The 72,089-nt window shown below is 40.5% G+C and overlaps 2 protein-coding genes across 7 annotated transcripts in view; both read right to left on the bottom strand.

The window, feature by feature from the left end:
- CBLN4 (cerebellin 4 precursor) overlaps positions 1 to 7,147 on the bottom strand; it is a 13,559-nt gene extending 6,412 nt beyond the window's left edge. Inside the window, exons 1-5 of one of the 4 annotated variants that reach the window (XM_063350303.1) lie at positions 6,873 to 6,950; positions 5,834 to 6,466; positions 4,058 to 4,174; positions 1,107 to 1,242; positions 1 to 1,015 (exon numbers count right to left, since the gene is read on the bottom strand). The exon at positions 1 to 1,015 is cut by the window's left edge and continues 4,188 nt beyond it. In XM_063350303.1, the coding sequence (XP_063206373.1) occupies positions 807 to 1,015; positions 1,107 to 1,242; positions 4,058 to 4,174; positions 5,834 to 6,109 (738 nt within the window). In that variant the 5' untranslated portion in view covers positions 6,110 to 6,466; positions 6,873 to 6,950 and the 3' untranslated portion in view covers positions 1 to 806. Of the gene's footprint in view, positions 1,243 to 4,057; positions 4,175 to 5,833 lie in introns of all 4 variants that reach the window. The other 3 variants (XM_063350302.1, XM_063350305.1, XM_063350304.1) reach the window with 3 other exon arrangements.
- Positions 7,148 to 20,112: 12,965 nt separating this feature from the next.
- On the bottom strand, positions 20,113 to 64,133 carry LOC134522601 (formin-F-like). Of its 3 annotated transcripts, XM_063350375.1 has the most exons (18): positions 63,969 to 64,133; positions 51,535 to 51,639; positions 49,585 to 49,671; positions 47,454 to 47,627; positions 45,779 to 45,927; positions 43,414 to 43,590; positions 42,378 to 42,798; positions 42,032 to 42,194; positions 38,795 to 38,906; positions 35,063 to 35,153; positions 34,411 to 34,497; positions 32,063 to 32,215; positions 30,334 to 30,463; positions 30,178 to 30,210; positions 28,314 to 28,417; positions 26,907 to 26,990; positions 23,210 to 23,338; positions 20,113 to 22,054 (listed from the first exon to the last, which is right to left on the bottom strand). In XM_063350375.1, exons 1-17 carry the CDS (start codon positions 64,002 to 64,004, stop codon positions 23,234 to 23,236), a joined length of 2,211 nt encoding a protein of 736 aa, XP_063206445.1. In that variant the 5' UTR covers positions 64,005 to 64,133; the 3' UTR covers positions 20,113 to 22,054; positions 23,210 to 23,233. The 3 variants fall into 3 exon arrangements, with proteins under 3 accessions (XP_063206445.1, XP_063206444.1, XP_063206446.1); XM_063350374.1 differs by lacking the exon at positions 20,113 to 22,054 and having other exon boundaries at positions 22,061 to 23,338; XM_063350376.1 differs by lacking the exons at positions 20,113 to 22,054; positions 63,969 to 64,133 and adding an exon at positions 52,293 to 52,344 and having other exon boundaries at positions 22,061 to 23,338.
- Between the last annotated feature and the right edge of the window lie 7,956 nt (positions 64,134 to 72,089).

Here is a 72,089-nt window from a genome sequence, read left to right as displayed (position 1 = left end):
AAAAAGCCAAAAAGATATTGCACCAAGTTAGGTACCGGCTATTTGGATTTAATATCTGTTAAACATATGATCTAAAATCTTATACAGTTGTGGAGTTAAGGCAAAACCAGATGATACCTTTAACACAACAGAAGGTTTGAAAAATAGACATAATTACAAACAAGGGGATCTCATCTCCAGCTAATAAAGTGGTTGCGTCTAAGGAAGGAATCCCTTAGGTTTTTAATAAAGCAGTTATTATCAATCATGTTAATTAAAATTGAAGAACAAGTGTGAGATTTCCTGCAGGGCAAAGCTGTTCTGCAAAGTTGTGCCTGAATGATCACCTTTAACCCTGGTAAGAATATTTTTCTTAATGGTTATAAACTGCTCTTCTTTTTAGAAAACAGCACGTGGAAAAGAATATCCAACTGAAATACAACCGTAACCTCTTAGCTTTATGGAAGCTGGACTTGATTGTGACCGGTGACAGAGCATAAATATATGGGTGAACTGTCCAACACACTACACGCAGAGGAGAATTAAAGTCAACCACTTATCAATAATAATTACCTTTCTCAAGACAATGGAATAGATCATGTCAGTTAAGTCCCAGTGACAAAAACATGTATGACCGATATATCAATATACAGTTCTTTGGCAGCAACACACTAACTCTTGATTGAAGTCTGAACTCAAACTCTCCTAAATTATAGACCTGGTTGCCAGTCTTTTCATAATCAAAGAAAATCCACTTCTCCCATGAATCCAATAAGTCCAGTAAATGAAATCTGAATAAATCTTGCAGGCAGCTTTAGACTGTAACATTAAGCATAGATATTTATTGTCTGCTTTAGTCTCAATCCAAATATATCGTATTTAAACACACAAAATTCTGTGAAACTTCTGAGTAGTTCGGATGGGGCCAAAATCCATAAAGAGAATCCATATTCACCCATGAAAAACCAATAAAGAAACATCAATCCCGTGATGATAAAATGATCTTCATGTAACAGAGGCAATGATGAGTCCACACCTGGATGAATGTCACAGGAAAATTGACTTTTACAGGGGAAAGACCAGAAAGCCAGAAAACGTAGAATACTGCCATCCACCGACCAGATTACCTTTCTCCAATTTCAGATAAACCTTATCCTCCTTGTCTAGATAGAGCAGGACTCCATTAGTGGCAGCTTCACGTGTGACGTCCTTGTCCCCGGCAAAAGCAGAAATGACTGGCTTTCCATTTAGCATCAAATTAACCTACAAGAGAAAAACCGCTGAAAAGCTCTAATTAACAGAAAAGCATCAAGAACTATCACTGAATATTAACTACAGTGTAAGAGGTCTGCTAAGGTCCCAGTCTTCACTGCTTTGTGGCTGTTGTTGTTGTTGTTTTAAACTAAGAATTACTTTTTTTTGGAGCATGCAAGCGCATTCGTGTTTCATGGCTGCAGCTGAGCGAAGTCGGTGGAACGCTCTCCACTGCGTGCCATGGTCCGGGCCCAGCCGCTGTGAAAGGTAACGCGACATCGCTTTCATCTGTTGCCTGGGCACATTGGTGGTTGTAACTCTCCGGCGATGTGGAACTGTGAGGTATTACCATTTGTTTCACTTTGCCTAGCTCACGGGTTAGTCAGACATGCACTAGCAAAGAAGACGTTTTCAAGAGCCTTAGGCACCCAGAGCGGTGACAGAGGCACCTAATGAGCTGTCGGAGCTGCTGCAGTGGGCTGGGAGCTTCCACTTCACTGAGAGCGAACTGTGTGTCCCTCCCATTACCGACGGCAGCTTCGTTTTAAAGTCTAGAACAGACCTCTAGCTTTATGAACCACTGCGCCGTGTTTTGGTACCGAATCCATTTTCCTATAAAACACTTCTGAAAGTCAGTCTGCTCTGCAAGCAACGTCACGCAGGCACTCTGTAAATAAAGATGGGCAGGGGCTGGGGGAACGGACAGATCCAGGCATTTTTCATTTCCCCAGTGGCAAACTATCAGCTTTCTTCTGCTTTTCTTTTTAAGCAGCTATAATGCATTCATAGAGGGGTGAATTATGAAATGCTTATTCATATCAACTATGCTGGCCGTGCATATGCTCCCATTAATTTTAATGGGAGTCGCCACAGCATAAATTAGTGCTCAGCATAAGTCAGGGCAGCAGAATCTGGCCCTGATTTGGGATTCACCTATCTGGGAAATCCACTTAATCAGATGTCCCCAGGGAACCAATTTCAGTTTAATGATATTTAATGGCACTAACAGATGTTCCAGGGGGCAGGGTAACATCACTTATGTGGGAAGCCTTCAGGTGATTCAGTGGTGTTTAAGTCTGCGTGTGGCCGAGACTCGAGCTGGTTTGCTCCACTGCAATGGCTTTCAGTCCTCCCCCCTAGTTATCACACACACAAAAAAAGGGCATCAAGAGTTTACTCATTGCTTGGTTTTGGTTTATCTCACTCCTTCTGTACCATCTCTAGGTCAGGTTTCCCTGCAGATCATCTCACGGCTATTTTGAATCACAGCAGAAGACACATCACAGGTTTGCACCAGATGGTCTCACATTAACTATGCCAAAATAGAGCCAGCAAAACTTGTCCATCACTTTAGAAACTCTTGATCTATGAAAGATTTCAGGCCATGTCACCGGTTGTAACATGCCCTGTTACGAGCCCCAGCCTCCCAGGTTTGAGTACCTCGTATGTGGAACACCGAAGTCCGCACTGGACTTCCAGAATCCAAGCCTTGAGATCTTTCTTGGCAATATGTATTTTAAATACAGTGTGGCTGGCTGACATATAGTTATTCTAGGCCATTTCAACCTTCAGCATTTAAGAGAGTGAAAGGAACGAAGTCTGAGCACAGTAAATCGCTTATGAGCTCATTACAGAGATTTTCAAGAGGTCAATATTTCATTTAAGACTTCTGTCATCGACCTGAATGAAACCATGATTTCCTATTGTAAACTGAAGGCAAATTTCACCAGGGATATGACTGTGTCTCGCGCTGCCTTTCTCTGCCGTCTCTACCATTTATGCTTTTCTCAGGAGCTTTACCGGCAACCCAAAGCCAGAGCTGCCACAAAGAAATGGCTGATCACTCCTCCTGCAGAAAACAGTTTCATCTCAGCCTTCTACACTGAAAACCATATTCAGGAGCAAGACACATCAGGGGAAAAACATCAGATACTTCTATGAACCTGGTGGTCTCATGGGGGGAAACAAGGGGAGCCACAGATGTTATTCCAGATCTAGAAAGCCAGTATGTATGTCACAGAAATTGCATGACCTGGCATGAAGATTAAGGAATGTAGCTTAACAAATTTACTGTTGTCTCAGTGAGGGGTTGTTCAGGAACTTAAAGGCTTTTCCTCTAAGCTAGTACATACTTGTATTTAATTAGGTAGTTCAGCTGCTATTAGGCTACAGAAGAAAGTGGAGAATCACTCTTTTTTTTTTTTTAATATATGACACATCTTTTATGTATTATATGGTGAAAAAAAAGTTTAAACCGCGATAAAGGTTCCCTAGAAGACATCCCTGTAGAGGTATAACATGTCGGTGTAGTATAGAACAAGTAGGCCACCTTAACTAACCTCGGTCCACAGCAGACTGGTGTCATAAACACGTACCTGGCATCACCAGCTGTCAGCCAGCTCACAAAGTGTTACAAAAATGATGAAATCTGGTATATATCCCCGGAACTCCTGTGTTCGAGGCAGTGAGTTTAACCAGTAGCAAAATATGACTCTGATATAGTATTTATGCAATTAAATGGACTTTAGAGCTCTCTTTTACTCTTGGGTGATTCATTCTACTTAATACTTTATATCACCCCAGATAGTCAGTTACGGTGTAGAAGTGAAGCTACGGCAATTTATCCGAGGTGAGGATCTTGCCTTACTACAGCTGTTCAGTTTAAATGTATTCACTGTACTGTTAGGAACTCTGTGCCACAGCTTGCTTTAAACTAAGCTATTTTTCCTTGAAAGTATTTCAAATACTCTTGTGTTCAGGTAAGATCCTATTCTAAATAAACAATTTAAGTAAGAGAGTTTGTAGTTGTATTTGATCAACATACCTGAATTGTTTGACTCTGGTAGACTTTAATTACGTGAAAACTGAAACTGTAAATTCCTTTTCTTGGTGCTACAAAGACGGACTCCAACGTGAAAAAATTGCCCACATTTACTAGGATCTACAAACAACAAAATACAGCATGGGAATTAGTACAGGTATTCAGTGCTAAATAAAAAATACAGACTAAAAACCATTCACCCATGGAAATTTTTTAATCTACATCTATGCTGTTTTATTCATTGTTCTCTCAATTAAGTTGCAATATTACTCATAAAAATGGATATTTAGTTATATTTATAGTACAACTTTATTATTAATAAAGTAGGGTGGAAAATACGTCTTACTTTGCTACCATATCATACCTGCTACTGTATCATACCTGCAGGACCTTTCTTCTATACATGTTTAGAGAAGATTAAGAAAAAACAGTTTTGCTCATCGTTCCCTAAAAATGACATCAAAACACTAATTCAGGGAGTGGCATATTGCTTTTGGCTAAAAACCAATGGTCAAGTCAACTCCATCTTCCTGAAAGTCTCAAGCTGTGAGAGGAAGATTGTATGTGAATGATATAATTCATTCACCAGTTTATAGGCAGACTGAGTTACTGGAATACCTGGCATCTGAGCAAAAACTGGCTGTGAGCCTTGGCTGCTTTATTTGTTTTGTAAGCACTAATAATAATTTGGGTTTGATTAAACAGAGACAAGTAACAGAGCGGAACATATTAAACGACTGCATCATCCATATGCTAAATATCTTCTTTAATGACTACATTTTTCTTTCTTTCCACTTAGTTATGCTTTATTTTTAATTTGTATTTTCAGGCTCCTTTATGCCAGACACAGCCCTAGAAAGCTAGTAGGAATGTCCATGAAGTTAGGGTAATTTACATTGCTAGCATTAAGCTACGTGACATATCCGCCTTCAGTTGTCACGACAATTTACTGCTCATTATGATACGGTATAGGAAGCAAAATAACCACCAATCTCAATTACCTGGGGCTTGCCCTAGGACAGGAGCTGGCGTATGAGATGTGTGCTGGCATCTGTATTTTAATATTAGTGACTGAGCTGAGCGGGGCTGTACAATGAACCTGTGACTGTTACGGAAAAGTTAAATGATTTTTCCTTAACATTTGTTCCTCTTTCCCCTCTCAAAGGCCGCACAAGCCGTGTAAAACCTGCGTAGGCTGCTTGCACCTCAGCAAACCCCGGGCCCCGTCCTCGCCCGCTGCCCAGCGAGGGCTGCCTCCGGGATGCTGGCACAGCCCGGCTGCTGCCCCCGCCTCTCCGGCCGCCCCTCACCGCGGCAAAGACCCGCGGAGGCCGCTCGGGGACCCGCTGGGCTCCGCTCCACCCCAATAACTCACTTGGACCCATCCACCGCGCAGCCGGCGGCCCCCGGGGAGCGCCCGGCCCCCGCGGCCCCGACGGCGGCCGCCCCGCGCCCCGCTCCGCCCCGGCGGGCAAGTGGCGAACTCCTGCGGGGCGTGACATGCCCTCCGCGGGGGCGGTGGCCCCGGCTATCCCCGAGCCTCCAGGTAGCACCTGCCCGGCCCCTCCGTTTCTGCAGCTTCGGGGCGCGGGGGCTCCGCAGGGGCTCCCCGCAGGCAGCCGCCCCCCGCACCCCAACTTTTCTGCCGGAATTAAGGAAACGGGCGAAGTCGGGGGGGGCCCTCGGGGGGAGCGGGCGGCGGCACCTGTTGATCGCGTCCCGGCGGGGGGCACGGGCACCCCGGCCCCGCGGGGATCCCCCCCCGGCCCCGCCGCTCACCTGGTCGAAGTAGATGATGCGCGTCTTGTTGCTCATCTCGGAGGGTTCGTGGTTGGTGCTCCTGACGGCCGAGAAGGCGACCTTGGAGTTGGCCGCCCGCACGGAGATGCCCAGCGGGGAGGAGGACGAGCCCTTGGCGTCGGTGGCCGGGTTGGAGTCGCAGACCACCAGGCACTTGCCCTCCAGGACGATGGGCTCCGTGTCGTTCTGCGCCCGCGCCGCGGGGCCGCCCAGCGCCAGGGCCAGCAGGACGGCGGGCAGCAGCCGCCAGCCCATGGTCCGCACCCGCGGCCGCTCCGCGCCCCGCTCCGGCCACCGCGCCGCGCACCAGCGGGAGGCAGCGCCGGCAGCCGCTCCCCCCGCACACACACACACACCCGCACGCACACCCGCACACACACACACACACCCCCGCACACACACACCCGCGCACACACACCCGCACCTCCCGGCAACGCCGCGCTGAAAGTCTTCTTTCCTCCGGCTTCTTCCCTCTGTCTCTTGTTTTCTCTCCTTCTTCTCTTCTCCTCCTCCCCCCCGCCACCACTTCGTGGCTTTTTTTTTTTTTTCCCTTCTTTCTTGCTTTCTTTACACGGGTCCTTTCACGAGCTCTTTAAAACACGCCGCAAAAAGCTGCCGAACAAAATAAACACTTTCCAGTGCCCCCTTTTCTCCCCTCTCTCCACATCAAAAAAGAGAGTTAGGAGGGGGGTGAGGGTGGGGAAAAAAAGCCCTCAGGTGGATTATTGATGAGAGAGAGGAGAAGAGAGAGGTCATGAAGAAATAAAACCATTTGACGTTGCCATGATTGCCGCTGCTGGCTCGCTCTCCCCTTTGAGCTGGAGATCCAGGATGCTCTGAGCGGTGGAGCGGAGAGGTGGTAGCTTACCCCAAAGCTGCCAGATCCTGTGTCTGATATCACTGCCGGGGTGCTGCAGACACCAGTTTTCTCTCTCTCTCTCTCTCTTTCTCTCTCCACCTTTCTCTGCCACAACCCCCCCCAAAGAGTTATGTCATAACAAACCTGCCCAGCTCTCACCTAGCTGGGCAAATACGACGCTTCATTACTAGAGACCCTCCTCTTGGAATTGCCCCCTAACGCAGACACACACGCTTCTCTTCCCAGGCAACTTTTTAAGCAGCTACAAAGCCAAAGGGAAATCAACAGAACATTGCCACGTCCCCCGTTTTCAAAAGGAGGAGGGGGAAAGAACTGCAGCCTGGTTGAAAGGCGGCATCTAAACCTGGAGGAACCTCCCAGGGCAGAGACCTCCTGTGTGTGTATTTGCAGCTTGCGTTTGGGCATGACACCCCGACCCCGTGCACGCTGCCACTGATTGCCGTCATGCAGCCAGGAGGGAAGCAGCCCTCCTCAAAGCCAGTCACTTACACACTTAGATCTCTGATAGGACTTTGCTGTCTGCTCTTTGAGAATTAACGTTGCCAGGTACCACCTCATGGTGCTGCCAAATGGCAGCTTCTGGTAGTATTTTGATTAGACATCTCTGTCTAGTGTTTCTTTTTTTGATGTGTGCTGAAAGGATTGGAAGAGTGAGCAGCTACCTTAGCCTAGTACTCCCACGTTTTTCAAGATTATTAAAAACGTGACTGGTATGGTGCTGCTGATGGCTTCTAGAGAACATCTCTTCTGCATCACCTGGTCCCATGTGAAATAGTCTCACGGTGAAACTTACACCCTCTTCAGGGGTTGACAGAAATGATACAGTGCTCCCAGAAGCAGCACTGGCTAAACAGATTTCCATCCAAAACAACAACACAGTGCCAATAGTTTGTAAGAAATTGAGCATATGATTTTTAGATAGATACCTTTCAGTGCAACAATTTTTTTTTGCCTATAACTGCTTTGCAACAAATATGTCCAATGTCAACCATTAACCACCAGCACCGTTCATTCCCTTCTTGTCCAGAGCCATGTCTATCTGGGTGCAGCTTTTCTACCCTTCAAACCCAGCTGGGAAAAAGCTGCTGATCTGTTTTGGAGCAGTGGATGCCAGCACATCTCAATGCCTCCCGTTCTGTAGAGGAGGAGGCTTGGGATACAGAAAGCTCGCGCAGCACCTCAGCTCCATGCACTGACAAATGCTGGCCATAAATCTGGACACTAGCAGCCAAAAGAAATTAAAAAAGCAACAGGATACTAAGAAGAGTAATAAAAAGCACTGAAACCCACTCTCTACTGAACGCCAAGGCTTTCTGCGGGCAAACGTGAGCTGGGACTGGTTTTCAGCTGACGTGGAGAACTGAGGGCGAAGCAGGAAGTCTGCAGAACTCAGCAAAGTCTTCAAGAAGCCATAAAGCAGCCAACAGTCCTCTCAGCTAGCAACAAATACAATACTCTTCAAAATGCAGAAAGTCAGACTCAAGTTTTAAGGAAGCCCATTGGCCACACAAGAGGTAAAAAGGAATTTTACTGTTTTCTAGGAATGCATCAATATCCTCTTATTCAGCGACACCAACAAAGCTGGATAGAAGAGTCAAGCTGAGAAGTACCACTTGCTGTAAACAAGGGAAGGGAACAAGAAATAAAGCAAATACTTGCAGCACAACTTTGTCCCTTTTGTAGAAATTGCATCTGCAGATTAAAAGATTTAGGCCGATGCGCAGGCACACCTGTCTGGAGGACTCTTGCAGAACAAAGCGGTATGAAAACAGGAAAAGATTTTGTGCCGCAATGTTTTGTAAATAAATACAAATGTATAAATAATTCCACACTATTTCAACATCTCCTGCTTAAAAACTCTTCTGTACCTCATGCTGCTGAGTAGCCTTTTAACACTGCACAAACAACGGCAAATAGATGTATAACACGTACATAAATTTAGATTGGAATTCGAAACTGCTGGCAATTTTAAAAGATCAATCATTTTTTGGAGATTAAAAACTTTACAATGATTTCAGACAAGTTGTTTTAATTCCATTTTGTTGTGGACAATGACATCAACTGTCTCTGTAGTGGAGGAAAAATGGAAAAAGCAGAAAACAGCCAAAACTCAGATGAAGGAAGTGGGAAAAAAAGGAAAACAATATCAAAACCCCAACCGATCAGGGAGGCAAGGTACAAGCTGAATCAGATTTTTCTCAAGTTGACTTTCCTATTTCCTTGGCCGCAGGTGCAGGCACCCGCTAAGCCTGGCCTGGCCACGCCGCGTTCCCATTCCCCTTCTCTCAGCCGAACACCCGGGGACCTGCTTTGCGCAGAGCAGGCGCCGAGGCGCAGACCAAGCCAGGCTGAGGAGCACCTCCCGCTCCGGTGCTGCTCTCCCGCAGCGGGGCACGCGTTTCTGTACATGCAGGTTACTTTAGCTGCACGACCAAATTAGTGAGGAAGGATGCAGCTAACTAATTACAGCCATTCGTGAACACAGCTACCTCATTTCAGAGCTCAGCTGCCATAAAGTTAAATGCAAGTTTAGGAGCAAATTTGCACACACGTTTTGCATGCGGTTATAAACCTTCTTTTGAGATCAGGGTCTGCAAAAGCTGAGTGCTCCTCATCTCATACAATCTATTCTGGAAAAACCTGAAAATATAACAGAAATTCTCTTAGAACTAACTGTCAGTCTGCACAGATAACATAAGACATACATTAATGATGAATACTTCTTATCACCTGGGAAAGGAGACTGAAGTGGACTCTGTCTGCGGTGTGGATTACATTTGCAGAAATATCAACAGTTTCAAAAAATGCTTTGGCAGATGGCATTTAATTTTCACATCAGTGGTACCCTAATCTGAAGGCAGCCCAATTAAATGAGGCTGCTAATAAAGATCACGTGAAGAAGGGAGCAGATTCTGAACTGAAAATAAACATTGAATTCTTCCTAAAAATAAAATTAATAGAACCTACAATAAAGTTAGCATTCTCAGACATCCAAAAGAAAAGCATAACACTCAACGATGCTGTGGATAAGGTAATTTTTGACTGCTCAGACGTGGCTCCCAATCACAATTCAGAGAGTAATGGTGACAGTTAAAGCAAATGCTTGGAGGCAATGGATCAAGCCCTTAAATGGAGACCAGAGCCTGCTATCAATAATCTCCAAGCTGATAACCGGGCAGTTATGGCTGATCCCGCGGCCAGCTGCGTGCAGAAGGCAGGGCCTGGGCTTGGCCGAGGGGAGCCCACGCATCGACGGGCGCGGAGCTGCTGGCGCGGCCGCGAACTTTGTTCACATGAACAGAGAGATTGGATCTATAAATAACATACGTAATCCAGCCCCAAATCCACGCCTAAATAAACAGACTGAAGAGCCCCCGTCACCAAAATACCTGAACCGTATCATGAAATGCCTCCTCCTTTTTTTCCCACCCACACTGCAGGAAGAGAGCTTAAAGGTTATTAGTAGCAATGTTTGTTTGGGTGGTTGGGCTGGATTTTAATTGCTGAACAAAAGGAGGGAAGTTTGCTGGGGATGCTGGAGAGACGAGTTGAAAAGTGAAGTTTGCATTTAATTCATAAGCAGCAAGGTTAATGATTGTTCTTATTTCATCCGACAAAGAATTTCTTAGTATTGATCCAGCTCCCTCTAACAGGGATTTATTTTTTTTCTTCCTTTGAAAGAAGGATGAGTAAAATAAATAGCAACAATGCTCAAGAATGGAAAGTCAGTTAGATTAGGCTCAGAGTTTCTTTCCCTTTCTGGACACATACCATAGAAGCCTAAAACCATCTCCAGTTGGAAGTATTTTGCTCTTTCACAGGACCTTTCTGCAGGTGTTTTGGGCATCTTTCTGGCAAAGGGAAGAGTCTCAGGGAGAGTAAGGAGAAAACACCATGTTTACATTTACATTTTCTTTTACCTCTTGGCTTGTAAAGCTGCATTAAATACAATTTCTGTATCAATATCGCATGATACTTTTCAAATCTCTTTGGAAAAAAAACCCTTGCTTTGTATAATTAGTCATTTGCCTTACAAAAGGGAGAAATAATCTGCCTCAGACTTCCTCTCCTGCTTTTGAGCTTCTTGCTTGTGTCTAGAGGCCTTATGAATCCTCCGAACCCCTCGGTAACAGGAGCCCTCCTTCCCCTCCTTTGCTTTTTTCTTTATCCTAATTATATTTCCCTTCTGTCAGGCTGAGCTTTCTGTTTGCTGAAATGTGTAACACGGTTTGGTAGTGAGCAGGTGGAGCACCCATCAGCCTCCCCCTGGGATGAGACCCCGGCTCCGGTCCTGCGCTCCTTGGCTCTTTGCTGAACTCATCCTCACGAGGAGGCGCGGGGGGAACCGGCGGGGGGAGAGGGGGCAGAAAGGCTGGATTCAAAGGCAGAATACTGATGGTGATTCAAACCTGTGTTTATGGAGCTCGGTCATCAGACTTTTTACCATCTTTCCACATTCTTTCAGGCTAAATATTGTATTTCCTAAGTTGGCTGTCGTCTCCATCTGGCTGCTGGCTCCCGTACAGACTAACTCGTCTCCTAGACAGCTGGCCCTGTGGCTCGCAGCTAGTTACACAGTGTGTTGGCCAAATCCAAAAACGAATTCACCTGGCTAATGAGCTTAATGGTTCTTAAGAAGATTCCGTAAATATTTTATGAAGTAAATTTCACTTCATTTATTTAGGCATAAAATGTAAAGAGATCCCATAGGAATATAACAAAATCTTCAGCCGTATGTATGCATATGGCTGGAACGACTAAAACGAAGAAAAGTTTTGCTATTTAATTCAGACAGATGCAGAATCAGACCTAGATTTTCCTTGCTTTATTTTAATCTAAAAGACAACCTTGCTTGGCTTTTTAAGTAAGCTTTTTCTGTATGTTTGCCTATTTTTAATGTACCTCTCTCCATTCCATTCCATTCCATTCCATTCCATTCCATTCCATTCCATTCCATTCCATTCCATCTTCAAGAATGTTTTTAAACTTTCTGCAGCAGCAAAGCAGAGAAACCAATGAAAAGACATTGTCTACTTATATTTGTTGGGCTTCCTTAATTTCCCTGGCACTCTGCTATAACAAATTTGTGTTTTGATGGCCATCAGAATTTTAAAATTCTGTGTGAATTTTAGAGGCGATTAAGAAAATGAAGTCAGCAGGATGTCTGCATGTGTGTAAAGGTAAAACTGTTCAGAGATGCTGACAGCATTGGCATTTCAGGTCTTTAGTCAGCATTCCCTACGCAGCCAAACCTCCTATTTGGCCAGTATTGCAAACGCCAGCACACTTCAGGCCCAAGCACAAAGTGCAAATCAGGGTTTGAAATGCTCATGGCCGGATCCTGCGACTCCTTACGGCAGCGCGTTTCTGCTGTTACTCTTTGATAGATGTGGAAATATTCCATAGTTCTGCCGTTACACTGAGTCCAATAGACTTAGTCTGGATTTACATCAGTGTAAAACTGAGAGCAAAATTTGAACTGTAGGTTCTTTTTACTCCTTCATAGATCCTAGGTAACAGTCAATGGTTTGCAACATCAATATACCAGTAAACTTCCGCATTAATTTTGGCTGGGCTATCCACAAATAGTTTATTATTTCTTGTGTTTATTTTTTATTCAAAATATTTCCAGTAAATCTCTTTTACTTAGAGATTTAGCCCTCTTGTAAAAACAGGGCTTTGGTGGACTACGACCATAATATCAACTTACGTACATTAACTGCCTTTATAAGATGTACTTGCAGCTATATAACTTATTATAAAGGAAAATTTAATTCACATTTTAATATTGCATTTCAGTTCATGTCTAGCAAAAAAAAAAAAAACAAACCTCTTTTTTTTCATGGTTTCAACTGATTTACCTGATCCATTTATGCAATTTTATGAAATAAATAATTTTGCGAAGAGCTGTGCTGACCTATGCAATGATCTTAGACTTTACAATTGCATTTTAATGAGGCAAGAAGTGTGGGGTTTTTTGCCCAAATGGAATAAAATCACATGACACAGTCGGAAAACCGGAAAAATAGCCTAGCAGGAAAATGTTTCCCTTTTAGCAGGAGGGAAGGGAAGCAATATGGTTTATTAGTTGCTCTGAGCTTCAGAACCATTTCACTGAGCAAGGTGTTTACAGTGAACTCAGGATGGAGTTTGCAAAGGCTTCAGCAATCTGCTGGCAGTCAATTTAGCTTAAACTGTTGAATACATTTTGTGGATATATTTTGCTAATTTATTGTCAAGGAAACCACAGAAAAATTAGGTCCTGAAGTGGTGTAATTTAGTGCATCTCCTTTGACATCTATCGAGGTACACAGATTACCTCCCCTCAGGAAAGTTCGTCCCAGATAAATTTCTCACTGAGTGGTTTTCATAGCAAGAACCAATGAAAAACTAAAAATAGTGTTGCTGCGGGAATAGTTTGCGTTAAAAGAAGTGTCAAAGATAGTGAGTTAAGAGACTGTCCATTGGTTGTATTGCTTGTTTGATATTTAAAGGACTGGGTGGAAGACTTGTGGTGATATTCAGGGAGAAAGCCACAGGGAGTGGCTTCGCATTTGGATTTTTAGTGCCATCTATTGAGATGTGCCAACTCTAACAGAAGAAAAAAACCTGGTTTTTTATATATTACAGGTTTCGGGTTTTAACTTACCAATTTTCATTGCATCCATTTGCTGCTCAGAGTAGTTTCCAGCCTCCTTGCAGCACGGGTCATATCGGATGGTCCTGCTACATTCACACACTATTGAGAAACATATAAAAGTCACACTAGGGTACCTTCAAGTAGCTGGTTCCTCTCCTCTCATTTTAGAATAAATATCATAAGGGTCGATCTCTAAAGCTGGGCACAGACCTCCAAATCTCTAGAAACACCTTAGCCACTGGGACAGAACCGTGCCATGGCATTTTTTTTTACTACTTCTCCCCAGTATCGGGCTTCCAACAACTATTCTCCATTCCTCCAACAGGTTTTTTTTAACCTTTCTGCTGTGGTCAAGCTGCTGGCAGGGGCTGGTGTTGAGGCAAGCTGGGATGGCACAGTTGTGCAACAAGCACAGGAAAGCTCCAGATGGAGAGGCCTAAATGAGCAAAGCTGAGTGAATAAATTATTTCTTTAAAATGAATTAACCAAAGCAAAGGTGTAAAGGAACAAAACAACTCGGTGATCAACCCCCAAAAGTGAACTTTCCACTTCGAAGAAATAAATGGTCTTAGGCCAAATTAATCCCTTCTTTGAGAAAAGTAGAGAGGTTTGTTTTGTCTACAGACTTTTTATAATTAAATGTTGGATAGTTTCTGAAGAACAAGCTTCAAAAGAAATATCTTGACATTTGTTTTGTTGTGGTATTTTCAACATTCCCACTTTCCTTCCATTTCCTCTTATTTTTCCTATTCTTTTTCATTTGTTTTGACAGGGGTCGTCAGGGCTAGAAGAAGAGGAGAAAATTTGACCCAATTCTTCTAGAAACTTTCTCTAAAAATTTGACCTTTCCAGATATTATTTGTGACCGCGAATATGCAAAAGAACCTCAAAGTGTCTAAATTTAACTTCAGTCTTTCAGAGGCAGAACACAATATCTCAAACCTTGTTTCTGCCGTTTTCCCAAAAGCACACATCTTTTCAAACCAATGTGTAACTTTCTTAACTTAATATTTTGGTTAATAGATCATTTGAATAGCAAATATTATAATCTCAATGTACATTTTCTTCTACAAATTGTGGGGCTAAATTAGGGAGTGCATGTAATTTACGTAACTTAAATCTGCAAAATATTTAACATCAAGCGTCTATTCAGTTCTAATATTTGCAGTTCACAATTGGTAGTGGGTTAGAAAATGAGTAAATGATTCTTTCAACCAAAGAAAAATAATACTATGTAACTTACCCAACTATTTGGGCAGTCTTTTACTATACCTGTGTCTCTTGGTTGCCTGCTTGAGGATTCAGGAACAAATTTCACTTTCTCTTGCATTTATACCATTACCCGAAGTGGTCTGGAAGTAAAGCTTAATAGACAATTTTAGAAGGAAGGATGCTTGGGTTTCGTTTTTTAATTTATCTCTGACTTCATTAGTTGGTGTAATAATTTTCAGCTATAAGATAGCAAAATATTTAGAGATAAACATAAAGTATGAGTAGCCTAACCTTTGTAGCAGATGGGAATTGATTAATCTGGTTAAATATTGTGATGATTTTTAATCAAAGCAAAGCAATGCAGGAGTTTCTTCCAAGGTTCGCTTGCCTCCAGCAAGCCCAACTAGTGCTTTTCCTGCATCTCTCTAAAATGAATCCAAAGAGAAGAGCATTTTTTCCCTTGGTCAGGTATCTAAAACATCGTTTAAATGATTTCAAGTTTGAGCGTTCTGTTTGTATGTCCCTATAAATGTTTAAAACTGCTCTTGTCACAGAAATTACATGGCAAGAAAAACAGAGGGGATTACAACATTTTGCTTTGTTATTTTTTTGGGTTTTTTCATCTTTTGCAAGAGACAGCCATACATAAGCAGTCATTCCCCAGATGTTGATATTAGAGTCCTCCAAATATGCCTGTTGAGGTATCAGATATGGATAAGGACAAAAAAAAATCCCCAAGTCCTGAAGTTTGAATGAAATATTAAGATCGTGTTAGATACATCTTTATTTTTTCAGCGATCTCGAACCTCTGTAAAGCTTGACACCACATTTGCAGCATTCTTCTGTGCTGTGCATACATCACTACTGCAGTACAGAAGCATTAAATTAATTTTTCAATCTTCCATCCTTCCTTCTTTCCTTCCTTTATTAATCTGAAAATTGTGCCAGCAGTATGAAGGGTAAAACACATTCCCTGTGTGTCCTGCAAGGCTTGTCATTATTCCAAAAGGTAAATTCTCATAATCGCTCACGGATAGCACTTTTCACTATTATTTGTGGGATTTTACAAACCACGCCCACAGAAAGCATCCTGGAAACCATGCATTTACCATCGAGGGCCAAACAGGACAATACCATTGAAGATGACCAGCCAGTGCACGGGAAACACACAGCACTGCAAGAGCTGGGTTGGAACTCCTCCTTCAAATCCCATCTAAACTTTCTAAGGAAAGCAAATTCATCCCAGAGGACACCAACATTGCATAATTAACTATAGGTAATCTAGAACTTCTTAGAGATGAACTGCAGCCACCTTTGGGATGGAAAAAGATTAAGTCTTTTAAAAGCATTTTTCCATTAAGATCGAATAATTTCCTGGACGTGTCACTGAGTCATTTTTAACCAGACCTTTCTGATTCTGTCCAAGCAAAGCTGTCAAGAACAATAAATATCTATTAGCTATCTTTGTGGTAGTGAATGCTTTAAAAAGATGCAGAGAAGAAAACAATACATATATTTCACAGCTAAGGAATCAAGGCCATCAAACCCACTAATTTCTCTCCCTTGGCTGGTAGGTGTCTTTCCCAAGTGACAATCAGTTATCATTTGTTTTTAACCCGCTTTCTTAAGGAAATGAGGTTCCTGAGCTCACATTCTGTCTTTCTTTTGGTCCTCAGCTAATAACTCCTAGAAATGTTAAACACACCGAGAAATTGTGAAATCTCCATCTTCTCCATCATCAGAGATATTCAAAACTACACTGGACATGGTCTTGGGCACCCTGCTCTGGACTAAATGACCTCCAGAGGTACCTTCCACCATTCTGTGATTGTGCCAAAACTCCTTTTTTTTTTTTAATATCTCCAATTAAGATACCAGAATATGTAAAAGAAATACTAGGCAAAACAGGAATAAAATTAAACAAATGTCCAAACAGTGAGTACTTCTGAAGAGCTGATAGTATTCAGCAGTCACTCTGAGGTCAAAGTACTTGACAAGGGTGTCCTTCTCTAAGACTCCCATTCCAAAAGTCATTTCTCAACATGGCTCTCAGCGTAATGCCAACCCCAATCTATGGGATTTTCAGATTAAAACATTGGCTCGCTTTCAGCAAGTAACAAAATTTCACGGACTGCATTGTGTTGAGCTTTCTCTAAGGCTGCTCACAGTTTTCCTACGGGATAAGTTCATCAAGATGAATGCTAATAAGCAGTTATCTGAGTCTCAAAGGATTGAGATGAAAAAGTTTAACACAGAAGCTATTTTTTGCATGCACTCCAGCCCTTTGAGGGGGGTGTCAGGACAGCCTTCCCGCTTGCAGAAAGGGAGAGACAAATTGATAGAAAGGATTTACACATCTAAACCACAAGCTCTGCATCACTTTTGTGCATTTCATCCCCAGAACTGGATCCAAAATCCAAGTCCAGTCACCACATTCACAGAAATTAGGCTCTAGGGGTTCTAGCTCTTCAGTCTATGGTCCACAGCCTGAAAAGAGGTAGATGTGAAGTCTGGCCTCTGTACTAATGGAATTTCTATATAAAAATATACAAACATTTCTTGAAATAGCGACTGGCACTTAGGTTTCCTCCTTCCAACTGACTATCCCAATCTCGAGACAGTCATATTCTACGTGCGGCTCAATAACACTTGACTATTTTTGCACAGCTGCAAGGGGAAGAGGTGGGAGCGACTGAAATGAATCACAACTGTTTTCTAAATTTCATTCCCTGAAATGTCTATTTTGCACAGCACACCCGCGCGGATAGGGTACAATCAGTGCCTCTAAATGAGAAGTCGCAAGAGTCAGAGGAGCGCCCGACAGCTCAGCACACTGCAGGCTGGCGCCGCGGGGCTGTTTCATCAAATGCAGCCAGAGCTGTGCTTTAGCTTGGAGAGCGGAGTCATCACAGCCGGGTTGTCCTTTCGCAGGGCAAGTTCAGTAAATCCATAATCAAAAGGATTTCGGTTGTTTTTAATTTTCCTAATCAGCTTAATTCCTGACAACAAAGCGTGACATCAGATTGTTTTAAATGGCAGGATTCCAAATAACAAACTTCAATTTAAGCATTAATGACAGCAGCTTGGGATATTATCTGAGAATTATTTACTGGCTGAGAAAAGTTCCTGTTTTGAAATTGAGTCGAGCAAATTTCTATTTATAATTACATAATTTCAGGCCAAGTCCTATAGAGCTTGTTCAGGAGAGTTTTGGTATAAATATGCTCATCAGTACTTGATCTTTATAGACAATAACCTCTGGGGTTATTTTCTTTTTTTAGTTCAATAGCAAATGACGTCACCACAGCATACATCACTAGTTATTTATCCTTGTGCAAGCAAAAGAGTGACAGTTATTTATGTTTCAAAACACATTGTAGCCTTTTTAAATTGCATCCAGAGACTTAAAATCTGCATCTAAAACCTTTTGTTTCAAATGTCTTATTTGTAAAATGAGCTTAAAGCAATGTTTACCTACTTTGTACTTTTCTGTTGTTTAATTACTGCTGACTGTCCTTGACAAAAATATTCTCAATGGGCAAAATTCATCCCTGGGTAAAGAGGCAGCAAGGGTAAGGCTTAAGCACATTTAGCAATCCCTGCAATCATTTCAATGTATACCCAAGAAAGCACAGTCTGCTTCTTGGACATATCATACCTGCATAAATCTGAGTTAGAGTTTTCATTAAAGGGCGCTCCCTTTCTTTGTTACTCTGGGAATAAAGTAGACGTTCAACTTTTGGTACATTCTACTTGGGTAGTGAGCAGCAACAGTGAAAAAAATGAATATTTGTATTCAGTTTGGTGAGAAAACTTAATAGTTGAGCATTTTCGGCGGTCTGAAAATATCTTCCGAATCAGGGATTAAAATCTTGGTTCTTGAATATCCACAGCAAAACGTCTGTGAGTGAGGCAGGGAAGGATCTCACCAAGAGCTTTTTGAGTCCCTGCTTGAGTCAGAGCACCCCAGCACTTCCTCAAAGCAGCCCTCGGTTTGAATTGTTTAATATATTCTTCTTTAAGGCAAGCAGCTTGAAATTTATTTGTGGTTCTTCTGAGTCATCATTAGCAGCAACTTCTTAAGGGTAGGAGTGAGAATTTTCTAAGAATACTTTCAGGCTTTAGTTGTCGTACAGTGGGTGCCCAACAGGTTCCCTTTTAGAGACCCCATGTTTTTATTCACTTTGTCTAACACAGGTTTTTTTCTTCTCCGACAATTGGTGTTTATATTTGAAAAGCATTAATTCAAACTAGGAGAGCAGCATACATAAGTGACTTCAAAGCTGTTATACATAGAAAACCTTCCAAGTGACCACAAGCTTTACTTTGCTTTACTGTTCATTTGTACAAATAGCAGGTGCACACTGCCTGTTGCCTGGTCGTCTGCCAGTTCTAATAGGAAAGAAAAAAAAAAAAAAAAAAAAAAGGAAAACTGGACAGCAAAGCTCAGCCACTGTCCTACAATATCATTTTCCGTTTATGGAAGATAAATTTTCTCCACTCAGTCTAGTGTTGGATAATCTCAGCTCATTACATTTTTGGTTTGAGGTAAGGCTGGGAAAATTTCTGCCTCTGGGGGAAGATACTTGTATTTCAAACTGTGAATTCTTGGGAAACCCTTGTGAGTGCTGGCACACGTGTAACACTGGCCCCTCTGGGAGCTCAAGTCAGTTCCGCCACCTGTGCCTGTATGAGCTCCATTCCTTACCGCGTTTCTCGGGACAGATTTGAATACACAGAGACACTGGGCAGGTGGATGAAGTCAGAGATTTCTGTGTGGAGCTCCAGTCCCAGAGCACGGGGCTTCTCGCCATCACACTTTTGCTGGAGAAAACTAATGTTTAATATGACATCCAGAAATCATCTGTTCTGTTCTTGCTGAAGTACTGCACATACTAGCAGAGGTGTGCATTTTAAGGAAAGAAACTTTCAAAAGAGATCTCTATTTCCTTCAGGGGCAAGCAGTCCTTACATAGCTGAGCTGCCATGAAAGAAAAGTCAGTACAGTATTTGACCCACAGCCTTACTTCACACAACTGAATATTGAGATGAATTTTACTGAGCAGAACTACTTATATAGCGTCATCATTAAGTTTTCATATTTCATAACATACCAAGTGTCAGCTTTGTGGGTTTTGTAAGGAGACAAATAACCCACATGTAAAAACACTACAGTTCTTGCAGGTTGCTTCTTGTCGGAGTGCTCCCAATTGTATTAATTTCCACAAACAGAAGGCTCACCTGATGCTTTGACTATTATGACTCCAGGTTTGCAGGATAAACTGTCAGCTGCTAAGGAAGGATTCCACAGACATTATCCACATGGAGACTTAGAGCTTGTAATTCCAAATAAATGTTGAGGCGTAGCAGCTATTATTCTTTATACCACTAAAACTTAATAATAGAGTTGCCTTTAAGAGACTTGAAAAACCCAGTCTTAACGAATAACACTTGGGAAAAAAAGAATGAGTTAGGCAACAAGGTCTATTTATTTATTTTTACATATAAATCAGGAGGTCTCTGAAACTCACAGTCACTGAAGAAATAGCTTGTTTGAGAAAATTGAAACATGTCTCCTCAGTAAGCTCCCGCTCCATAGGAAAGCTTTGTGCTCTCTGAAGGGGCTAGAATTTCTTGCCAAGAAGGTATTTGGACATTAATTTTTTAAATTAATGCTCCAGGATATTCACACAAAGACACAGATATCGACTACTGTGTAGAATATATTTTTAATTGGAAGAGGCCATGCCAGCTGAGCTATAAAACAAGTACAAGCTGTTAGATATAATAATAGAGGAAAAAGACTAGGGGAAAAAGTGAGTCATGGAAAAAAAAAAAAGAGAGAGAAAATTATTTAGTTAAAAAATACTTCCCAGGACTCCTGAGCTGAGATAATGGTAGAAAAACATGAAACTTATCATGACCATCACGAATGCTGTTCAGGGATGCAGGGATCTTGATACCATGGAAATGGCACTTGTATGCAGGATTATCTTACATGATTCACATATAAATGAAGATGGTTCAGATTCTGGAGCAGTAACAATACACATCAAAATCTGCAAGTGTTGTTTTCAGTGCATGTACATGCACTGCATAGGGTATTGTGGTATAGACATGCAAGAAATCAAAAAGGAATTTAATTTTCCTCTTTCAATCAGAAATGAGCAACATAAAGCTGTAGCTCCTGATAGACGGATGCTACTGACTTCAGTGTCAAGCAAATATCACTGCTCTGATGCTGACTTGATGTAAATATAGCCAATATGTTTTCTGCAAAATTAAATCCCTTTATTTGCTTCTGTAAATAATTTTCTGTAAAATAAGTATCAGGGGTACTAATTTTGCTGCTTTTTTTTTTATTATTATTATTATTCCTTTTTCCTCTGGGAAACATGGCTGCATGTTCCGAACTGGAAGCATAGTCCTGACAAGACTGTTGAGAAGCCAAAAAGATGCACTTTGTTAGTGCAGACATGCAAGAGCTTATGGATGGCAGCAACACGGGCGGTACAAAGCTGAGGGGACCCACTGGGTACTTTTCTGCTGCTTCAATGCAGAGCTGTAGTTCAGGCATCCTCTACCTGACGCGAGACAGTTTCTATGTATGATAGGTAGGTGCCTGGAAGATTATATTAAGCATATAAAATACATAGTCTGTTGAGCCTCTTCCTCAAAGATCTTTTTAGACATCCTCTAAGATGAGGGGTGGATTTAAGGCAGAGAAGTTAAGCTACGAAGCCCATTGGCAGTCACAGCTGGTGCCAGGTTTGCTTCACATGAAGCTGGAAGAGAAGTTGCTCCTTTGCTCTTCATCTTTGCTTAACACCTGATGCCTCCTGTTGAAGACATTTCCCTGAGCTATTGCTCGCTGGCCAGGAATGAGATGCTGCCTGCTCAGCACACCTTTTGACCAGAGCATGCCTTTAAGAGGAGGACTGTAAGGATTTGAGTCCTCAAAATAGAGGTGACAACTATCATTGTAAAAGAGCAGTTACGATCCCTGCCCACTTCTTTGAAACAGAAGATGTGCGTACCTGCCCTTGGGAGCAGATTTGGCTTCCAAGCAGGAGCACCCGTGGAGGGCAGGGGTTCAGCTGCATCCCCTTTCCTCAGTGGACTTATTGAGGTTGTTGTGAAATGAAGCCCTTGCCTTTGGTGATGGGCACATTAGCCTCAGGAACGCTTTTCTGCCTTTTCACATGGGGGTGTGCTGCCAGTCATGGCACATTAGAAGCTATAAGCTCCCAGGAACTGCAGCCTGCGATGCCCTTTGAAGTACTGAGGCCAAGAAAAGAAAAAAAATCTTTGGCTTCTTTTAACTCTGCTTTCCAGACAGAGTCCAAGTGTCTCTGTATTCCTGGTGACCAGCACTAAGAATGTAGGTATAGCAGCAGCTAGCTGGTGGGTGCCCGGGCTCTTTACTGGACCTTTCTCTACATACCTAGATGTTCAGCAGTGGTCACACCTAGAACAGCAAATGAAATGCTGGATATAAAGAAATTGTAAATGCCAGCCGAGAGAGGGTTGTGATAATGCAATTTTAAGGTGTAAGTGCATCTAAGCCTTTCAGATGGTTGGCCCTAACTCCTTCTAGCACTGAAGTCAGGAAGAGTGTTCAGTGTTTCCGTCAAAACCCAAACACTGTGTGACCTGGGCAGTGAGACCTAAAGTAAGTCAGGTAATACACTTTTTTTCAAACACTATTTGCAAAACAGCTAGAGAAAATGCCAAATTTTATCAATGACCTTTTAGAACTATTTCCTGCTTTCAGTGTTAAAGACATCCATTTTGTCTTCGCATTTAAAGGCCTCCTTTTCTTCTCATACATTTGAGCTCCAGATAATTATTCTAATTAAAAATATGTAAAAACCAACAAATGCAACAGAAGCATTTTCTCTTTTGAAAACCATGCATAATTACCTCCAGTATCTATTACTTAGATGCTTCATGACGCATTTTTATTTTGCTTCTCTGATATTTTTCTCTTCCTGCTAATGCAAATCTCACATATTGATTGAATTCTATAGTATTTTACCTGAATACATGACATTAGCCATGAAAGGCGCTACTTTATTGTGCTACTTCAGGAGAAAAAAAAACCCAACACCCAGCTAGATACTTTCTTCATTACATACTAAGGCAGCAGAAGGAAGAATAAGAATTTTTGCTAAATATTGTCCTCTGTGGGTAACAGCTCCCCATTTCATCAAAAACCTTGTGAAGTATTATTTAGAAAACTATGCCAAAAATAATTAAAAATTAGATCACCATACAGAAACTTATTTATTGAAAGTAATAGTTAAAACTCAGTCAGCAGACTGAGTATCAAAGATTAAAAAGAGAAATTATAAAATGTCAAAAGTATCTCATTTCTAAATATACGGGTATATCAAGGTACAACAGCACGTACATCGGAAAAAACGAGGGAGAGGCTCAGAACCGGTCTGTGATCGTACAGGTCAAATACCACTTACAAATTACATATTATAAGCAGAATATCTCTTGAAAATCAAGGTCTATTGCTGTACAGACTATACATGGTCTATGTGCTACTTATTAGTAGAGAAACTTTCAAACCAATTAACTTAAACATTGTTTCCTGGACTTCTCTTTCCCTCACCTCGTTATAAGATTTGTGTTGTCCTTATGGCATGACTTCAGCACAGGCCTTCCTAAACTCACTAATGAATGAAGATATCCATCCAAATAATTCCTGAGAGTCTAGGTCTTGCGGCTCCCCAAATTTTACCTGTAATTTTGAAAGAGAAAAATATTTAATGTTAGTATATCCAAGTAATCTAAACCATGTCTAGGATCTTAATGAAATTAAAAAAGCAGGAGAAATGTTAAATACCTTTAATAATAATAATAATAAACAACTTAGAGCTGGCTAAAATCTCCAGTAAGCTGAGATCCAAAATGTCCCAAGCAAAAGTGGCCCCAAGGAGTTGTCATTGAGTTACCTCAGTAACCTGGGTTTCTGTATAACCCAGTCTTTCTGGCTGGACTATAGATCTCCAGCTGAAGAGGACAGATATCAGTAAATCATGAAGCTTCCTGGCTCTGCAGTTTGTTAGATGAACCCATTCATAAAAGAAATTGCGTACACTAGGGAAACAGTTTATATTCCATGGTGTGCATGGTAGCAGCATGTTCAAGCCAAAAAGTTTTCCTTTTTTGACATTTTGCTTTGCAAACAAATATATTCATAGGGGAGCAGACATTTTTAGAAGAAAAAGTAATTTATCAGAGAGCCACCTTTCCCTGTTTTCTTCTTTCCTTCACCTGGAAAGGGTGAACAGATGGAAAGTTTTTGAAAAAGACGTGAACAGTATTGGCATCATGTCTGCTCTGCTGTAAAAGAGGAAGTGAAAGTCAGTCACACTACAAAGTCCAGTACTAGGAGAGGGATTCCTGCATTAGCTAAAATCAGTTCCACGTAGGTTCTCCAGTTCTAGGATAAGAAAGGATTTTTGATATTAAATCTGTTGCTAAGGTTTAATTCAAGAGGTTTGTCATCATTTTCAAAGATTCCTCCTCAATGGGATCAATGAGTTAAAGAACATAACTCTGCCTGCAACAGCTTTCTAATTGAGCAGAACAAATCTAGAGAATATGCTCCAAAGGCTTCATCAAAAGGTTCAAAAGGCATCTCGTCTTGCTACAAGTTCTTATCTCGGCTATAATTGAGAGCTACTCTGTAATTGGGGGATACAGCTCTCCCAAGGCTGAACAGCAACGTAGTTGTATTTCAGTATTTCAGACTGCAACTGAAATATACGGAAAGGTTTGGACAGGTATCTGTCATTATCTAAGTGTGTTCACCTTGACATCATCTAACATGTTCTTAGGAGCAAACCCCCTGCCTGGAAATCAGAAACACAGTGAAAGAAACAACTCTCATAATCCAGTCACAAAAACTTTAACGTTAGCCAATGACACCTGATTAATAGTTTTGCCTGTTGTGTTCCTAATTGCACCTCCTGGGTGCTCCAAGCTCTTGATCTTTGGCATGCCTCGCCACTCACCCATGGTGTACCATCGGTTAAACAGTAATGAGAGAGGCATTTCCTGGAGCTAATGACCATCTGTGAGAAGTTGATAGCCCACAGCTATACCACAGGCAGTTATCCCCAATTTATTGTTCATTCCATAGAAGTGTCACATGCCAAGGTCATTATTGATTTTATAAGCAGAATATAAAATCATAAAGGTAGGCCTGTGGATTTTTGTTTTATGTGCAACATGATTTCCATGACTACCTACAACACATTTCCAGATCAGATATTCCCCCAGGTAAAATGGACTATTCCTTCCTAGTGCTGTTGAGATGATAGCCTGGTCTTTGATCACCCATCCTATTTTATATTTGCTTTACATTTTTCCTCCTTTATAAATATGCAAAAAAGATCTGCCTAGCAATAACATTATTCAGAACGAAAAAAAAAAAAACCACTCTAAGTGAGAGAAATATATCAAATGCCTAACTTTAGAGAATAACCGGGAAGGGAGGGCAAAAAGCAACTGAGTTAAAACTTGAGGAAACTTCCAGCTACATGGAAAATGAAATCCTCTTCAGATGCAAATAAGAGTTTCAGATGAGGGTTTCCAATACAAGGAAGGAAGCCAAAGAGCCTCACGCATATCTCTGCAGCACGGCATCACACGTGTAACGCCTCCTGGCTGAATGGACACAGCTGGAGAGAAAGAGTGTCCGTGCAGAAGGATTACGACAGAGTATGCACGCGCAGGAGGGCGCATCCAGCACTCACAGGGCACGGCACAGCTCTCGGCCACATGACACTGACTCCTTCTGAAGGTGACTTTTAAGTCAAATTCTTACATACCCCATGCAAGAAGTGTCCCCCAAAGGTTTTACAGCAAAAGTCTCCCCACTTTTGGAATTTGGTGAATACTTTTCAACCATTTCCACTCATGTTACTCAATTGCTAATTCTCTCATTTACACTGTTTTTCCACTTTTTTTTTCTTCTTGCTTTATCCTGGTCCTTCAACCTTTTTTGTAGGCTTGGGACTGAGTTCTTTGTCTAATTCTTTTGCTACCATACAAATTCAGCTTGTTACCCTACACCAAATCATTTTTCCCATTTGTGAAAGGCTGCAAGAGACACAAAGAAACCCTTGCACATTCTTACAATGTTAATTTTAGTAAAACATTATTAATTAAGTTTCCTTGGTAAAATGTCTCACTAATCTTCAATGTCTGTTCAGATAGGTCCCCAAAGGTCTTCCTGGCTGTATCTTCTGTGTAACATTTGCCTATCATAAAACTTCTCGACTTCTAATCCCTCCCCCTTGTAAAAAAGGGCTAAAAAAAAAAAAAAAAACAAAAAACCACCACCACCACTTAAAGCTGTGTGGTAATCCCAGGGCCAGCAAGTTATTCCAGTTTCAGAGATTAGCACTGCATTTCAGCAGATCTATCCCTTTCCTTAAAACCTCCTAATGTGACTGTTCTGCCAACACCGTTACCATAGCAGAGACCTACTGAATTTCCATCACACTCCAAGAACATTGTCCTGAACAAGGAATCTACATGCTATGTTGTTAAAAATTGCAGCGTGGAGCTTCTATCATTCCTTCTGGTGTGACCTTCTGACACAAAAAACGTTTTCTAGTGTATTGGACCTAGACGGATTGCTTCTGTTCAGAAGAAAAAATGATGGAGAAAATTAGGTGCTTCTCCAGTGCAAGTGTGGGTGAGTATAATAGGAACAAACAAGAACAGACGATCTTTATCAGAAATCTTCTGCCCGTGGAGCTTCCTTTCTGCTCTGCTCATTTTTAGATCTGTGCTACTACTAACATCTTTATCCCTGTCTCTTTCACATTCGAATAACAGTAGCTAAATCAATGCCATGGACTATAAGTTTGTCACTAGAGAAAACCTTCAGCCCCAGTAACAAAAGATTTGCAGCTGCCTACCAGCCAAAAACACAATTACTGGTAGGCACCAGAAAAGCGTGCTGTTTTCCCTAGCGTGTTTTCTGTAACATGTTGAAAACATTCAACAGTTAAACTCGTTGAATTTATAACGTTGGTGAAAATCTACTTTTCTTTTTGACGCTTGGACTGTAGACCCTCTAAAATGTGGGCTGTAAGTCCTCAAGAAAAATAAAAGCCAGATTTTCATTCAAAATACTCCACTAATGTTAGGTGTGATTTTTTTTTTTTTGCTTTCTGCGTAAGTATTAAGCATGTGGAAGTACGGGAATTTCTAGCACTTCTTTCTTCCCCCCCCTTTTTTTTTTAGAGAAATGTAGATTTCTTTTCATTGCACTTTAATATGATACGTACCAGTATGTTGGTATAAAGCTTCTTCATTTCATCACATCTTTTTGACAGCTGGGATAGATCCCCTTCATATTTCTGAATTAAATCCTGTAATAAAATAAAACTTCTTAATTTGGTATAGGAGCATAATATTAAAGCAGAAATTAAACAGCAGTGAAAACAAGATGATTCAAGTCAAAATTTTCATGTCACAAAAATTTCACATTTCACAAAAGATAAGCATACATTTCCTTGCAAGTATTAAGACATCAAAGATTAAAAAAAAAAAAAAAATCAGTGTTACAGAATTTTTTACTGTATCATCCAATGGCACTACCTAAATCTATTAAAATTGACAGGACTAGGTAAGCATCGTTTGGCATAGCCTAGCTTTTTTGCGCATGAAGTAAACAATCCCAGTTGTTAGTTCTTGAGGAGTCATAAACAAGGCCTTAGAAACAAAACTTCTTAATCTCAGTTTCTTTGTAACATACACATTTATATATACCTTATACATATACAAGACAACTTAATATGTATTGAAGAAGCATAGCCTTGAGCTGTTCCAAGGGAGAAGGAAATGGCACTGAACAGCCTGCCCAGGGAGGTGGTTGAGTCACCATCCCTAGAGGTATTTAAGAAACGTCTAGATGTGGCACTTCAGGGCATGCTCTAGTGGCAGAGATTGTAGGTTGTTTGGTTGGACTCGATGATCTTAGGGGTCCTTTCCAACCATGAAGATTCTGTGATTCTGTATGGGTTTAGCCAACACTACCCAGTGAAGCACAGCACGAAAATATCCAGGACAGCAGAGATGAACACATCCACACCGCAGCAGTGGGGAACACCCTCGCTGGAAGTAGCCCCATTCATAACTGGCACAACAGTGCTCTTGAGAGTTAATGAAGTTCTTTGCCCCTGAGCTAATAAGCCTTGTGTTTGGCTCTGGTGACTCCTGGCCAGAACTGGGCTCTCTCCAGCCTGCTCAGCTGCATTGTGACTTCCAGCCCACCTCGTTCTGCCCCTAGCATGGGCAGAACCATCCAACCTATACTCACAACATAGGCATGCCCTTGGATGATGTTTCTCTATGCTATTTTCCCTTCTGTCTAAGGGCAGAGAAAGTTATCGCAAATTCATATGTGCTCTAGAATTGCTATTATTGCAAAGTACTTATCATGAGCAACAGTGGGGCTACCTGTTCCTCATCCACTCCAGCCCATTTGCCTGTGAAGCAAAAGCAGGAGATGCAGAAACTCTGAAAAGCCCTTCCCATGCTGCAGCGAACACTATGAGACACTATCAGAGGGGAATAAAAGGCCGCTTTCCCTCAAATGCGCCTGACCCCCTTGCCAGGGCAGGACTCAGCAAAAATTAAGCGCGTTACTCATCTTTTACCTCCAGCCCACAATAGGGTCATGATAATGTTACCTTTAGTTCCCTGCAGAACTGTGACTCCTGGGGCGTTGCTTTGATTGTCTTGGGTTTAATAAGCCGCCTGCACTGAATAACATTTTCCAATTCTTTTTTTAAAACTAACAAAAGAGAAAGAAAATGAGAAATTTCACTAGCATGCAGTTGTGTCCAAAGGACTGCAAATGTTTAATTTAGGACACACGGAAAATTTAGGAGAATATGGGTCTATAATATGTTCATCTAGCAATATTAACTTTCTGTTTTGAAATAGAAATCCCAGAAGAGGCATGGATCTTATGGGAAAACGTAGTATGTGATCACTTCACAAGCAACTGCAGAATAATGAAGAGGTCGATAGTATGGTTATGCAGCAGCCGTAAATTTGACCTTTCCTAGCTTTGAGCATTGGGATTAGCAATGAAAATAACATTCTTCAAACCCACATTTTTGTGTAGAAAGTTCAGGGTTCCTTTAGAGATAAAAGAGCAAAAATTCAACTCTATGTAACAGTAAAAAATCTTGTCAGTTGGCACCGAGCGCTACATCAGACTGCTACCGTGGGACCTCTCGTGGTATGAAATGGGGGGAGAAGCGAATACAGACTTGGCTCCAGGGGCTCAGTCCTGAACTGAGCCAGGCTGCAGTCCAGCATCTTCCTCCCCTTGTGCTCATGCGATACTTGCAGTAGATGAGCCCCAGGATGCGCACTGAACTACACGCTGAGAAAGGCTGGTTCAGTGGCATTTGGTGCATCTCTTTCCCTCTCTGCTCTGGAGAATGGGATTCAGAAAATAAAAGTGATCTACACTGGGCCCATCAGGAATCCATGGAGGGAAGAGGCCAGTCAATCTCCCCCAGTTCCCATAATTCATCTCCTTCAATAGCTCCCAACGGTTTCTGGTACTATGTCTATTTTACTATTTTACCCATGGCTTTCCAAAACAGTCTTTAAAATATTTAGTGATTTTGAATTGCTACCAACATATTCCCCACAAGTCACTGCAGGTAAATAGTGCTGGTTTTAGTTACGTATGTCTCCTAAGAGGTTGATTGGAATTTCTTGGAACAGAATAAAAACACACTTTGGTAGCCTCAAGCTACATGCCTGGCTGATTCCCAAAGGCCAGCAGAATAGGAGCAAGGGTTTTTCAAACCAAAAACTGAGAGCAACTAGCATTGAGGTACGTTATCAAAAGCTGAAATAGGATATATTGGTCTGTAGTTACAGTCAACATCCATGCCACATTTTCAAAAGACAGATTTATTTTTTTTTATAAACTTCCAACACAATACAAGTAATTTTCATCCACTCGTACACCTTCTCTATCAGCTCTCAAAGGGTTCCATCTAAAATCCATTGACTTCACTGGTCACCACCTTGTGATACTGTTCAATGGTAATTTGTAAACGTCTCTCAAAGCCTATCTTACATTTGAACAACCTTATTCTGTTCCCTCCTGTTGACTTCACTCCTTTCTTGAGAAGGACACCAGTTTGGTTCAAAGAAATTCTTGAACTTCAGGACTGTACTGTAGGAAGTTGTCTCCTGCTGCATTGCCTGCTCTCGGAGACTCCGCTACAGCCGCAACTTTGACAGACACTTGTATCGCTTAACATTTGTAGTTTATGATAAACTCTATTTACCATGGGCAGTATATTTTTTATTTTTCTAAACCACCTGGACACACTTTAATATTTCTTTTTTAAAAATTCTTCACAGTAACATGGCAGGTTAAGTATCACCATAGCAACACTTTACCTCAATGTTTTGAACCTTTACCTCGCTTTACAAACTACAGAAGTGCAATGAAAAACTGTTCCAAATGACTGCACAGCGTATGAAAATCTTTCTCTGAATTTAGAAACCACATTTACATACCATCAACTTCAGCACTGAGGCCCTTCATGGAAGCTGGAAAGGAAGAGAAGGAAAATAATGCTAAGAATCATATTGTGAGGATGGGAGTTTCCACAATAGTTGAAGGACTTCATTTTTTTTATTTGTTGATTATTTTTTTCTCCTCAGTTCTCTTACCATCAGGAACAGCTTCAAATTCTGTCAACTCCTGAGAAAATTTAGCCAAATCAGGCTCATGTAAGAAGATCTGTTCCACAAGGGCATGAAGCAAGGTGAACGTCCTCTCCTTTCCCCGCAACAGAGGCAACTGCAAATAGCATAGAGCAATAATTGACAGACTGAGCTATTATACTTTAAGAAAAAAAAAGGAAAAAAAAAAAGAAACAGCAGGGATGTTGATAGCTCCCAGGTAAATTTGACAAGAATAGAAAACACAATGAAATTAAACTTCCCCTTTTCAATCTGCCATTTCACAGACATTCTTGATTAAGATCAGCTTTACACTTTCATATCCATTCACCTTCCTTGTTCTTTTGTGTCTTCTTATTCACAGGGGTCTTTTTTAACTTAAGGTACCCTAATTGATTGCAACTGATTTTGGATGTCCAAACACAGTAATTATTCCTTTCCATTTAAAAGCAGTGTGCTGTGTTTACGAAGATAGTAAAGTTCCTTAATTGAATCTGGGAAGATGCTCTGTGGCAGAAAATGATTTTGTAGGCATTTTTCATTATGATAGATGTGGTATTACAGCCATTATATATATTAAAAAAAAAAGAAAAGAATGCAAGTTTTGTCTCAGAATTGTCACGAGAGTTATAAATCACTCACTCATATATTAAAGCCTCCAGATGGGAATGATACCTCACAAAAACAAAATAAAAATCCTTCTCTCTTCTATTTACAGATCAGGCATAATCATACGATAGTGTTAAAGGTAGGAGGCAGCTTAGGAAATCCGTATGTATTTCTTACTTTTGAGGATAAGAGTATGATGCTCTGCCGCTGTCAGGTGGAGAAGAAAAACCCTGTGCTCAGTGGCAGCATTTCCTGATGGCAAATTCAGGTGAAGAGGGGAAAGCAGTTTCCTTAAAACTAATGGAAAACTCAGACTAATGTCACGCAAGTGGTAGGTCAGTGAAGAGACAGTTAAAGAACTAAGAGCTAGATGATGCTTCTTGTACAGCAGATCTCTGTCAGGAAAAAGGAAAGATCACAACTGCTGTCTTCGTCCGCTATTCAATCATCCAGCAGAGCAATGATGGGGGAGTTAAAACCATCACAGGCAAATTTCATTCCCTTTGAAATTATTCATTTATTTACATTCTACTTTTGAAACTTTACCTTAAAGTGGCATCGTACCACTTGCTGCAAAAGACCTTTGTATTGAAGTAAAACGGAGCGCTAAGAAATTACTCCAGCGCCATAAAAGTGCAGCTACCACTGAAGAAATGCCATAGTTACAGCTTCTGACCACAGAGAAATGAAGAGGATCCATACAACAGTGCTCTGCACAAAACCGCAAAATACAATTTATCTAAACTTGCATCTAACCAGGGGCCTGCAGCTTGGATGCCTCTTCTAGCCAGGGGTTCTTAATATCAGGGCAGTCGGCATTTTGATGTTCTACCTCATTAGAAACACAGTGTGTCCAACACCACAATGCCCCCATCTAGCCAGTGCTGCTGTCTGAAATGGGGAAATGCATCTTGTTATAACACACATTAAAGAACACATTGTTAAACGGGATTTTGTTTCTAGTGTAACCAAGAACAGATGTTAAAATGTTAGCTTCTCATTAAAAATGATTGCCTTTCCCCACATTCAGGGCAAAACTAAGTTAATATTAATGGCTAAAATACCTTATAGTATGATGATTTTAATGATGACAAAAATATTTACTCACTTTGGTCAAAGATGACAGTCGAAATCCTTTAGCCTTGTCCTTTCCAGCCTTTTCATTTAAATGGTTCCCAATGGCTAAAATGTACTCCAAGACAGCAACAAACTTCTGGCTGGATTGCAGCTGCTTACTCGCTTGGATTTTCTGGTTTATTAGCTGAAACACACAAATCTTCCTTCAGTTCAAACTGAAAATGTGAATAAATCAATGGTGCCAATCAAACCTTCCCTTTGCCAAAAGCCTCGTTGTCCCTACCTGAAGCAAGTCACGCTTTAGCTGACGGATACCTTCTGATTCAACGTCCCTGGGGGAACAGGCCAGGGGTTTTCAGGAAGGACCAGTTAAAAGTCTCCCACCGAGATCAAGCTGGTGTTGGCACAGTTACCCTGCGCCCGATGGAGGTCACACCCTTTCTGGCTGCCAAACCAGCCCTGCCAAAACGACTTCAACCTCATCTCTTAAAAATGCTTCTGAAGAAAAAGTACTGTGCTGTTTGAATGCACCAGATTGCACCAAATGTCAGGCATCAGGGGAAGCAGATAGCCTGAAGTGCAGTATAAGGTTCTCCACCCTTCACCTCCCTCCCTTCTGTTTATACCAGCCTGAAGACTGTTATCTTATCAAAATTCTTAACACAGTTTCCCCACAAGGAAGAATAATAATTTCCTGTAATCAAACTCGGTATCAATTTTTGTTCTCCCGGGGAAGCCACCTCCCTTCTAGGGCTATAGACACAAGAGGTGGTTTTTGTTTAAATTAGGAAATATGTATTTTTTTAGCACCACACCTCTCTTCATCAGTCACCACAAATTTAAAACACACAAATTTAAAAACAGGGAAAAGATGAAATACACAGGAGAGTTGAAAGCCATTGTTAAAACTTTTATAGCACATCACAGAGCTGAAAGCCAATATTCAGATTGTCCCATAGAATTTTAGGTGTATAATCTATGTTTTACAAACATGCATTAACGTGTATAAGTAAGAAAATACTTAGACAACTAACCAGCTCTTCAATGAACATTAAATATCCTCCAAAGCAAACAGTATATACAATAGCTTCCAAATATTCAAATATTTGGTTTCGGTGGAGGACAGCAAAGGTGTAGCATTGTACCAGGCAGGGTCAGAAATCTGTGCATCTCCCAAGTGTTTTCCATCTGTTCCTCTTCTAAGTTTTGTTCCCTGTTACTATGGTTTTAATCACAGCCAGACAAAGGATAACAACTCGGAATTGCAGAACCTTCAAGTTTTGTTTTCATTCACATGACAAATAAGAGCAAAACATTTGAAACATTATGAAATTTTCATAGAGACAGATTGTGTCGAAATACTTTGTTTTGAATCAAAGCATATACAAACCCTGGCAGGTAAGGCAGCAGTTTGGAACAGGAAGATCCAGTCCATGAGACTGGGACACTGTTTATTTGCATCCCCCCCACCCCTAGGTCATCCTGAAAAAAACAGAGAGGGACTTGAACTCTGGCTTGCAACATTTCAATTAGTTGCTGTAATGCTTAGGGTGAGCAGCCTCCTTCAGTCTTCTGACAGTAGTAAATGTCTATGAGACGCTGGTCGAATAAACTTGCTCTAAGTATCTATGACTTTACATTGATTCTTTCAGCTTACGGGGCAAGAACCTCCCCACAAAAGGAACTGAATTTCAATGGCGAAATTCGCTTCTGTCTTATTACTGGACAAAGAGGAAAGTTTAACAACACCAAATAAAAATTTGAAAATCCTTTCCTGTTCTTTTCTCCCCGCTTTGTGGATGTCTATTCCACTGCCAGGCCCATTAGCAACTGCTTCTTGAACCTTAGTGGAATAAGTATATTAAATGCACGTGCATGTATATACATGCATATCATAGCCGTCATTTATCCCAATATTTTTTTACTGTGCTTTGTTTTGAACCAGTACTGTGGAGTACCATCACTAACCGAACACAATAAAATGAATTGGATTCCAAAAAGTATTCCAAATACTTCAGCCGATAGTACCACTGTATTTCAAATGCAGCCTGTCTCTAACAGTTTCATGTCACTTACAGTCTCTACATGACCTGTAGAGATTTTTTTTTTTTAAAGTTTTTTTAACCTTTTTGCTTTTTACTTTTGAACAGTGCCATGAAATGTTTTTGTTATATACTAGACGGCCTGCATTTTTACACTAGGAATTGCTCACACTATGGACTGTGAGATGTTTCACTATAGGAAAAAAACCAAACCAAACCAAACCAAAACCTCCCCAACTACACAACTTTGAAATCTGCACTGAGGCCGCTTGGCCCTCTACTATCTAACTGGCAGATGTTGATTACAAAAACACTATAAAGGAGGCGTGTTACTTACAGGCTCCAAATCTCTCATGCTCACAGGGAGCTCACGAACAGTAAGCAGGAGATCCAACCTCTGGCTTAAGTGAGGGATTTTACACATCTGTGTAGAATTGAACAGAAAAGGAATCAAAACTCATGTTTATACCAACACATGCATATATCTTTCATAATTTCTTGAGTAATTCAGCTGGACCATAGTTTTCCTAATTTCTGTGCCCATTCTTTAAATTTATTCCAGGCCTTAATCTGTAGATATACTATGGCACATATCTGAATATGCATCATTTGCATATACAAATTCAATAAGACACTGTATGTTCATAGGGACAGATACTATTAAAATCAATGAGACTCATTTCTTGTGAACAAGAATGGTTAAATGCATACATTGTTGTGCTTACAGATTTTGGAAATCTAGCTCAGAATAAACCAACTCCTACTTTGGAAGAAGGGGAGGACACGTGACTTGGAGACGCTAAGGGATCTGTGCCATTCTCTTCATAATATCTACCTGTCTCAACTCTTTATCAGATAAATCCTCTTATACTGATTCTGGCTGAGATTGTAAATTTCGGTTCCAAACAACAGCTTCTTGTAGTGGTTTTATGTCAAAGAGAGTGTGCTAGAAATAGCACGTGGTGTCTTTTAATGCGGTACCTTCTTACCTCTAACATAAACTGATCAACCACATGCAGCTCTGAAGGAGACCCCTTGAATGACTGATACCTTTCTGCATCTTTTGGTGTTGGCATGTATCTGTAAAACAGCAAATGAAAAGTAGACATCCTCTTCCTCTTCATTCAATACTGTTGTAACATAAAACAATCATTCCATTCCATGCATTGGAATGTCTTACTGTTTAGTGTGGTTTACGAATTGCATATTTATTCTTTAATCCCTGAAACATCATAGACATTTGAGCCGACTGTGTGATGGAAAGCAAAAACAATCTGCAGATACGCCTGCGTATCTGGAAATGCTTGAAAGTCAGTCGGTAGTGTTCAATTGCAGATCTACAATTTACAATGGCATGGGCTATGTTGGAAAAGGTAAAACCACACAACAGACAAGTTAAGGCCATAATTTCCAAAAAGGTTCGTTAATTCTGTGCTTGATGCATACGTGGCTTGTTGTCATTGATTGGATGAACGTACCTGACAATAACCTTTCCGATGCACCTAGAAACAATATACGCTTTCTGAGCGGTTACGGCCATGCCAGTTCCACTTCTGTCCAGCAATAACTTCTTTGGAAAATTAGCACAAAAGCAGAGCAGACTCATATTATGGTGTGATTAACCAGTGGGCCCCACGGTCTGACCAACTCCTACCTCTAAAACTTTTTTAATTGCCCATGAAACAAGAGTTCTGCATAAGGTAAGAGAATATTCTCCCACAGTACTCCAGAGCTGCAGATTTTTAGAAAACTGACATCTTTAAACATGCCTCCACTTGGAAAAATAAACACAACACCACAGTTCCCCTCCTTCGGAGATCTTCCTGCCTGTCTGACTGACACTCTGTGGGAATTCATAGCATATGTTAAGAAAAACAAATTCGATGTTATACCAAACACATGAGAAGGAGTGTTAAGACTCTGAAATAAGTATTCGGGTCTACTATCTTCTCTGCTTTCAATGCAAACAACCTACTAAAATTGTAGTAAGTATAACTTAACATTCGTGGGGATAGATATACATTTTCATTAAAAGTAAGGAAATTTATTCAAAGGTGTAAAAAATAAAGCAGAGATTTTAGCATGCTAAATACAGGACAAACAATAAGATTTATTTTTGTTACTGTTGTCAATAATTTAATATGATATTTCATTTGAATAATTACTGGAGTTTGAATTATTAAATCTACATTAAAGCAGATTACAAAATATTACATTCATCACCCTTCATCATCAAGAAAATAATAAATTCTCATTTAAAAATAACAGATATCTGTTGGCAAATGAAAGGGGTTGTATTTATCATTAAAAATAATTTGATTTTTTAAGTAAATTCGAAGGACATTTTTTTAAAAGCTGACAGCAAATATCTTGATTTAATCAGAAGTCTGATATCCCGTCAAATTGTTTTAATGTATTATGTATAAGAAATGAAACTAGCAGTGTGTCTAGAAGGTTTAAAGCTTAAAGCATTAAACAATGTAAGCCATGGAAAAGGAAGCAGAACAATATGTGAATGCATTTCATAAATATCTTTTTACATGAATGCAACTCTAATGGAATTTATACAATAAAAAATCTCCCACTGTTCTGAAAAATTAAATTTATAGAGACGAAGAGTGCTTTGCTATTGATTTTAAGACAACAGGATAAAGAATCATCCAGAGAACTATGGACACATGTTTCCATATCAAAATAAGACCTGAAGTTTCTAATAAAATTCCACCACCTGCACTACCCTTCACTGGATACATGAACAAAACATTCTGCTCCCTGGTCACAGTCTTGAAAATCTTGGTTTTGGCTTTAAATATTTTTCATTCTACAATAGTAGAATTTAGACTTCCTGCTCAGGCTTAGACAGTGTGACAGGTATTTGCACAGAGAGGAATTTTCCAGCCCCTGACTATCCTGTTTGAACTTCTGTCTTAACCACAGGTTCTCAGTTAACTGGGGGCCACAGTTTTCAATGGTAAAATTTTCCACCGCACCACCTAAATCAAGCGGAAAGGTCTTCAGAAGTGCTAAGTGTCCTGGTACTGGTGTCACGCCAAGGCCACTACAGTACAAGAGAAACTTCTGAGTGCTGGTGTTTCAAGAGAAGCGTCTGCTCCTTCGATGAGGTGTCTGAATGGGAGCCATAAGACCCTGAACTGCCATGGAAATGCCTCTCATCTATTTCAGTAACACTTTTAAAACTGTTGGGGTGGAAAAAATTAGCTTCCTTTCACTACAAGATTTGTACGTGTATTCCTAGATTTTGGCAATAAATAAGAATCCCGTGAACAGAATCCTTGATCCTAAATAGCATATAGCAATACAGCATCCAATATCTCTTACACATTTGATTGCTAGAAAAATTTCCTCAGCATTATTGCTATCAAAGGAGGACTCTGAAATCTTCAAGGAAAAAATAAAATCTTTCAAGCTTCCCTGCCATCATCATCATCATTATTATTATTGTCTGATGGCAAAGAGCCCAGATGCCATAAATCAGTGATCGCAGTACACCAACTTCAACAGCACGGAGACTCTGGACTGAATCTGCAGTGCTGTATCAGGGCTTGAACAAGAGAGCGTGTTCAGTGTTTTCCTTCAAACCGAGGTGTGAGCAGAGGCTGCCCTCAAAAACGGGGCTGGCCAGACCCCAGGCACTCTGCGGGGCTGGAGGCATTTCCTTTACTGCTGCCAGCTCCAACCGTTTGTTTCTGTGGAGTGTGTAACTGGAGAGCACTCTCGATGTCCAAGACATGTCACTGCAGTTGTCTGCTGACCAATTCCATCACTGCAATTAGAAACTGCAGTAAGATCTTTCTTTTTTGAATGACGCCTTTAAGGTCAGCTTTTGAAAGGCAACAGAGCTCTGCTACCTTGAGTGGGGCTCTACACATTTCACTAGCTCATAATCTGCTGTGCACCAGCGTGGAGTATAACTGGTAAAGCACTGGGGCAGCATGGAAACTTCCTCCAGAGCACTGGTACATATAAAACATTTAAATATTCAGATTCTTGTCCACGTCCCTTCATGCTTCAGGCAAGCTCTGTACAAGCCATCTCACAGAATGACATTAATTCCATATGTTACTTGTCTGTTCTTCCTGTTCACATCACTTTCTGAGTACAGGCATGATTCTGCAGACTTTAAAATTACTGCTGATGTACTGATTAGGATCAGGATTTTAAGGCCAAAATTAAACTCATTCCACAAGAAGAAGAAAGATCAGTTATTTACTTCCTCACTTTCTTTGCCAGTGTCATCTTTTTTCAAGATTGCTTTAGTAAAACAGTAAAATTTTTTCTCATTTTGAATCAAGAAAAAATTTCACATCAAAAGTTTCTGATCTCCCAACAGACGGTAAGGCTGTAGTAAGAGACGTTGTAAAGTTTTCTCATCAAGTTACACCTGCTGACTGCCACAGCTTATTCTTTTACTAACGCTGCTGCTTGTAACTACTTCACAAAATCATGTCAAATTTCCTGTCATTTCTTGCAATCCCATTTCCTATATAACATGGGGGAAAGTGATATTTTGGAGGCATGTTCTAAAATCTCAGTTGCAAGGACTGAGATTTCAGTGCGCAACCCTAATATTCTATTCACAGTGAGGACAGATCCAATGTCTCAGTAGCACCTTTCCTGACCTTTGCGTTACTTGCAGAAGATTATGCCTTCTCCAAAAGGTAACGTATATTATAAACAAATAATTGAACCCCAAAGATTACCTTCTTAGTGTTGTAATCTGCTCATCTGTAAGTCCACCACTCTCTTCATGTATAATGTACAGTTTTTCTTTCAGCTCGCTTGGTTTTATACGAAAACTTTTAAGAAAAATGTCTGGAGGGAAATTATTCTTAGATTACTTTGAAGAAAATGCTCAAGGGAAGGAAAATCACCAAAACATTTCATATTTACTTTCCAGATTTAAAAAAAGAAAGAAAAAAAAAAAACACAGGAAAAAAACCCAAAACTGCTAAGGGTAACTGCTAATGCAAAAACTCAGTCTTCATATTTTCTTTAAATATACATAGCCGCAGTCAATCAAAAATATATTTCTGCCAGAAAACAGTCAATGCTTACAACAGATCAATATACTGTTACTGGAAGGTACTCAAGTACTTGTTTGTATATATTTCTCTTGTACTCAGCTCAACAGTGAAAATATTCTTTTTCTAAATAACAATACAATTAATTGGCATATTATAATATTTTGAAGGATAAAGAAATTAAATTTTCAATTGATCTAGATTTTGTTTACTTGCTTTGCTTAACCTCCAGGGTTCAAAAGAGGGTAGTTAGAGTCCATGCAAGGAAAATTACTCCCAAAATGAAGGCAACCTGGGAAGTGCTCACTTCTTCCATGGTGACTGATATTCTAAAATCTGATTAAGAGTTTTTGTAATGTTTAAGACTTCTGTGCTGACATGGGGCTGGATCATAATATGCATTGTGATAGGGAGATGGAAGTAAGATGCCTCTTCCCCAAACGGATGAGGAACCATTTGTAAAGCTGTTGCTCCCAAAAAGATTTCTTTGTCTTGCCAGTTATTCTTCAATTACTGTCTGTCTCCATCATCGTTACCAAAGGATTAAGGTAAAAAATGAAGCACAAGGAAGTGAACAGAGGGCATCAGCAGGGAAAGCAAAAAGGTTTAACTGTTTGTCAGTGTTGGCTTGAAACTTGTCCTAGAGTCTCTGCTACGACAGAACAAGAAGCAGAAGGGGACTGGGTAGGAGAATTCAGGAAGGAAGTGTAAGATTTACCTTTTTTTTTTTTTCTCTCCAATTCTAAGAAGGAACAGAGTTTTTCAGGTTATAGGATCTTGCTGTGGCCCGAATCAGCTGTTAATGGTTCTCAGAAGACTGTTGGCCAATGGAGTATATACCATTTATTCTTCCTCTGACACACTTTCCACGTTTTTAGTTTTGTTATAAGATCTAGCTTTAGTGCTAAGCCTGGCAGAATCTTCCCTTTTTCCTTCTTATGCGTTTTTATGCCTTATATATTTTGCTTCCCTTTGCCTTTTAAACCAAGTATCTCCTCAGGTGTGGTGATGTCTACGGACCGTAACAGAGTGAATAGCTCATAGTAAAATGTTGATTTTAAAATATTCACAACCTGTCTACAAAGTATTTAATATTTTCTTGAACATTTTCAGTAGTTGAAGTTAGCCGCTGAATAAATTTTAGTCATCAGACTGCCGAAGTATTTTGCTAGGCAAAATAAGGTTTATACATATGGGAAACTGGGTGTCATACAGACAAACAGGCACCGATCAATTTTGACTCCTATATCAGTCTGTCACACACTAGATCCCACATTCTTGGATTAACATATACATTATAGTGTCTCCCAAAACTTTTTCATTGGAAATCTGAGGATGTTTTTCTTGTCTCTCTCTTTCTGATACCCCTTCTCTGTATGGCAGAAATTTATTTTGTCTATCAGAATCCACTAGATGATAACTTAGATTTTATTTGCATTTTCTCAAACATTGAGCTTGAATTTAGTGTGCAGATCTTCTCTCAGAACTCTCATTTTTCTCTTGTGTTCAGAGACCCACTCAAATTCTCAAGAAATTTTAACCCACTGGCATTTTGAAGCTTCATATTTTTATTCGTTAATTTAAGAACTGTGGTTTGCAGCACTTGCAGGAAGATTAATCAGAATTCTCAGGATCAAATTAGCTTTTGATCTAAGTAATGTCCATTATAATAAGTATATGCCAAAAATCTCACTGATGGGACTTTAAGGATAAGATTAAGAAACGGATGTAGAATGTCTCAATGAAAAAAGTTGTAAGAGGAACAGGATCAAAAGGAAGAAGGGTGCTATTTGCAAACCAAAAGAAAGAAATTTCCTCAAAGAAACAGCAATAATTTTGTAGATAAAAGTGCTATTACAGAATCCTTTTTATCTACAACAGCACTTTCGTATCACTCACTTCCTTTTAACCCTTCAAATTGTTAGTCAGTGGATGCAATAATTCCAACAAGTTATCTCCGTTTACAGTTGCCAATTAAAACTTCACACAATCTCCAAAATATATTCTTTCTTATCAATATTCATAAAGATGAAATCATTAAAACTTCAAAATTAACTGCCCCAAATTCTTTACACATGTAATATTTCTTAAAACATCTCTAGGTTATAGAACTTTTTTGGAAAACCAGCTCTGTAATAGAAATCAGAGTAGTCTTTGAAGAACAATTACTCTTGCCCTTTTAATATCTACCACTTGTCATCAAAATAATTGAAAGGCCTTTACATCGTTTTATTAGTAAGACCAGAACTATGTGCTGAACTGCTTCATGAGCTGTGAAAGACTGTTCTAGGTCAGGCCTTTGGCAGAATCATATCTGGGATAGGAGAGGGAAGGATCCTGTTCGTGATCATTCAAGACAGCCATTCACAGCCTAAGCTATCTGCCAGGGAAACACCAAGAGAATTCCTGTGACCTGGCTTGTAGCTGCCTCAAAGGCTTCTTACACCAACCCATCTACACCTACATGATATTCTTGAACTCAATGTGGCAGAGAGACTGAGCACAGTACTCAAAATTCTAGCTACGAAGCTGTTTCTGTTCATTTGTTTCACCTGGGCAGCCCACAGAATTCGAGAAGCCTTTGAAGTCAGAGTCTTAACATTGACTTCACAGGTGTCACACGTGATTTTACATATCTGCCCTAAGACAATAGCATCACAGCTCAATGACACATCCACATGATTTGTACCAGAAGAGGAGGAGCTTGGTGTTTCTACTCTACAACATTAAGGACCACATTTAGAGCAACTGCGACATGAGGTCTATTTTATAAATGAGCGGCACTGAATTAAAAGATGATTTAGAAACAAGCTTGTCTTATTGCCTATTGAATGGCAGAAAGTACAAACAGAAAATGCATGCAGTGCTCGCCCCAAGATTCCAGATAGAGTACACAGTTGTCAGTAATATACTTACTGAAGTTATGTGCAACTTTTTGATCTAACATGATGTGCTGATTCACTGAAGGTTCGTTGCCCGAAAATACTGCCGTGTCCTGGATCTGGAACTGATTGCAGAGTCTGGATACATCTATTTTTTTCTTGCATGGGTCACATGATCCCCAGATAGATTTCTGAATCTAAAAATATAGGAGTGACAGGGTAAACAAAAAGCCAAAAGAACAGAGGCACTTTGTTCCATCCAAACATAGGGAAAGGCATCCAGGTTGTTTTGTGGCACAACTGTACTTTTATAACTATACATGTAATACAGGCTACAGTATTATTTTTTTTTTAACAGCTACCATCAGTTTCGTCCTCACCTTATCACAAGGAACAACATCCCAGTGAAAGGCTTTGGTTCTCTTTGTCGATGGAGAGAGGCTGCAGGGCTGCGGTAACGCAGGTGGGGCTGGCGGTACCTCTGCCTTACTTCTGGGAAGTGGAAGAGATGGTGATGCTGGGGCCGCTTCCTCCTCTGCAGGCTGGGGGTCTGAAGACTTGTTCAGACTGGTTGTTGCAGCACTCACACCAAAGTGTAGGGCCTCCTCTTTCTGTTCATTCAGAGGTACGGTAACATCCTCATAATCTGCTTCGGAGGAGGTACATCCTTGAGATCCCTCCTGAGGCAGTGAGGCACCCTTGCACAGCTGACAATACCTTTCTATGAGAGACACCCATTCGTTCTGGAGCTTGCTAACATCCTCTGTCCTGTTCCTTTGGACAGTAAAGGGTATTCGAAACCTGAAATTTAAGAATGTCATATATAAACACTAGGAAGTGTAAATAACATGCTGCCTAATACAGCCAGAGATATTTCTTTTTTAAGCAGAATGATGTTCAGCAGCTTTACTTGTTGAAGGAGCCCAGTGCTGCTGACTCTGACCTTTTCAGACAGAGTTAATTTCTTATGTGTCTAAGGTTAGAGAGCTGAAGTTTTGCCATATATTGACTTTGTGGTGCAGTTACCTCGTAATTCCTCTTCTCCACCTTGGGGGAAGGTGAACAATGTGCTACGTCTTACTGTGCTTGTTGCACAAGCTACTCAGAGCCTGTTCACACATCTGTCCTATCAAGCTGAATGATGCATCTCTTCACTTGTTGCTGGCATGACAACTAGACAAGTCTTTGTGGGCAGTATTTCAATGTATCTTCTCAATTCCACAATGTGGTACTTTTGATTCCTCCTTAAAATACTCATCAAATCACTGCAGAGCAATAGGAAGGGTAATCTATATAATTCCGATGGCCTCATTTCTCCACTGTTGTATTTATTCTGGGACATTGAGAGTCTCTGTTGCTTGACCTTGTTTTCAGTAGTTCTGCTTTAACAAATTGTTAATTACCAACTATACTTACAAATAATTGTGTCCTTTGGTCTGAACTGAAAAAGTACTGCATCCATTCTCCTTGCTGACACTCACATTACCATCTGACAAATTAATTGTGTTTGTTACAGGGTCTGCAGTCTTGTTCTTTCCTCCCAGACCTATGCAATACAAAGCCAATTCTCCTTCACGTAGTTGTACCAAGTACCTGAAGGACAAGGAATGGAGATACAGTTCATTCTTCACTGACTACTTATTTACACAAGCCTTGCCTTTGTTAAAGCATTTTCTAATGTCAATAAGTCTCCACATTTTTATAGCATCCTCCATGGAACAGTCAAAAAGTATCAATAGTAAAGCATAAAACCTTGAGATGAGGGCTTCTTATTCTCATCTGACACGTAAATAAACTGTGACATAAAATATGAACTTCCAGCCTGCCGTGCCTATTGAGAGAGCTAAAACTAAGAAGATCTGACTATCAAGTAAAAATCACACAAGTCCTGTTAATATGTTAGCTACACTCTGTCCCTCCCCCTCTATTTATTCTTCTCATTTGTTTGGGATGGTGGGTCTCTTGGACTGTGAGCTTTTAAAGGAAGTCACTATGTGACCAGGGAGCTCATAGGCTTCAGAGTTTGTGCCTTCCAGGTTTTACTGTCACCAAGCTATAAACAAATCACCATAATGTAAGTTAGTGCCCAAACTTATAGTCCAATAACTCTCCCTCTCTTAGAAATGCCTCTGCACACGCTCTTACTCCATGAGGACTGATCTTGGTGCCCCCCCATTCCCATGAGTCACTTGGCAGGAAGGGGTCAAAGTATTCTACTCTCAAGGTCTTCCATCAGAAATGACTGTGCCAAAGTGTGGGTATTACCTATTTAAATGATAAATTAATCCTGGCACAAATTGCCTGCCCATAGACAGCTTCTATTAGAGCAAAATGTTCTGCTTCACTCTCTCTTCCAGGATTCTGCTCTGCTGATTATAACAAAGCCTCCACATTCAACAAGTGGGGCTTTACTGTAGGTGGGTTTTATTCTTATTTAAGCATTTGCATTCTCATTTTTCTTGAGTGTTACTGCATTTCTTTATCATTCTGACAGTTCTATCAGACCTTTCTTTTCCTCCACTCTCTCTTCAAGGTGTGGCTAGTTGATTAAGGTGTTCTATGAGGAATTTAAATAAGTTTAGCTGCTCTAGAAGAATTAAACATAAAATATAAATTGCATCTATTCCCACATAAACAGTCAAAGTGATAAGAATTGTTTAATGGAGCTGGCAGTTATATTGATCTCTCCTTTCTTTAAAGCAGGGACTTATAGTTTAATCGGATCTCCAGATGTTTCCACCATTATTTACTTTAACCGAAAAAAGAGAGGTTTAATATCAAGAAGAAAGCAACAAGGGCTTTGCTCCACAAGATAAATAAAAACCAATTTCTGTTTGTTAACAAACTTGTTAAATGTTGCAAAGTAACAAATCCTGGGACACGCTTGAGGATAGTGTTTACAAGACATACAGCGGTAGCCTTTTAAAAACAATTAAAATAATTTTCTGTGAACTGTGAAGTCTTTCGAGGTAATTGCCCTGTGCAGATAATTACAATGTTAATTTTTTTTATTAGTTTTTAGTAGAAGGGGTTTTTTTCTCCCCTTCTCTCCTTTGATAATATAAGCAATTTCCAGGTATTTTAGAAGCTGGCTCAGGGGAAGGGTGGGTTGTCTGTAGGATGGGTAGCAAACTATGTAAAATCATGGTGGCTGGTCCACTAGTTCAGGAATAGAATAAGCATAAGCAGAAGTCAGGCTTCTCTCTGATGGTTTAGGGGCTGAATGAAATGACGGAGACAGTTCACTTTCTACTGAATAATGATTCCTGTCTCTGAAACCACCACCCCAATTAGGCCACCACGGTTGGTCACCCCCACAGGAGGGAAGTTCAGAACATTACGGGAATGAATTATGAATTTTGGGGGAGCCATTTGGCAAGTGTGAGTCAATATTCCCTAGCAGGACTCCTATACCCCTTGTCTGCTTTGCTAGTCTTTTTTTCTTTTTCCTTATGGCCGAAAATGGAGTAAAAAGTAAAGAGGTAAACATAAAAAAGTCCAACCTTTAAAATCACTCTTACCACCATCACCGTTATATTTTTGTATAGGTAATGCACACAGCAGTCTCTAGCACACATCAGAACTTAATTTTGTTGCATACCACCAGTGCGCTAACAGTTAATTTCAATGTTTTCATCTCATGCAGATTTGGCATGTAAGTTTTAACTTTAAAAAGCAGTTAAATAATCAACTTGTTATCAGCAAATTAAAATCTCAAGGCATTTATCAGAAATTTTAATAAAATCCACAACCCAGAGGACTACAAAAGTGCCGTTCGTACTTGACCCATTCAGTGGATGTAAAAGTATTTTGCTGCAGATCCAACAGTCCTTCATGTATCACATCATCTTCCACAGGTCTTCCAGAGCAGGACTCTGCTGGTCTCTTGTACGAATTGCTCTGTATAACTCTGCTCAGAAGGTACATTATCTATATAATAAGTGGCAGCAGAGAGAGTATATTTTCCATGTTAATTCCCTTGAATAAGACATTAATAGGTGGATTTTTCAAGTATAAAAATGATAGACAACACTATAAGCAGCAGCCAAATAGGTGACATACATTAACATAAAATAAATAGGGTCTTTCTATGATGCTGAACTACTTAACTGCAATTTGGTTTTATGGCCACCGTTCTAAACCTGTCAGTGGAAGGAGAATATAATTTTGTTCTGGAGAGGTTACTGTAAAACATCATTTTACTTTTTTTAATTCATATACAAAGCAAACTAGGACAGAGCTTCTGTTCAGCTCAGTTCAAGTTCAAGTAGTAATTGATTGCTTTAGCTTGAAATCTCAAACAAACCCCGCAGAAAAACAGAGGCCTACCTACAGTTGAAAATAACATGGATTAAGGTGGGTGTGAATTTAAAGCACTCTTTTTGTTATACAGGGCCATATTTGAGTATTCTTACTACAGAAGACATGTGCCTTTTTGAGCCCTTCTGCTAAATGTAATCTATTTTGCAAATTTAGCTAATTAACTATACGGTACTGTTCATCTGGAATCAAAGTTTCTGCACATGGAGTGAACCGTTAAGTTTCACAAATCCCTCTGCAAAAATCCCCTTAAAGATGGGTTGAATCAGAAGTTTGGATGCAAACTCTTCCATGCTTTTTGAGAGTTTGTATCTCAACCTAAATTGTGCAGCTGGCTTCAGCGTCTCAGCAGTGGGATGACACAAACTCCAAGACTTGATCACGCCTGAAAACATGGGATATTTGCATTCAGGTGAAAATCTATTGCTAATGTCACGACTCGAGTTTCACAATTAGGCTCTTCACAAGCGTAGAGCCTAATTACACTAACTACTTGGAATATTTAATTGAACCTAAACTCAAAAGGAGCTGAGACCTCAAAATCAAACGGCTCAGACAAAATCATGCAACACTGAATCATTCAATTAAACAAATATCTAGTTTTACCTAGGCTGTTTTCCTCTGATAATTTTATAATTTCGGTGTATTTTGATAGTAAAAGATGAACTACTCGGTCTTTTCCTTTTCATGCCATCAGGGTGGCCTCATTCATTCTTAAAAGCATGCATTTTAATAAATATCATATATATATATAAAAAAAATAAGAAGCATAGAAAATTTCAATTAAGGTTCAACTGTGCATGTCATCAGTTTTGTTTGCTTGTTTTAATACAATCTCAGACGAGTTATATTCAAGGTGTGGCTGAAGAAATGCATCCACTTTCATATCATGTCTTGAGCTGGCTTTACATCTTCAGTCCTAGTGAACTGCAGCAAAATCCTAAGGCCAAACTTTATCCTGAACTCACATTCCCTTTGTTCTGCGTACGAACATACACAGAACAAAGACATACCTACTTCTTTGCTTGCACGGTGCACAGCATAACAATTCCCATTTATGATTGGGACCTGCTGGGTACTACCATAACATTATCTGTTATTTATAGCAATCTGTCTATGACATTGTAAAAACTTACCTTCCTTTTATCCTCAAGAGACACTGCTTCCAGCTCATAATCTTGTCGCCCATGAAACACAATGCTGAAGCGCCTCCTTTCAGTATCTTCACAGGCTTTGACTTGTGAGAAGGGGAACTGTTTCTTAATAATTCCTTTTTCAATGTTAAAAATGGTCTTTGTGTTGAAATCAATCTGGAATAGAAAGTTCTTCATTACTTGACTCCATTGCTCTCCTCGTTGAAAGGGAAAGGCAGCATCCCCAACATTACCATGCAAGGGCATTTAGATAAAGGACCAGCTTAGAATACGTATCTATCTTGCCGATGGATAGAATAAAAAATGACATTCCATCATCAAGATACTGTACTATATTTGTCATATTTACAAAACAAACAGATATTCATTGTAACTGTGTTTTCCTATCTCTTTTGATGAATAAGCATCAATTTATCACTCTGAAACATTATTTCTTTTTAAATTCTCCTTGTCTTATACAACCCAGTGAAAAAACTTCCCATTCAGCAGCACTGGTGGCACAAACTAATGGCACGACCATCTCAGCAGAGATTCAATTACTAACTGGTTCAACCTATGCCCCAGTACTAAAATGAAGTGAAGGTGGTTATTTTTATAAGTCACTTCTGTGTCAGGAAAAGAGGATACTATTGAGAGATACGTTTCTGATGTAAATATTACTGTGTTTTGGTTTAGATCTTATCTAACACAGATTTTTTTGTCTGTATGTATAGATACACAGATACATCGATGTATAGGTGAAGGGAGTGATGATAACAGACAATAAATTTATTTTATTGCTGTTTCACAGCTATAATAATTAAAAATTGTTTGCTTCAAAGCAAGATTATTCTGCCACTGCACAATCTATATTTGCAGTGTTAAAAACTGGTACAGACAGATTCCAGTATCTGTTCTATGTGTAAGTCCCTGCTGAGCAGAAACAGCTTTGTTGATACAATAAGATGTGAATATTATCTGACTGCCCAGCTTCAGTGAATGCGGCCCACAGAGAAGACAAACTCAGAAGAGTCTCAGATCTCACCTGAGTCAGATATTTACCTTTGGTCATAAATGATTCTTGGCATCTTTCATTCCTATAGTGCAGCCCACGCTAACCAAATGCTAACACCGTGGCCTTTCCCTCTGTTCTGTTTATAGTAGGAAAGCTCCAAGTCAGAACCATTCTTATTATTATCTCTGACTTTGAAGGGTGCTGGTAACTGCAGAACTGGATTTAAACTGCTCCAGATTCCCAAACACATCTAATAAAGCTTTCTCCATCTTTCCATCAGCTTTATGTCTAAACAAATAATCATTTAATTCCAAAAAACAGTGGATATTGAGGGAAACAAGGAGATTATACTTTCTACAATTGAGATATAGTAAACAAAAAGACACGCTCTAGCATGTGTGACTTTGACTTGCTCATTATCAAATTTTGTGCAAATGGCAGGAAAAATTCAGTGAAATTCAGGTTCCTAGAAACAGCATGAAGCCTTTGTCACTGACTTCATGGAATCAGGAAATCACCATCAGCTATTATCGACAGAAGTTTGCTTTAATATCGTTCAAGTGTTGTCCCATTATGATACAGTGAGTCAATAAAGCCTTAAGTGTTCATAATGTCAAAAAAAAAGAATTCACAGGACAGAGTAACGAGGGATGAAATGCTTAGCCTGCCAAAGGAACCTTCTAAGTATCCCCAGGAATATTTCTTTCCAAAGTTTTAGAGAGTGCAGTTGAAGTGATGTCCTGTCAAAAGGGACAGGTATTTAAGTATGCCTCCGTCACTTGTATGCATTTACTGTTCCTAACTAATAAGAACAACTCCCAGGCAGAGCTTATTATAATCAGTCATCTTGGTGACGAATCATGTTTTTTAGAGGTGAATTAACCTCTTAGATCATCAAATCCATTTTGTATCCTTCCCAGAGCCTCAGTAGAGGGATTTTCAGATATTACCCCCAGAGTAATTTTGGTGTAAAAGGTAGAAGGTTGGTCAATATCTTGTACCTCTCTGATAGGTCGCTGAAGCATAGGGTGTATTAAGCTACCTCATAACATTTTTGGAGCAACATAAGCATCCTATATTTTTAACAAATTCTTCAAAAGTGAGAATTTTTAAAGTTACCTGCAAAATTCGTTTCTGCCACCGATAGTGTTTATATTTGTAGATACTGAAGTTAAATTGTGAGCCAGTTAGCAAATCCTGTGGATCCTAGAAAACAGAACAGAAATCAGCCATACGTCCATACTGTTATTTTTTGTCCACTCAAATCCAGTCCTGTTCTTGGGTGAAATCTCCCTCAGTGAACAGTGTTCAAACAGCACTGGAGGCTTTGCAGAAGACCTCCACATGGAGATACATGGAATCATCCTCCTGACTTGATTTTCACAAGCACAAAAGCTCCACAACTCCCGCTGAATTAATGAAGGGATCACAGATTGCGATGGAAGGTGGAAGGGAGAGCAGAAAGCAGGAAGACAGGAAGGAGAAGAGCAGAGCCCATGGAATTGTACTAAACACATTTCAAAACACACGAGTACAAGCAGTCTATTAAATGGGCTAAGCAGCAAACAAGAATCATCATCAGTTAAAGAAAAATATTTACAGACTCTTGAATGTGGTGCAGTAAAATGGAAGATCTTTGTTCCCTTGTATTATATGAGGAAAATGCAGGGAAGGGAAAGGAAGATCCAGATATATTAAACTTGATTTGTTACTAATAGTTAGCTGTCACAAAAACTTTAACACAGTAGAAGTAGAAATGGAACCCTTTCTCTTCTTATTCCAAGAATATATTTCCATGTTATCTTACACTGCTGAGTTTAAGATTTTTGTTGACAGCAGCCCTCCTGCAAGACTTGCCCTGCTTTTTTGTTAGTATGTATTTTTGCTTCTCCTTCTACTTCTTTCCAGCCAAGAAGTTAATAAGCAGTTCAGAAAGCTATTTTTAAAAATTCCAAAAAGCACCAGGTTTATCTCAAAAATCACTATCAGCTCCTGCGGTGCAAAAAAATTTCAGATTGTGTCATTAGCACTTCATAAGATTTCACTGTTTCCTGGAGATGCTCCCATAAGGAGGCTAGTTCAAAAATCCTGAGCAGAAGGAGAAATAGATAGTGAAAATTTCTCCAGAGAACTCTCTGCTGGCACTTCTGCGGTGACGATGGACAGAGGTTGCAATGAGAGAGATACCAGACAGGGATTACAGAGAGGAGTAACAAGGCTGTTGTACTAATGCACACAATTAATGTACTCCCCATTCTCAAACTATTTCCACTCACCGTTATGAACTTCTACTTTTCTCTACTTCCATGCCTTCTATAAAATGGAGAGATGCTAATGATTCACTTCTGACTGTCAGTGGAGAGATGAGGGCTTTAACAGCAGAAAAATAATTTCTTTGTGTCTCAATCTGATCCTGAAGAAACTTCTGGACTAGACCTCTTGGACTCTGACCTATGCTCAGCAAGGCTATGTTGTTGTAGGACCCAAAACCAGTTTTAAGCCACCTTTACAGTGATTCTACTTTCGCCTGGTGGAAGGTCAGAGCCAACCATTGGAAATGTTAGAACTGAGTCACACTTGCCCGGGCGTTGCACTTTGTAGCCAGTCATTCTTGCATAATGCTGAGTTGCCAGACCCTCTTATGGTGACCAGTCAGGCGCCAAGGACAACCCAACACTAGGAGACCCCTCAGAGATTAGATCCATCATTTTCCTGAGGTGCTTCATGGTATCAGCACAAGGATTTTGCCCTACGTTTATTGTTACAGTACTTGATGTTGCACTCAGAATAACAAAACTCATATCAACACAGTTGATCTAGATTTAAACTACTTAATGCAGTTAATGACATCAGTGTAGCTGCAGCATCTGCATGGGATATCCATTACATACAGGTAGCATTAGCCATTAGTACCTGACATATTCAGTTATAAACTGGAGTGTGTATGTTTGCACAATTTGGGACTGCATCTTTGAAAGCAATACAGACATACTAATGCTCAACCAGGCTTTCCAGAATACGCTCATACATTTGAATGTCTTGCAAAATAGATCAAAGGAGTGACCTTACCTTTTCAGCATATACCTCTTTCTGTGCCAAGTGCAAAGCTCCTTCAATGCTCACTTCTTTATTTTTCACCATGTTCATAATTTTGAGGATTTTTTCCTGGCTTAACTGGAAAAAAAAAGTCAATCAAATGTTTTTAGAGACTGTTTTTTTCATTTGGCTATTAACGATACAGGGTGCTTGTGACAGTTACAGCTACGGTATCTGCCACAGAATTACAATTTCTTTCATATTTTATGTTCTATCAACAACCTGCCCAGCAAATATAATCTCCCTTTGAAACCTGGTGAGAGTCCACAAGATATCAAATATACAGGGGCTTTTACAATTTTAGAAGATGGGATGGTAATATCTGGAGATAGAACTGCCAGGAGGAAATCTTTTTTAGTTAGAAAATCTGTCAAGAAGTGAAAACATCAATTTTGCATGCTTGCCTCTGTCTTACCCGTGGTGTAAAGTACTGCATACAGACAACATGAAAGCAAAATCGTGAGTTTTTGAGATTTTCAGGGTGAAGGGGGGAAAAATTGCTGTTGGTATGAGCAGGTACCGCTGTCATGTGAACTGATCTGAACACGTTAACAAGCCGGCGTTACACTTCCCCTTTCTTTTACCAAAAAAAGGACATTGCACTGTCAATAAGCTTACTCATAAATTTATGTCGCTAGTGGACCAGGTGGGGATTGCAACGCCAAACAGGAATCAAGCAAAGAAAAAAAGGCAAGAGGAGTAACCAGGGACCCAGAACCACCTCCACTTACCCTTTTGGCAAAGCTCTTTCACAGACTTTGTAGAAGGAATAAACCACCTCCCTTTGAGACAGACCAAAGAGTTCCCTTGTGTGATATCCATTCCTCGACAACAGCAGAACTGGGAATTTGGAAGGAGCATGTAGGTTTTACCACCAAAGCTCAGGAATTTGTGATTTCTTTTTACGCAGTAGCTTAGCTACAATACTCAGTTAGCTACGATATACAATGCTTCCTACCCCCCTGGAGAATGACCCCGTCACCAGGCGATAAATTACTACAATAAAATCTCTCGTTCAAATCTTTTGAAAGAGTTTTAAAACTCTTCCACGTGGATTCCCAGGTGAAGGGCCCTCCCCAGGAACATTACCCAGGCTGTGCAGGAGCAAGGGGCAGGGGAGACGCCTTGGGGAAGGGGACAGGGGCCTCCCCTACACCCCTATTGCCAGACCTGCTGCGGGGACCAACGCAGTCAGAGCAAGGCAGCTCAAAGCATCTCAGAATAGCAAGCAAACCTGAATTTGGCTACCCCAAAGGCGAGGCACCAAGACCTAGAGCGGGTTTTGCTGTTCCTGCCAAAGGAAAAGGCAGCGAGGAGCAGGCAGAGCAGGCAGCAGGGCTGCAGCTGCTTTGCCACCCCAGCACCTTCCTGTCCTCACCAGCCGCTTGCTTTACCTACGCCTACAGCTCCCCACAGATACAGCAGCTTCTCTGCTAAAAACCCCAGCACCGCAGCCTTGCAGCAGAACAAGGGCCTCTCCACCCACCCAAGCACCACAGCCACCCGGCACAAGCCTGACGGGCAACATAAAAATACCCCTTCACGCCACAGAGTTCGGGGACCAGTAAATCCACAGGTTCTCTCTTTGTCCAAGCTGCACTACACGACACGCACTTTAGCTTACCAAATTTCTAACATCGCAACCATTTCCTGATCAACAGACGCATTGTATGTTTTTACAGCCTACAAATAAAACTGGGAGTAAAAGAAGAAGAAATATTTTGTTTTTAAAGCCTTGGAATTTTCAATGCTAATATAAAGGTAACTTATGGCATAGCTCCCAGCTGCAAATAGTAATGTGAACAGTGAGGAAAGTATGAAAGCAGCCTGATAATTCATTCACACTTGCTGAGGCACAGAAGTTTCCTACAATGACCTCCACATTCTGTATTTGAATTTTAAATGGCCGTATATTTACGCCACACATACATTGTATACGATTAGATCTCAACAAGATAATTCCCCACTGAACAGGCTCTGTGTAAGCAAATGAGAATATGGATATATTTGAATTGAAATATATAGTTTCCCCTAGGCTAAGGTCTGCCAGCTTTAGAGCGCAAGATCCTATTTATGCAGGATAGCAATTCTTGATAGGAAGTTGGATAGTATTTTAGCAACTGTTAGGCCCTTTTGTATGGAGACGGGTTCAAAGATTTTGCAGCAGGATGACAACGGTAACATAAGGATAACCTCGTAGCCTTATGTCAAAGGCACAGTCTGATTAACACAAACAGAAGTATATATTTCCTTTGCTCCAGTACTGACATAACTCAATGAACAAGCTCAGTTCTCATTTGAATCTCGTGGTGTTATCCAGCTACACAATATATGGCGCAAATCTGCAGGGATGCTTCCTAAGAGTGACCAAGAAAACAAGAGTTTCAACTTGAATAATATGAGGCTTTGATGATTTTTTTTCTGGGATATAGGTGACTTGGGTCACCATCCCTGTCCCTGTGCAAGCAGGCTCCATGCTCTGCAGTTCCCGAAGCGCTGGGTATCTTAAGGTCTGTCTGTCTGGCCAAATATTCTGTCTAGACCAAAAACCCTTGCCACAACATCTCTACCAAGACATTTTCCTGTAATTCACTGTTTCCCTTTTGCGTTGCTGAAAATTTTCAATTTATTTTTTTTTACTTTTACAAAAGAATTGCAGAAGAGGATGCATTTTTGGCTCTGTGAAGTATTCAACTCTTCATTCTGCTTACCTTCACCAAAGTCTCCTTTGAACTAGAATGAAATTCTGCCCAAGACATGAAAACAACAGGGAACATCTCTTAATTTGCTTAATAATGTATGAAGAAAAATGTTTGCAAAAGAGAAGCAAATCATTTTGTATATTGCAAATTCAGGAAGATTAGTTAGTAAGTTAGACTACTGACAGTTAATGCGTTCCCCAGAGAGCACACAAAAGACAGTGTTTGGTACAGGCTATTTTTAACAGCACCCTGTTGTTTTAGCGTCTCTGTTAACTCTCTTTCTCACTGCACATCTGTAAGCAGGAGGGAAACATTTCAAAAGACAAGAGAGGCAAAAAAAGGCACTTTCCAGCTTATGAGAACTGTCAAAATTATTTGTCAGAAGTCTGTCTGGCTCACTTAGGTTTTTGACAACCTCATGTTAGCATGGTATTTTTACTTGCAAACAAGACTTGAATAACAGATCCTGACCTTTATCATTTGGTGTCTGTAGGGCTTTTCTCTCAGCACATCACAATTTTTGTAATGCTCATTCTTGTGTTTCTTTTGGTTATATTTTTTTCTTTAAAAGAAACATTTTTTGTCATATTATCCACTGAAATGCCACTAAGTCAGATCGTGTTATATTGCCTAATAGAATTTGACTGGTGCGACAAAACAGAATGTTTTCGTATGAGGTTGGATAACAAAACTTAGAAAAAATTTAAATGCTTCTATTATAAAGCATGCACATTAAGGAAATACACGAGATTGTGTTAATAATGCATTCGTCTACCTGCCAGCTTAAAGAAGCTTGTTTAACACAGATTAAATTTTCATCACTCACCAAAATTCAGTATAGCCATGTAAGTGATTTGAAAGAAAAATCAACGCTCACAATTGACGGAAGAGCATAGAGCTCCAGGCATTCTCTGTATATCCATTACTCTGCAGGGTGAGGTTTTTATATTTTTGGCCTAGACATAGTATAAAATGTGTTTAGTGGCAAGATATGAGATTTCTGGCTTATTCTTGGGCAGCTGCCAACACCGTACTCTACAGGACTCCTTCCAGGGCTTCCTGCCACTCTCCATTTACCCAGCACAGTCTCACAGGAGGCCCTAAGAGGTATGGAAGGTTTTGCGTGTAGTCTCCACACTGTGGAAATATTACTCTAATGAACCCAGAAAAGTCCCCAGACCTTCTGAGCATCAACCAAGAAAGAGGGTTTAAAGCCACGTCATCTGAGTCATTTACAGTTGGTTGAGCAAGGCAGTGAAAGGCATGCAGAACATGGGTAAGCGTTCAGCGGTGAGACAGGCGAACATCTTCCTCTGTCTCTGCTTTCTGACTCGTCCTCTAGTACACACTGGTTCACATTCCCCACTCCACCACAGGATTGCTGTGACTCCCGTGCAGTCAATGGAGCTCCCTGGACTTCTCTAGGTGACAATTCGCTGCATCTAGGACCTGTCTCATTATCTGGCAAATCTTTCTCTCCATTACCTACAGAGGAATTTGAGCTACATGGCTTTTGCTCAGCTTATTCTTATTCTGTGGACCATCTTACCTGAATCATAATAATACGACAGCAATCTAATGCAAAAGGACTCCTGGAATGTGTGCACGTACACCCGTGGAGACGTAGAGCAAGAAATCTGGCTGCCAGTCAGCTATATATATGATCTTGATTATTACAAATACTGGCACGATTCAGTGAGACATTATTTCAGGTTTACTTAGGTGAAGATCATAGCTAATACGCACCAAGCTCTATCATTTCCTGTGACAACAAAACCAAGTCATGCAGAAATCCTGCTCCCTGTACAAATGAGGAGAATTTTTTATTCAAGTCTAGTCAAGCTTTTCACTGTTAAGCATTCCTTACACTTGTCCTTATTAAACATTAACAATGTTAAGCATTCTCATCCGCTCGCTGCAAGGAGTGAGAGACAAACCTGTTCCTGGCTGCCACGGGACCCAGAAGGGAAGGCTGGACCAAGAGGGCTTCTTCCTCATCTTCTGCACTCCACGCTAGCATCTCCCTTCTAGCACTGCTGAGATCAACGCTCCAAGGGACAAGGGGGCTCAATGCAAGAGGGAAGAGCCAAGTAGTGCCCACATGTTGCTTTACAGAGATCTCATGAATTTCTGGGCATAAATCTGACTGAATGCTAGTGTTGTCCACACAAAAAGAAATATGCTGTTTTCACACACATGCCTGATATTTTTTATCCATAGTACAGTCATATTTTCATTCATTTCGGAGTCCACTTTTTTAAATACAGCTTTTAATATAAAAGATTTTGTTTTCTATCCAGAATAACAGGATAAAGCGACTTTGAGGTAAAGCCTTCTGGGGATTTTCTGTTGACTCAGTGCCTTCCAGCTACAGTGCAAAACACTTTCTGCAAAGCAAGTACAGTGTAGAAGCTTAAAAATAAGTGCCAGCATATAATGCGGTGATTGACCTGTGATGAAATTTCAAGTAGCAACTTCTTTTTCCAAGCTGTGCTTTTAAAGGAAACACTTTATTTTTTCTTCTTTTTTTTTTCTCCCCCCTCCCTTTTTTTTTTTTTGAAAATCAAAGGCACTGGCTTAGTTAACAATGGCTATTTGTCTTCCTCACAATATTATGCTGAACGGCACTCTGCCTACGTATTGAACATGTCATTTAAGTGATTTTAAAGATAGTGGACACAATCTGGGTTGCCTTAAAAGTTCCACACTGGTGTTATCAACTTTCATCTCCTAATGTATTCACTTTTCCCAGGTTTGAACTTGGCCCAAAGTGTACTGAGCACTCCCATATATTTGCAGGGGAGTGGCTGTCTTCTGTGATTGGGGTATCTGAAAAGCCTTCACTTGTAATTTACATGAAATATCAATAGAGATGACTGATGTGATATTTTTATGTGGCAATACCGTCTTTTGTAGCCAGTCATAGAGATAGACCAATATTATTTGTCAAACAGAGCTGCTATTCATCAAATAAATTATCCATCTGTAATAATGTTTTGCATTATTTGTTCAGTTCTATATCTGGCTGAAAAATATCTGTCAACATTTATTCAAAGAAGAAGGTATTTATCAAACAGTATCTTGATTTCCTTGAAAACACTGGAAATTCTGCCACTTTCAGCAGGAGCTGGGGAGCCCAAAGATATTTTATTAGAATATTTTTTTTGTTGGTATCAAGGTATCTAGCAATTAAATACAACAACAAAAAAAATCTCAAAGGGCTAGTCTCACAAATATTTAGGAACCTAAAATATAAACTGGTGCCTAGTGACATGAATATAAAACAGCATACAACACAAACTAGTCTACCTACTCCCAGTTTTGCAAATATCACCATACTGAGGAACCTCAATGCCTCAACAATTCTTAAAGATCCGTCTGAAAAACAGATGATGTGTAGGTCTCACATGAAGCAATTACTTTAGACTTTCCCTCGATCACCACTTACCGACTGGCATGTTCTCAGCAGGACCCTCCTGCTCTAACAGCGCTTGGAATTTGTCAGGAAACGACACTCACAAAGTAATTACTGGGGTTTCACTCTGAAAACTTAAAGGATAAATAGAATAGTGTTGCACAGGAGACTGACTTCATTTTTACTATTCAGTGTTTTCACTAATGATCTGGTGATGGACTAGAGATTTTGTCTATTAAATTCGCAAACTTTGGCACAAAGGTGGAAAGAACTGCAAGCGGCTGGCAAGGGGGATTCAAATTCAAAACAAGCTTGATAAATGAGAGAAGCAATCATATACAATTCAACAAGTGGGGAAAAAATGTTGAAAAAGTTCAGCAGGAATCACCAGCTTCACGAGGACTGGCTGAGGAACCCATTTTCTTCACAAAAAGACCCAGAAGTTATAGCAGCTTGCAAACTGACACAAGGCAACAACGTCATGCTGGTGCAATAAAAGCAAATATCCCACTGGGAGGTTAAAGACAACAGCGTAGTCTGCAAAACACAGTACTCGGCACCAAGAAAGACTTCTGCTGGAACAGTGTGTGAAATTTTCCACGTCTCCAGGAAATAGTTGGACAAGTTGGAGGAGTCCAGATCAGGACAATAAGAATAACCATCACTTTGGAAAAAAGCATGATTTACAAGGAAAGAGAGGAAGGACTGGGATTTCACAGCCTAGAGAAGGCTGGGGGAGTCACAGACTTCAAGTACATAAATAAACGGCTGCTGCAAAAAAGGAAAGGAGCAGGTTGCTCCCTGTGTGGTAGGATAAGAAGAAATACATTTTAAATTACGACTCAAGAGGTTCGGCTTAGATGTTTGGAAAACAGTAAGGATAACAGTCACCACTGAGCTGTCGAGGGAAGATTACGGAACCTCCCATTCCTGAGCATCTTTAGGAAGAATGAAACAGAAAGCTTTATGGACACTGTGGGATGCAAAAGCCTTGGATGGTGCTTTGATAGATGCGTTACTGGGTTTGTGCCATACCTAACCTCCTCCTTATTTGACCCATATTTTGCACACTTGTTTTGCATTTTAATTAAGTCCAAGCCTGAATGCAAAGAACAGCTGCTTTCACTGCTTTTCAAAGCATCACTTTCAGGGAAAGTGGCAGTCAGAGATTTAAAAGATCATAAAAAACTTCATCCAGCCTATGAGAGTTTATTTCCAATGCAGAGACGCTTCGTGAAAACCCCTCCTTTCAGGAGACCGTGCGCTGCTTTCTCAGAACTGACAGCGCTTGGTTGGGTATTACGCAGCCTCAGCACTACCGCTGTGACTAAGTACCAAAGAGCAAGACATGCAGAGAAACCTTGTGCAGCAAGCCTCCCCTCATCAGAAATACAATGACGTTTTCCAAATCCTACCTCACACATCCTAGGTCCTGTTTCAGCCAGGCTTGTACTAAGGGCCTGGGCAACCTAAGGCAGGAAAGGGGGTGCCCTCGGCTGTGCAGAGCCAAGCCTACCGTGCTCCAGTTCTTCAATACTGATCGAGACCAAATATGATCAGCAAATTAATGGTGATTCTTATTTCTACCCCACACCCATTTGGTGGCAGTTGTCTATTGAGTTTATTTAGTACTGACAACTAAAGCCAAGATGGATGTTTCCAAGGGGTGATCTTGGAGTACAGAGACACAGCTGTACACTTCTACATCTTCAAATAAAAATTCACAGCAGTTTCTGAATAGTATTTTTATGAGTTTTCCAGTCACACTTCCTTTATGTATTTGTAAGAAACTGGACTGAGATAAGTGAGAACTTTGGCTATCTAAAAGCATGATGTATTGCTAAACTTTACGGATTCTGTGATTTTGCTGCTTCACTTACTTCATCTTAAGCTGGTGCAATATTAAGTAATCTTAACATGGAATTTGAATTACCTGCTAGGGATTTTCTTCAAATACATACCAAAATATCTTTGCAGGCAGTACTCAAAACAGAAATTAAGATTGTAAAATTTTTAGTAGGTCCTCCATACCTGAAAAGTGCACAACTGAAGTGCTGGTGCAGCTACAGTCACTTATTGACACCACAGGAGTTATTCCTGTCTATGTATGTATGTGCGTACAGAGAGAGACCTCAGTGTACCAACCAGACAATGAACAGCGAAACCTTTCCATTTCTCCTATAGATTGCAATGATCAGAGGCCCCATGCATGCTAGAAGTACACCTATCAGAATGCTACAGTGAATGGGCAGGGAAAATATATTTTTTTGTTGTTTTGTCATTATAAAATGAGGTTTACATCCTCTTCCACTGTCACTTTCTTTTCCTCCAAATGTTGGCCTCCACAAAGACAAACTACATTAAAAACGTAAATAAAGTGAATCCTTTCTTTTAAAAAATGTAAGATTTTTATGTGATGAGATACTTATTTCTTGCTGAACATTGTTGCCAGCTGAAATTAAGTGGGTGCAATCTGAATTACCTAAATAGAAGCAGTTTGCCTTTGAAGTAACCACTATGGGAAGATTTTCAAAAGCATTCAGGGATAGTTTTACATTAGGCACGTTCAGTACGAGAGTAAAACTCCCATTGATTTCAGTGCCCTGTCACCACAGAGACATGCAGTATATGTCCTGAATATGCAAAATGATACTTGATTTCAAAACAATACTTAAGTGTGAATTTACCTAGTAATTTCTCGGTGTATTGAGGTATAACTTAAGTAATAAACTACAAAATGAACTAAAATAAAATAGAGGTGGTTCATATGGAAGTATTTCAGTTTGTTACTAAAATAATAATGTTCTATGCCTTTAGTTACAGTAATTAAAAAAATCCACTGTGATAAAAAATATCAAGGATTATCATATTTGCTTATTAATGTGATAGTCCAATTAATCTTGAGAAGAACCAAAGATTACCAGGCTATTTAACAGGGACATTAATTATTTTGGAGAAAAGCATGCATCTTTCTGTTCACAGGCTTACAGTCTCATCCTCTGCCCTAACGTCTTGTAAAAGAAAGATACATATCAAGCAACAATTGGGCTGCTAAAATTATTAAAAGCTGAGCAAGACTCACTTCATTATACTTGAGGTTTATTAGATCATATTAGTTAACACCTGCTAAGCAAAAAGTATGAAGCGCAATATAGAGAACGCGACACTGATTTCATGCATGTTTCACTGAGAATCCAGGGTCTCCATGAATTTTACATTAATTAGCTGGAACATTTAATGAACAAACTCTTCATTATGTTCTAATCAAAACAAACACTGAGAGCTTAAGGAAAAACCCCAACGAGCATCCATCTGCTGATGTATCATTTTTGACCTAACTTTTTTTCCCCCCAGGATTGTGGTTTGTTAATAAATCATCCTAGCAAAATATTTAGGTTAAAAGAGGCTATTTCTTGTCACTCTCCTCCTAAACTCTGACAGTTTTAGCAGAATATAATCCTTGTCTGTATAAATGTTTTTGCTATGTTCTTAATAGAAGAAAGCACACTACCTTTCCCAAACAAGGTCAGCTTCCTCAGGATGGGTTGGTTGGACACCTATTTGTGCTGGGTCTTTAAGTCCTTTCTTAAACTCGGGAAATCATTTCCCTTCAAAAAGAGACTCGGCAATATTCATTGTGCTCCCACTTTCAGGAGCTTGGACAATATTGAGAAAGAAAAAAGACAGATGGATCTCCACATGGCTCAGCAGCAGGAGGGATTTCACCTTTGTATGGGTGGGTGATGAGGAAGACAGACCTCAGGATGTACTTCATCCCTGTCCCACAGGCATTTCTGACCCTCTTGGTTTAATGGGCTACTTCCCACTAAGTAGCAAATGCATGAAAATTCAGTACAGCCTCCCTGGATCTTTCAGTCTTGTTTTATACAAGAAACATATTCCCAAGGTTTGAGGTGTTTTTAGATGGAACAAGGAAAGGTGAGCTCCAATTCCCACACAGATTGTTTCCATATTGAGGCTTTAGTCTGCCTACAAGTGATTCTGGCTTCAAGTATAGGTGCAGTCTGAGTGTAATGTGCACTGACATAGCATGTATCATCCAGCAGTTCTGCAGAATCCACAAACACCCAGGTTCAAAACACCAGCAGGACCAAGGAAGCTGAACTGTCTCACAAGTCCTCTGCACTGCCTGACATTTGATGCTAACTGCAAGGAGGAGACTGTTCTGAATCCACATCTGTGCTGGGCTGAGAACCCAATATGTATAGTCAGAAGCCCCAGTAGATCAGCAGGACATCATATTTCTGATTTGTAGTCTAACAACAATAGCCCGTGTAAGAGGCTACAAGAGCTGCTCCTGAGGCTGGATACATGTTCATGAATATACATACCAGAAGATATAGAATCAGCTGGCCTAATCTAAAGGGAATTGATCCCTGCTAAATATACAGTGAAAATCTGCTTTAAGCTACCTTGGAAAACACCGGGGGGGGAGGAGGGGGAAAGAAAAAAAGGAAAAAAAAAAAAAAAAAATCAGTCACTTCAGAGAGGTGTCCTTTAACAAAAAGTCTAAGGAAAATTGTATGGGAAAGGCATGGGGATAAAGTACCTTAAAATCTCTGATTAAAGTAAAGCAGAGTGGAAAAGCAAAAGGTCTGACAACTGTTCCACCTTGCAACATGATCTTATCAGCTCTCAGAAAACTTAGATGAAACTCAGATGAAAAGCCTTAGTCAAGTTTTAAAAGGAGTTCACAAAAAGTTTAAAAGACACATTTTCTCAGGTGCAGTTTAGCTTTGCAAATATTTTGGTGATTGTACAACCTGAGCTTTGTGCATATGTTTTATTGCAGGCCTTGGGGAGTGAAAGAAACTGAAAAGTGGCACCATCTGGTTATGGTTTCCTATTTTCTGATTCTCATTCGTGTAAGCACTTTCTGGTAGCAAGCATTTGGTTATTTCCACATCTGTGCCACCCCTGACCTCCACAGCATTACCCAAAATAAGAAATAAGAGCAATGATTCATGAGCTGCAAACTCAAGCCTGTACGTCAGCGCCAAGCAACAAACACACGAGCTGTAGACAGCAGAGAGAGGGAAAACGCTTCCAGACTGCATTTGTGCCTTTTCAACACCACTGTCATCAACAGCTTCTCCAAATAGATCCCAGCACCTCAGCATGTCGTTACACTGAATAGTGCCAGATGGGACCTGCAGTTTTATTACATTTCAGGTGCTATTACTTCAGCTGAAGCAATTAATATCTGTCAAGGTAAATTGACTCTGTCTTTGGATCACCTGTTACACTGCCCACCGCAAAGATCTTCAAAGGCCAAGGAGGTTGACGTTGTATGGATGTAGCCAAAAGCAGCAATTTGTCCTGCGCCCTTTTTCCTCTTTGAAAAACCAAAGAGCAATACAAAGGTTTCATCCTGGTTTATGCAATTGCTCTGGGTTTGTCCAGAGCCTTGTTTAGCAAATCTTTTCAATGAACTCGTACTTCTCGGTGAAAAAGGGGAATCATGCAAAGAGGGCAGGATTGTCCCCAGCTCTCGTGTTTTGCTAGCCAAGCCACCCTTGGTAGCTGCCCAGGACTAACTCACCACTCCAGCACACTTCCTCAGCCTACACGTAACACAGTCATTCTTTCTTCTAATTGCTCTTTACTCCAAGTCACACACCTGGGAACCTCTGCCAATACATGCTATCAGCTATCCTAGTTAGAGAGGAGTTTTCCACTGGTTAATTCTCCAGGTAACAGACTTCCAAACACGCAAGTATCGAAACAAACAGAATGCTACGACGACTATATATCTGGCAGGCACTCTCAGACAAATTCAATAGTGCTGCAAGCTGATGTATATTCAATTCTGGCATATCAATCACTTCAGATTCCAGTATGATTATCAAAAGACTGTATTTGCCTATAATATAAACCCCTTTTTTCCCCACTCCAATTACCTTATGGAAATTTTTAGCGCAGATAATATATAGTATTAATAAATCCTCCCTAACATGGCAATAGAAAGACTGATTTTCTCTCTTTGTCCCTTTCTTTGTATCAGGAAAACCTCACACATTTCAAGTTTCTTAAGAATAAAGCACAGAAAAATATTATTTCATACACATCTTCTGCAAACACTTTCTGATATAGTAGACCAGTCTGAGCTCACATCACATAATCACAGAATAACCAATTACATTAAACAATCTACTGCAAATTCCTTGCTAATAAAATACAAAGTCATTTTCGGTTTCTGATATGCCATCTCTTCAGTTACGCACAACAAATAGCACTTTCACGCAAGCCATAACAGTTTCTGCCTTTACCTGTGAAAAAGTGTCTTGTGTCCTTGTATTATCCATGTCTGGGAAAATTCTATTTGTTTCATCAGTATCCCATAGGGTTGCAAACTATAGTTTATTCATGAATCACACCTGCTTTTCACAGCACTGCTCTCGTTCTTTCTCTCCACTTCTCTCTCTCTTATGAAATCTTGCAGCCAATGGCTTTTATTAAGTGTTACTTCCTTTTATGCTGAGAACTGAAAGAAACAATAATGATGCTTTGCTTCCTTATGGCAGCTCTGTGAAAAGACAAAAAAAAAAAAAAGTAGAAGTTGTTTGTTTGCTTTTCCTGAACTGATATTTCTGTTCTAGTGACTTCCTGAAATCACAGAGCCATGAATGCTGAAATTATGATTTATTACTGTACATTGGATCTATCTGAACACCCAACAAATTTCATGCTAAATGTAACAAAGTTTGCGTGAGGAATTACAAATACAATGCTCAATTTTCACAGCAATATTTTTATGCACAGCAGCAATCTTTAATATATATCTTCAAACCCCAGCATGAATACGTGCATAGTGGATGAAAGCACACAGGCACCTGCGGGTTAACGTACAAGATTCCTGTAAAGATAAACAGCATTTTAAAGTCTGCCTTTGCTACCTGTATCTGAGGAGAGAGTCTAGTGATTAGAAGAGGGAATTAACACTAAGGCATTCCTAAAATCTCACCCTGGGTCTGACAAAAATTGTTCAGCAGCAATAGAGAAATTATACCTCAGTTTCCCCACCTACAAATGGTGACTTCTATTATGACACAAAAATGTATCAAAATTAATTCAGAAATTAAAAGTTCTGAATAGACATGGCTGGAAGCTGGACTCTTCATATTTTGACATTTCTTCTCCTCCAAACAGAGGCAAAAGGGAAAAATCAAAAGCCAGTAAGTATCTCCTGCAAAGTCAATTTTTTTAAAAGTGGCAGGAACTGAAACATTTTGTTTTGATGACAGGTCTCCTTCCTCTACTCGCCTAGAAGCAATTTTTTAATAGAAGCAATGCAGGGAGAGGAAGTTGAGAAGTTCAGTGCAGAAGAGGTGTCAACAGACAAGTCCAGGCACAAGGGCAAGGCTCCCTGGCCCAGCCCCACGTACCCATGCATATAAATCCCACCTGCTCTTTCAGCTGACGTAGTTATAGACCTTCTGCTGAGGAGCTCAGCTGATTTATCTGCCAGAGCTCAGCCAAAAGACAGCACTGCAAAAGTAAGAGGCGAGCGCAGGCAGCCTGAATTCAGGCTGGAAGCCAGAGACGAGCTGTGGAGAGTGACACGGTGCAGAGTTGGCCAGCCCATTCACCTGGTGGGCAGGTCTTCAACATGCCAGAAACAAATCTGACGCTTGCACCTAAGAGCAGGCTCTGAGAGCCATACAGGATTCATCAGCCTCACAGTCGAGGGCCTTTAAGCTCACACGTGCTAAACACTGTAGATGGACCCAAGAAAGACCATAATAGCCGATGTGGGAGGGGAAGGATTAGCAATGAATTCTCCCAAGACTACTTAAGGCAATACACATGAAAAGTAAGGTCAATATATGCTAATATAAACATTTTTTAATCATTTGAACTGATTAAAAGTAAGTCCTACTCTTTGAAAGAATCTTAGCTTACAAGGCCTATAATGTAACAGGGCCTAAGTCCAGATCTTCTAAAGAAATATTTAATAAAAGATTGTCTTTCTTTCAATGCTCTCAATTCTGACTATTCTATGTCCAACATGACAAGATGGAAATTTTTCACTGAACTGGAAAAAGAAATCACAGGAAACATGTTTCTTTGACAGCTATCTTAAGTCATTTGGTTAAAATAAAAGAGCAACTAATTCACTCAAAATCAAATTTCTAGTATTGCCCTATTCCCCCTTAGAGTCCTCAGCCCTTGAGGAACTATGATTTTCTTTTTAAATTAAAGAATAGCAAGGAACTTCTTTTTATAATGTGGTTATAGCACCACAGAATATTTTAAAATGGGAAAATTACAGGTTTCTTTTATAAAGGTTCTGCAGAGATATTAGATGGTCTTTTCCTCTCCACTGCCTGCTGAACATGTTCTGCAAGGTTACAAAGCCTGTGAGAAAGCAGTTCATCAGAATAGAACTCAATTGCCACTTTTAGAGCAAACATTTTCAATTAATCTGAAGTCGTTAATTACACCTTCCCTTAATAAAGGCTCTGGTGTAATTTTCTTTTTTTTTTTCCCCCCCTCAGTTGATCAATTCAAACATATGCCAGAGCCGTGCACTGGAGCAGACACATGGGGAAATTCAGTACTTAAGTAAACTGCTCCCCAGGGAAGACAAAAACTATGGGGAAAAGGGCTTTGAACCAACACGGAAGTCCAAGAACACTCTGTGCATTGCCTGACTGATGCACAAGGCAAACGTGTTGTATCAGCAGTGTCTATTTACTTCAGAATAACACGAACAACTCTGCCAATAGGGAAAAAAGCTGCTGTCAAGGATGACTTTGTAACCACTTTTCCCTCTTCTTTAGTACTTGCACTGGGTGCGTTTGCTGCTGAGCAGGGGGGTCTTTTGCCTGGAGGAGCACCATGTCCTGCCTTGCCACGACCTCTGGGAAAGCGCTGCTGCCCATCTCGCTCACATGCCATGCTTTCCTTAATGTTTTTTCAGCTACAAAGACTATTCAGGTATCTCAGATTTACTAACAGATATTCTGAACGGCTTTTTCCAAACCTCGTTCATTTCTGCATTCAACCACAAGGTGTGAACCTCCTTGTCAGCCTCCTGGTTTGAGTTATCTTTCTTCTCTTGTTCACCGGGGCCCTCATGGCCTTGGAAGTGACTGCACATGCCAGAAATCAGAGACTTCCCTGTTTTTTAAAATGTTAAATCCGCAGGATTTTTTCCCTTTCTTAAATATGTTATCCCAAAGGCACTACCACCATCACTGATGTGCTCAGCCTTGGCCGACGGCAGGTCTGTCTTGGAGCTGGCTGGCATTGGCTCTATCGGACCTTCTAGCAGCTTCTCATAGAAGCCACCCCTGTAGTCCCCTGCTACCAAAACCTTGCAACGCCAATACAACTGGAAACTTGTTTCACCTCAAAATTACTGCCTAAATCTGTTTTATAAATGGGCTTTTTGTTTTTTCTGTGGAACGGCGCTGAAAAAAAGAGGAAGCCAGAGCTCCTAATGACTCCACCATGTAACGCTGTGTTTTGACCTAGTATGACAGCAAGCATACCAGGGGTGTTAATCAGCAGAAAGTGATATGGGGACACGTGCTGAAGGAAAATCAAGAAAAAATAATTGGGGGAAAAGGATGAATGGCTGAAAACAGTTAATTTTTCTAATGGAAAGAGGAAGAAAAGGCTGAAAGGAGAAGAAGGGGTAGAAGATGTACTCCAAAGGAAGCATATTGCAATTGTAAGCGTCATTTCTTAGACTAGGTTAATAGTTACATCAAGGAACTAACTGACATACTGTATAAAAAACATCCTGACATTAAAGGTTGGCACAAAAAAGGGCTTACACATGCTGCTCGGTGACCAAAGCAGAGAACGCTCCTTGAACTGCAAACACAGAAGAGAAAAATGATACTTTCAACACAATCTGAACCTCCACAGTGAGGAGAGATGGTAGGTTGAGAGACATTCCTGGGTGCAAAGGAGACCAGCAGAAAAATAACCAACCTGTAGGATGCTGGGCTTGCACTTCACGTTAAACGTAGCTGGCCGAGCACTGGCGTTCAGACATCCATCTGTCCATCCATCCCTCCTCCCTTGCACTCACTAGCTCTCTCCTCCTGCTATGAAAATTTCGTGGCTTGAGGGCTTTCAATAATTTTATTTTAGTTGGTATTTTAAAGCTACCAGTTTGGCAACCCTGGGGGACTGACACCTTCCATTTACGATGTGAGCTGCCCTGTGGCCCATGGCTGAGACACCCTCATCCAGAGCCTCTGCACCTCCTTTGAAGTCAGTGATGCCAACAAGCAGAGCTGGGAATCACTGACAGGACTGGGGATAAGGGAGGAGTGGTCAGCCTGGTCCTTCTCACACCTGAAAGTGATAATTGTCTTACATGCACCTTTATTTTTAAAGAGACAGAGAACATTTGAGGCTGTATTCCAGTGCCTATTTAGATTTTTCAGGATGAATAGAGCCCCTTCTTTCCTTCTCCCCAAAACGATTGCTGAGAGCAGCAGAAGGCCACTGATTAATAATTCAAGGCGTAAGGTCCTATAGACATCACACACATCTTTACAGCTCTATAAAGAAAGCCACAAAGGGCTCCTTATGCCTTGCATTTATGAATGGCTCATTCTTAAAAGTCCCAGTAAAACCGCAGGAAAACCCTCATACAGATAACCCAGGCATCCCCGTTCCAGGTACCTGCACTGGGGAGGTTCAGCCCTGCTCTGGAGAGAAGCTGCTTCCCCGCCAGGAGGTGAAGGTCACTTTTTTCTGCCTCTACCAGCATCTAACAGGAGTCAGTCTGGGCTCCGAGCCTGTTTGGTAACCACTTGCTCCTGCCCTTACGGATTCACGCAGTGGGACTGTGGTGCAGGGAGCATTAGACATGTTAGAGACGCACAAGAGGCAGGATATGACCAGGAAATCATACATTGACTGCCCGTAAAAAGCAGAGTAAAAGTCACGAGAGCTGCCAGGACTCATGTGTCCCCCTGCGTCGGGAGCTCTGCCCCTCGGAGACTCAGCAGTGATACAAAGAGGGATACAAACAGCAGTAGTGGTCAGTCATATAGGAGCACATTGGACTGGATACAAGGAAATGAAGGTATTTTCCAAAAGGCAAATGAGAACTTGCAAGAAATAGAGGAAGTGCAGGGAGGGGATTTTTTTTTCCCAAGTCATTCTACCTCCATAGGCACAGGTGAACCAAACAAGCTGAAATTGGCATTTCCCTCATCATTCTTTGAATTCATTGAAGAAATTTGGCTCAGGGAAGAAACCAAGAAGTATTAAAATAGAAACCTTTAGCAATTCAAAAGGAACATTATTAAATTAAATCACTTAAAACACATAAATGTCACCTCTGCTTTTTAACATAAGCAAAAATACAGTATTTTCAGGCAAAGGAGATCTTTTGGGCTGAAATGGACGTGTTGCTCTTCATTTCACATGATGCATAGCGTGACTGTGCCAACAAGTTATAATGAAACTAGAAAACCAACCAAACATCTTACAAGGAAACCCTGTTTCAGGGGGTTTTGCCTTTTCTATTTCCCCAGTGAATATCTAGCACAGAAATTAATGGTATTGCAAATTTTAGGTATTTCTATTTGACCTAATTTTGATCCTGGTTTTAAGCAAGAAAAATATTTATACACAACAGATTATGCTACACTGAACTGGAAGATCCCCTGTGCATTAAATACAAGGGAAAAAAAGGGGGGGGAGGAGGATGAGCAGAAGATGAATAATTTAAAATTAAAACTTCTGACAAGCGAGTGACTTTATGAAACTAAATTCAGGTCGAGAGTGACATCTAGTGATGCTCAGCACACGATCCTCGCACAAATTCTGCCAGTTTTTGCAGTATTCTCACCCGTAAATGCTTCCCAAGGTACGTACCTTCATACATCTTAGCCTCTTTTACGTCTCTGTAAATTTCTTGTTAAACTGTAAGCAGAAATAATATATTTCAATATGAAAAATGAACAGTTTAGTTCAACTCTTCCTGTTGAAATCCAAAACCCAGTCCAGCCTTTCCTGGCAGGGTCAAGTGAGTGCACCAGAATGTATCAATTTAATCTTATTTTTATTATTTAGTTCATAACTGTGATTTTTGAAATAAATCCCAGGGGAGAGAGGAGAGAGCTGGGAGGGGTGACGTGGCTGGGACAGGACTGTCAGCGTGGCAGTATGTCCAACCCAGCAGTACGCTCGGATGCTCGGGGACAGTCAACCTGCACGGAGGCACCAGCGCTGTGCAGTGGAAGCCCGTGCCAGCCACACTGGCTGGACATGTGGCAAATTTAAACATTTTCCATATGTTTCACCAGAAATACCATAAAAGAAATATTTTCTTATGAAATGTGGGGGTTATTTTTTTTTTCAAATAATTTGGGTTAGTTTTTTAATTAATTCAGTGTGCACATTTTGAATGACTAGTGGGAGAATATAGAAAAGAAAAGAAAAAAAAAAAGAAGCTAGGAACTAGAAGACAGAGATAACACATCTATTCATTAAAATGAAGAAGTAGGGACACAGTGCCTAATTGATGGAGGTGTCAGGTTTTGGCTTCTTTTATAAAAGCAAATATTCCTTTCTCATTCTTCACTTTTTTGTACAATACATTCTGCAAAGCATAGTAGTGGTTTGATACATAAATAAAGCAAACCAGTAATTAGCAACGGAGCCATTAGTTGTTCCTTTGTGAATTGGTAATATACAAACTACTTAGTTGCTGAATTTTGAACAGAAAAATGTTTCCAGCATTCTTCTGCCTTTGATAGTGGTTCATTGTCACCATCAAGAAAAGAAAAGAAAAAACCCACAGGTTTCTAAAAATAACGGTTCTTCATCTACTCGAACAATTTCCTTTGAGCTTCTCACTGTGTGCAACAAACATTAATAAAGGAAATGTCAGAGCAGCGCTCCTGGTGCATCCCTGCAGTGCCCCAGTCCTTCTGGAGGGGAGGGGGGGACCTGCTCTCCCCGCTGGCTGCTCAGATCCATGGGATGATGACACCAATCCCATAGTCTGCACCTGAGGAGAGCAGAGGCCAATGGCTGCCCCTGTCCCAGCAGCAGCCACCACATCCGCGTCCCCTCTGCCTCCCGCAGCCGAGGGGCCATCGCAGGATGGAGGCAAAATCACTTTGCCTGAAAGAGGTGAGCTCACCCTGATAAGGACAACTTCGTAGAATTGTGATGAATTAACATAAAACCAAGCCATGCTTGCCATGGAAAGTTCCTCTCAAGTTTAGTTGGAGCTCGACCGCCTTTAGCCAGCACTGCTCACACCTGCTTGCCTCACAGTCTACGTTTTAGAGTCAAGAAAGCTTTGCTGAAGTTGATGACACTACACCGATTCATATTTTAACTCATTTTTCAAATGGTTACAATATATTTCATGCAAACTTATAGACCTCCGAACGTCAGTGGCGATCTCGCCTTGTTAATACTGATGCTGCATCCAGTGACGCCCCCTAAAGCTAAGCAAGTTAAAAGCCCACATTATTTCAAGTTAAAAAGTGACAGCTCTATATAGTTACTCCCTAGTGACACAAGATGGCACCAGACACTACCTTAATTTCAGGCTAGCAAAAAAGTGAACCATCAAAGCAGTTTAAAATTGAAGAGCCAGGGTTAAAATGAGATGAGTCAGAATACACTGGACTCTCCAGCGATGGTGTCCAGGGTGTCCCACCACTCGTGGGAATGGCTGCGGCACAGCAGGGACAAGCAGTAAATGCCGAAGGGTTTGAAATAGCAAGAAATCGGCTGTGGAATCAAAGAGAAAGCTAAAGCAATCCTGGCTCTTGAAAGAGTCTGAGGGCAACAGTCGGATCACTCTTCTGAAAGCTGTGAAACACGACCGCACCACCCCTTTAACGAGGTGCAGAGCGGGTAGAGGGGTCAGGGTCCTCCATACGCCAGGATAGCCTTTTCATCCTGAAAAGAGCTCTATGACAAAAGGATGCCTCTTCTCCCATAACCTCCTTTTGAGACTTCAGTCCTTTCATCAATCAAAACAGGTATTTTGTTTTTGACTAAAGCAAATATTAAAAAAAAAAAAAAAAATGACAGCAGATTGCAGCTGCCTCCTCACCTTCCCCCCATTTCATTCTGGCCACTGCACCATGTACTTCAACAGCTCTGATACAGTCACCACCTCCGTTTTCAGTCTCGGTCAGCAAATGACAGGGTAAGAATAAAGCAAGAGGCTTCCACACACAACCACTATGTCTCAGGTAAGTGATATTTTTGGCTGAATCTGCGCATGCAGTTGTCCATCTGTGCTGTGCACACGTGTAATCCCGTCGCAGGCCTTAGGCAGGAGCGTTGCAAACATAACGACCAAGTGTTCACTAAAATCCTCACCTTTCTTCATACGCACAGTGGTGTAATTTTAAGCTCAAGCAAGGCAGTGAATCACCAGAACTTTA

Source organism: Chroicocephalus ridibundus, chromosome 12, assembly GCF_963924245.1.
Source record: "Chroicocephalus ridibundus chromosome 12, bChrRid1.1, whole genome shotgun sequence".
Classification (NCBI taxonomy): Eukaryota; Metazoa; Chordata; class Aves; order Charadriiformes; family Laridae; genus Chroicocephalus; species Chroicocephalus ridibundus.
Note: the sequence above shows the minus strand (reverse complement) of the source record. Positions and strands in the feature narration are given on the sequence as shown.

Excerpts from the sequence above, each read along its gene's own strand:
- LOC134522601 (XM_063350375.1), bottom strand. The coding sequence starts at position 64,004 with ATGGATAATACAAGGACACAAGACACTTTTTCACAG. Across the intron at positions 34,498-35,062 it reads TTGATCAGTTTATGTTAGAG|ATGTGTAAAATCCCTCACTT; the intron begins GTAAGAAGGTAC and ends AATTCTACACAG. Across the intron at positions 30,464-32,062 it reads GACTGTCATCTTTGACCAAA|TTGCCTCTGTTGCGGGGAAA; the intron begins GTGAGTAAATAT and ends TGCTATTTGCAG.